Here is a 60,948-nt window from a genome sequence, read left to right on the forward strand (position 1 = left end):
TAAACAAGGCTCTTGGGTTTCTTTGATCCCACTCTTGACTTCTACTTCTCCTCTTCCATTTTCTTGGTTCTAAGGTATGCCTTGCTTTTGTGAAATTGAAACTTTTCAGTTCTTTTTTGTTAGTTTATGTGGTTTATTGGATCATTTGATGTTGGATTCTAATTGAGTTTTCTTTAATCTAGTGAAAGTTTGTGGCTTTATCGAGAATAATCCAGAAGTTGGGGGATTTAAGTTTTAGTTCTTGAGGTGAGTTTGAATGGTAAATTGGGGAGGGTAGTTGTATGTGTTTTGATATTTCCTAATTTTTTGGGCTAGAGGTTGTGTTTGTTATTTGGTTTTGGTTGTTGGGTTTGTAACAGTTTTTTGTTTCTTTTTTTTTCTTTCTTGAAACTTGTTATAGCATATTTATTCAAGAATCGTAGGCCTAGTACGTCTTTTTTGAATTCTATTTATAAAATTGAAATGTGATGGAAAAGAAGGTAATTTGTTATGATTCTAGAATTAATTGTGCGCTGTAATTTTTAGAAAGAGAGCTTTGAAGACCAATTTCCATGTATAGCGGTTTGAAGAGGAAACCTTGTACCACTGACTTGACCATGGATCATTAGAAACAAGAAGGTTTGAGGTTTAGCTTTTTGATGCTGCTGGAGTTAGCAGCTATTGGAAGTATGGTTGTAGTATGGCTAGCATGGCTTACTGATTTGTGCATTACCTTTTACTGTTAATACCTTACCTTACCTTAACCTCACCTTATCTTAGTTGTTAACATAGTTATGGGTTTAAATTTGACTTGTTGTTCCTTATATTAAGGGTGATGGAAGTCTATTTCCTCACTCAACGTGTCTATATAGTGCATCCTTGTAAGTTTGTTTCTTACTAAGAATCAATATACCAAAAAATCTTCCACAAGTTTGTGTCTTGTTTTCTTCATGGTACCAGAGTAGGAATTCAAGTCATGAATCTGTATTCTTTCTTTTGCAGTTCCTGAGTTTACCAGCTTAACATGGCTGGGAAATATGGTTCTAAAACTGATGAACCACTTGCAAACTCTTCCGATGTCGAGTTTAATCCAAACCAATATCTTAGCTCTGTTTTGTTTAATGAATTCAACTATCTTTCTTGGGCCAGAACTGTTATACTTGCTCTTGGAGGAAGGTCCAAGCTTGGCTATGTCAATGGAGTTATACAGAAGCCTAAAGCTAACTCCATTACATATGATTCTTGGCTGTGTAAGGATCAACTTGTTATGTCTTGGCTGCTCAACTCTATGGAGAGCAGAATAGCAGAAATTTTCAATTTTTCTGAGTCTTCTATATATGCATCTCTGGAAACATGTTAAAGAGATGTATAGAAATCAGAATAATGCTGCTCGAGTTTTTCAACTCAAACGAGATATTGCTGATCTTCAACAAGAAGGCAAGCCTTTTGTTCAATATCTTGGTAGCCTTACAAGTATGTGGAATGAGCTAGATGTTTATAGACCTCAAACCATCGAGGCTAGTGTTTTGTTAAAAAAAAGCTAAGGAAGACAAGTTTTCAACTCCTTGCAAATTTAAGCTCAGATTATGAAGATTTAAGAAGTCACATTCTTATGAATGCTGAGCTACCTTCTTTCAACAATGTGTGTGCTACCATTCAAAGGGAAGAAGTTCGAAGAAAGGTGATAAAAATGGAGACCAAGACAAGTGCATCTGAAGCTAAAGCTTATGTTTCTAATATGAGGCAAGTTGAAGCTAGAACATACAAAGGCAAGAGGCCTGACTTGAAATGCAGCTACTGTGAAGGTGTTGGACATGTCAAGGATGGATGTTGGGTTCTCCATCCTGACAGAGCCAAAATTTTCAAAGGAAAGCAAAGGTCCTCAAAAGAGTTGGAATTCACCAAGAGCAAACCTTGCAGCAGCTCCTTCTGCTTCTTCTGAGGGTATGCTGAACTTTACCTCCAACCCTACTGCTTTAATCAATGAATTTAATGCCTATCTCAACAAGAAGCAGATGCATAGTGGAAGTGAAGAAACAACCATGTCTGGGAGTGAAAGTCACACTGCACTCCTTGGAAAATTTACTGGCTTCCTTGCAGAAACTGATTGTGTTCCACATGAAGAAGCTTCAGGTACTCTAAAATCATTTTCTACTGCTCTCAATGTGTGTGTTATGGATGATTATTAGATTATAGACTCAGGGGCTACGGATCACATGACAAATAAGATTACAAATTTGCATGATTTTGAAAAAAATGTCTATTCCTTCTAAAGTGTGTGTAGCAAATGGTAAAGGTGCTGCAATTTTGGGAAAAGGAAAAATAAAATTACTCTCTAGTCTTATTGAGTCAATTGCTCTTTATGTTCCTTCTTTTCCTTTTCAACTCTTATCTATTAGGAGAATTACAACCACCTTGAAATGCCTTGTCATCTACTCTCCTTATAATGTCATATTTCAGGATCGTATCACCAAGAAGAAGATTAGTGAAGGTTTCTTTTTTAATGGTCTTTATTATCTATCCAAGAATTCCTTTGATTCCAAGGTTTTTTAAGTCGGTTCAACATCAACACAAGATCATCATCTATGGCACCAACGCTTGGCTCATCCTTCAGAGAAGGTGTTGTCTTTTTTGTTTCCAAATATGTGCAAAGTAGACAATCAATGTGATGTCTGTCATTTGTCAAAATCGCTGCCTTTCTCTTCTTCTCTTTCTTGAGCTAGTAATCCTTTTGAAATCGTGCATTCAGACATTTGGGGTCTAGTTCTTGAGTCCTATGACGGATTTAAGTATTTTGCAACCTTTGTAGATGATTTTACAAGGATTACTTTGTTGTATCTTTTGAAACTAAAGAGTGAAGTTGTGGATGTTTTTAAGATTTTCATAAACTTGTCATCACTCAATTTTCATCATCTATTCATATTTTACGATCCAATAATGGTTCTGAGTATATGTCTAATAAAATGTCACAATACTTGAGCACACAAGGCATTATGCATCAAATGTGTGGGTACTCCTTAACAGAATGGGATTGCTGAGAGAAAAAATCGAGACCTTCTTGAAAAAACCAGAGCTCTTATGTTTCAAATGAATGTTCCAAAAAGATTTTGGTCTCAAGGTGTTCTCACTGCCACATATCTCATCAACAGACTCCCTAGTAGAGTGCTTGGTTTCAAATCTCCTATTGAAGTGTTGAAAGGTAGAAAAATTGATCTGTCTCACTTGAAAGTCTTTGGCTGCACATGCTTCGTTCATATTTAAGCTCATCAACGTGATAAACTTGATCCTAGAGCTGAGAAGTGTGTTTTCCTAGGATATGGATCTAATCAAAAGGGGTATAAATGCTACAACTATGCTACTAGGAAACTCATTGTCACCAGGGACGTGAAATTTGATGAAGTTACTCCTATTTTACTAGAAGATCATGTGATATTGGTCAGGGGAGTTTCTATCTAATCAGTTTCCAAGTCCTAATCTTCCTGTTGATGTTCCTGTTGATAAGGATTACAACTCATCTATCAATCCCGATACTCCAGTTCAAGAAGTTTCAACTATGATTTCGGATTCAGAAATAAATATGCAATTTGTTGTCGAGCCATGCTCTCCACCTCCAGTTGTTCTTTGTAGAAACCCTCCACGAGAAAGAGATCCTCCATCAAAGCTCAATGGCTATAAAACCTACAATGCAAGGTATTCGATGATATACTTCATATCTTATAAGAAATTTTCCTCTGCTTATTCAACAGTCCTGAGTGTTCACGAAAATTCTCGTGAACCTCAAAGTTTTGAAGAAACTAACCTTCTAGAGGAATGGAAGAAAGCTATGGCCTCCATTGCTTGTGTGCTTATTTGGTTGAAAGGTCTTCTCTCTGATCTGGGGTATCCTAGTAGTCAACAAATGTCTCTTTTCTGTGACAATCAAGTTGCCATGCACATTGATTCTAATCCAGTTTTTCATGAATGAACCAAGCACATAGAGGTTGACTGTCACTACATTCGAGCTCAAGTTCAATCAAATCTTATTGATACTCATTAGTCATTACACTCGCATTCATGATCAATTGGCTGGAATTTTCACTAAGTCGCTTCCTACTGCTCACTTTCACAGAATTTTGGGCAAGCTTGGATTAATGAATCCTCTTGATCCAGCTTGGGGGGGGGGGGTATTGGAAGTATGGCTAGCATGGCATACTGATTTGTGCATTACCTTTTACAGTTAATATATTACCTCACCTTATCTTAGTTTGTTAACATAGTTATGGGTTTAAATTTGACTTATTGTTCCTTAGATTAAGGGTGATGGAAGTCTGTTTCTTCACTCAACGTGTGTATATAGTGCATCCTTGTAAGTCTGTTTCTTACTAAGAATTAATATACCAGAAAATCTTCCACAAGTTTGTGTCTTGTTTCCTTCAGCAGCGTTTGATGATCTTGATGGGTTCAAAAGTGCTGTGGAGGAAGATGGTCATGATGTTGATGAGGCGAGTTATTGGTATGGGTGGCATGTTGGCTCGAAGAAGATGGGGTTTAAGGAGAGAACACCGCTTATGATTGCTGTTATGTTTGCCAACATGAATGTGTTGAATTATATCCTCCAAACCTCTCAAGTTGGCAAGATGTCAACCACATCCTAAATTTGTAAATCCGAGGAGGTTTGGATGGTGAGCTTGGTGGTGGCGGTGGAGAGTTTTACAATTTTTGGGGTTGGAGGAAGTTGAAATGGAATTGGTGGTTGGGCTTGAAGATAGTGCTTGATGGTGGTTGTGGTTGTGGTGGTGGTGGTGTTACACTTTGGAATTTGGGTGTGAAGAAGAAGAAGGTAGAAGAAAAGACCCAAAAAAAAAAAAAAGAAATTAAAAAGAAAAAAGGAAGAGAGAAAGAACACAGAGTTATATTGGACATTTCACAATTATCGAGCTGAGTTGGCGTGGAAGGGATTGCCACGTCAGCGACTTAACGGAGCATTTGGATAGAGAGTTAACAGAGTGGACCTATTGGAGAGAAATTGAGAGGCCAGGGAGGGTTTAGATGAATTTAGAATGTCAGGAACTGAAATGATGTTGGAGTCAAAATATATGGGCTAAATAGATTTTAGCCCTATATATAATCACAGTACCCCTAAGAAAAGAAAAAATCGTAGATATATACATCAAACGACAAATCGACAAAAAGACGCAAATTTTTCCATCTCTCTCTAGCAAATTTTTCTCCACATAGTTGCAGACTTGCAGTGGCTCTCTGCTCTCGAACCTCAGTCGCTCTCTTCTCTTTGTTGTTGTGAACTCTTTAACTCCACAAGGACTACCAAAGCACCCATCAACCTTATTGATTTAGAAATCCCCAAATATTAGAGTTTAATTTCTGTCTAATATAAAATTTCTTGAGGAATTGGGATTGTAGTTTAGGTTATATAAATTGGGGATTTCAAGATTTCTTTTCAGTACTTCATTTTTCTTGATATAAATGTTAGCAAGTAGTCAAAAATGGTGAATTTATTTATTTATGCTTAGGGAAAGATATTAAATTTGTTTTATTGATTCCCAATTGCCCAGGATAGTGCTGAATTTCTTTATTGTGTTGACCGTTGAGAGTTGAGAAATTATTTGTATTTAAGGATTTGGTGCTTTTGATTAAGTTAAATTTGTTTTCTTTTGAAGTATGAATCAAGGAATCATAGGTTATTGTATTGTTCTTTTCATTTTCATTTTGTTTAAATACATATCCCATTGGTTCTTGCTAGTTGCTGTGTAGCTTTGCCTCTTGCTTTGGTTGAGAGAGATTAGTTCGTCTAGTGATAACTCTTCCTGTTTCTACGGCAACAATAGAGAGAGCATTTTCAGCCATGAAGCTCATTAAGAACTGACTTCTAAGTACAATGACTGATGATTTTCTTGCATGTGTAATGATAGTGCATATTGAGAGAAATTATTTATGCTATTGATTGAAATTCGGTTATCGATCGATAAGTTTTACGCTTCAAGCAACTGAAGAGCACATCTTAAGTAGTTTGGTTTATTTTGCATTGCATATTTACCTTTAAATTGTTTTCAATTTTTATTGTCGGATTTGAGTATCAATAAGCATTTTCTCAGATAACGCTCATTATGTCTCCCCTACTAGAAATACTTTTCTTGCATGTTAAGCAAATGCACTCGTATTATCATATTTCTTTTGTTAAGAGTTCAATTACTTTCTTATGGATTAAATACTGCTTACTCCCTATACTTATAAGATTTCATCGTTTCAGTCTCTGATGTTCGAATTTCACCTAAAAACTCCTCGAACTATAAATTTCCTCATTATTAGTCCCTGCCGTCAAGCTTCGTCCAAATTGTCCGTTAAATTGCTAACGTGGTAGCCATTTCACGCTGAAATGTCTATTTTACCCTTAATTACTTTTTTATTTTTATTCTCTCTCTCTCTCTCTCTCTCTCTCTCTCTCTCTCTCTCTCTCTCTCTCTCTCTCTCTCTCTCTCTCTCTCTTTCTGCCCTTAACCAATGTTAACGACCACCCACCACCACCATCACAATTGCAATATCAGCAATATGATAATTATCCCACCAATGTTTCCTTTCTAATTCAATCATAAACCCAAACCATCAAAGCTACAACAATTCTATAAAATTCAACAATTCAAACACAAACCCAAATCAACTCACTGCCTAAACTCGGCTGTTGATGAGCTAGTGCTTATGATGCAATCAACCCAGCAAGCTTACCAATTTCACATCAATAGGCACAGTCAAGAGGGAAACTAAACCAGAAGTGTCAGGCAAGTTGCCCGCGGCAACCACGACGGCGGGCCGAAATACTAACCCAGAAACCAAATCAACATAACTCTATCAATTTCAAAAACTAATTACATTAGAGCGTAGAGGACGACGAGAGGAGTAAGTTCCTTACTACATGCAACTCAATCGGTGGCCGGAGTCGTCAGAAATAGTTGAAGTCTGCCGGAAAAATTTCAAGCTTTCGATCGTTGATTCTCCTTCCTGGTTCGATGCATGGATGATCCAAGGCCACAGGGTTGTCGGCGACAATGAGATGAATAGGTTAACGCTAGTGCGTCGTCATGTGGTGGTTGGAAAGCGAGAATACGGTCGGGTCACAAAAACGGATCGTTGGGTTGCGTTTCAGGTGAGAGAGCCCAGAGGTGAGGGGAATTCTAGTGGTGTTGGTGTTAGAGATTTGGGAGGGAGTTCGTTTTAGATTATGTTGAGTTTGCTAGGCATATTCATCTCCAAAGAAGAAGATAGAGAGAGCTGGGTTTATTTTTAAAAGAAGAAGATGCAGATAAATAGAGGAGGAGAGAGCGTCTAGAAGAAGAAGAGGTAAGAAGGGAAAAGGGGGAAAAAAAAAACAAGGACTAAAATATCAAAAATCCAAAAAATGAAAATTTCGATCTAAGTAAATTTTCAAAAAAATGATAGAAGTTTAGAAAGTAACATGGAAATCATTAATGAATTTTCAGGAAATGTTTACATGATTAGTTACCTATAGTATTTAAAAAAAAAAAAGTGTTTGATAAACTTAATTGTATAATGACTGTAGTGATTTGGAGTATAATAAGATACACTGACATGACAAAGATATGAAATTCTACATGAGAAATCTCAAAATTGATTTAAATAGGAGAATTGATTATTAATTATAATAATATTTTACAATTAAATAGATATGTTAAAAAAAAACATCGGTCTTCAAATAAACAGAAAAAGAAGTAGAAAATGGTCCATAGAAATACATAGAAAAGTTTTATTTTTTATTTTTTAACAGTAGCCAAATGTTTACTAGTTAGCAATTTAGATAATTTGAAAATTTATAAGCATGGAGGGAAAAGACTCAAAGAGTGATACATGACCCTATAAATTTTTAAAGTTTTCCTCTTTAGATGTTATTCAGTTTAGTTGGATTGGATAAGGATAAGGGCTAGCTTTCACAAGCCACATATCGCGAGAGGTGGCGATAATCTCAGAATTTCTGGAGAATATCAGGAATTTTGCTAAAATTTTGAATATTTCCGGAAATATAGAGAAATTTTGAAAATTTCTCATGATATTCTCTTGGTAAGTCAAAGATAGATCGAGACTTAGAAAAACAGAAATATTACGGAAATTTCGAGGATATTATCGATTTTTCAGATCTTGAGAGAGAGAGAGAGAGAGAGAGAGAGAGACAACAATTAAAAAAAAAAGTAATTAAGGGTGAAATAGACATTTTAGCGTGAAATGGATGTCACGTAAATAATTTAACGGACAATTTGGACGGAGCTTGACTGCAGGGACTAATTGTAAGGAAATTGAGAATTCGAGGAGGTTTTAGGTAAAATTCGAACGTTAGGGACTGAAACGACAAAACCCTATAACTATAGGGAGTAAGCAGTATTTAATTATTTTCTTATTTTAGATGACATTTTTATACATGATCTTGTTGAAGATGTAAAAATGAATGTTAGACATGTTTAACAAGTGTTATGTAGTTGGGATATTCCGTCAAAATAGAGTAGACTCTTGCCACACTTTTTAGAAGAATTTTTCTTGACAGCATAAGATAAATTTATCCCATCCCAATTTTAATTCCCGATTCCGTCACTACTCAACCCCATGCTTAATTGATAAAATTGACAAAAGCTCAATATGTAAGGGCACTGACGTTATGAATTGTTGTCAAATTGAAAAACCAGCCTTGAACTCTCCCTTATGGTTTCAGACAACCCCTCCGATACCCTCATAATTAGTAGAAGTGATGAATAATTCATCCACATTCAACTTTAAAAAACCAGTTCCTGGAGGAGTCCAAATTTTCATTACCGGATCCAACACTATTCCTGCTATCAGTTGAAGGATTAGCTTGTGTTATACAGTTATAGGATATCGTACTAGTAATATTGAAATAACTAATAACATACCACGTATATATAACAACACAAAATTCTTTCGATAATTGAAGCTTTAATTAGATTTAAAAACTTTGTAAGCAAGCAATGATTATAACCAGACACTTATTATTAATTACATTTAGGAAGAACAAAAGCAATTTACAATGAGAGACGAATGTTAAATACTAGAAGTAATTAACACGTACGAAAAGTTAATTAGGCGAAATTTCTTCTGGGATAGTTTGCAGAGCAGGACTCCAAGTATTCTGGCGCCTAAGCTTTTTTCTCAAAAAATTTAGGCGCTCCTCTATCGATAATGTTGCTGATACTTCTTCGTAGTCACCTACACCATTAATGTCAGTACTATTATTCTTGTCATTATTGTTCTTGTTGGTGGTGTTGGTGTTCGTGTTCCTTATATGTTCCAGAATATGCTCCAGATCTTCTTCTCTCACTAAAATGTTCATCCTAACAATCTCATTGTCTTCCTGAGTTGATTGGGAAATTACATTAATACCGTTCACCCTTGCAATGGTATGGACCTTCATTAGTACATTGTTCTTGCTCTTGTTTTTCTGGTGAAATCCAGGTGATCTGAAGTATCGGAGGAGTGCACTCTTCATCGATGCTTTTCTTCCCTCCTTTCCTTGTGAAACTAACCTGATTTCTTCCATCTTAAGTTACTAATTGGAAATATCTAACTCTTCGTTTCACTGTCGATTGATTCTCTATTTGTATGTTTAAGCTTTGAATTGCTATATCATAATGAGAATTTCATTCTTGTCAGAGCTTTATATAGGAATCTACAATGTGGATTTTTGTCATGTGGGTTGTAACTAAAATCTGTTCCATAATTCCATCAAAATGCTGGCATGCATTTGACTTTGACCACCCCACTAATTACCTAATCATCTTGATCCATTTATTATTGTACAACTGATTTTAGTTGTGCGCTAGTTATTGGAGTCAACATCAAGTCAGTTTTTCATTTAGATCAACAACTGCTTTCTTTAGATAATATTGTTTACAAAATTTACAAAGATTATTTGCTAACTTGAATATATTCTGACATTCTTGGTTGGCCGGCCTTAATCTAGCTTGCTTCGGTGGTAAGACTTTCGAGTTTTGACGTTAGTTTTTTTTGGATTTCTTTTGGATTTAGTACTTTTCATGAGCTTGCGTTGTAATATGAGGGGTGTTCTGTACCCTTCATGCTTGACCGAGTGAGGTCGTATGATTTACCATCAATGGATTAGTCTTCCGTTGCCCTCAAAAAAAAAAAAAAACTATTATCGTTAATTTTTGTACATGAATTGCGGGATATTTCATATCAGCGGATACAAAAAGCAAATTATCACTAACTACAATTTTAGTCTAGTATTTACCCATGAGCAAGCATGTTATTTTTTATTTCCCTTGCGATACTGTTCCTGACCCATACGCAAGGCCCAAACAATGTGCGGCCTATTTTCTGATGAAAATGTCCCTAAATCTATTAATAGAGGACGATAATCGATAAAGAGATATATATAAAGATAGAGATGGAGAGGGGGAGAGAGAGATAACAGATCTATATTGAGATTGAGATCAAAATCAATCAAGATGATGAATTTGAAATTCTCATTCAAACTGGAAGTTTGAATAGTAAATGAGAGAGAGAGAGAGAGAGAGAGAGAGAGAGAGATGTATCGAGGCAACGCATATGAAATTCATACTCAAAAATGAAGTTTGATTTGTAAATCTAACAATTTGAGGTATGTTTTCAGGTATTTTGAATTTTTCAATTGTATTTCTATTGAATTCACAATTAATTGTTCTATACTTGAATTTTGTTCTTATTTTTGATTTGTTCATGGAGTTGTCATCAAGTGCTAGCTGATATGTATAATCTGATTGTTGTTTGTTCTAGAGAGTATATTTGATTTTGCTCAATCGTTGAAAAATTGTTGCTCTAGTGTTTGGTGATTGAAATTTCACAATTATGTTTTCATGAAGTAGTTGGTTAATTTGTGTCTCCTTCTTGCTGGGCTTTTTAATTTGTATTGGGTTGCCAAGGTAGTTGTTTTGTTTCCTATTACCTAATTTGTTACCATTACATATATTCTGATAGTAAAGTTCTAATGAATTCTAGTATTGAACCTAAGTAGATATATGCATATTCCTACTGACTCAGAGTAGCGATTACTTTATTCTTACTCCACTAGCAATTATCCATTTGCATACCAAATCTTCATAGGAAATATCTATTTTCATATTGCTCGCGATAATTTTCTACTTACCCTCAGTAGCCAATGACACAATATATTCTCTACTGTCTTTAGTAGCAATTACCCAATTTCTAATGACCCTAAGTAGGAAACATGTCTTTGCTACTGACTGTCAGTAGCAACGATTCATTACTCAATGTAGCACTACTATGAAACGATTCATTACTCAATGTAGCACTTCCATTTCATAGTAGTTACCTAATTTCTACTTATAATGAGCAAGAATTATCCAATTTCTCATTGATTTTGTTAGCAATTTACCCAATTTTACTAACTGTCAGTAACAATCACACAGTAATACTGACTCTCAGTAGCAATAATTCAATTCTGTACTAATACTCAGTCCTTGCTACTGACCGTCAGTAGCAATGATGCATTACTCAATGTACCACCTACATTTCATAGTATTTACCTAATATCTACTTACAATGAGCAAGAATTATCCAATTTCTCACTGATTTTGTTAGCAATTTACCCAATTCTACTAACTGTCAGTACAAGTACACAATAATACTGACTCTTAGTGGCAATAATTCAATTATGTACTAATACTCAATAGTGATCATCAAATAGAGTACTGGTGAATCTAAATGTTTTTCATATGAACTTCATGGATTCAGAGCTGATTTACTATTTATTTATCTATCCATGTATATCGGTTACCTCACTTCTAGCATGTATTTCTTAATACTGCATATCAGTAACTTTTACCATACACAATAACAATTGACATGTTAATGATGAGTTCATTATTTGCAGTTTCACACAATGCCTACCAAGAAATGTTCATAAACTATGGATAACATGTAGAAGGTGCAAACAGGAAGGAGGAAGTACAAATAAGCAAAAACTCAAGGTCAAGAAGAATGATAAAGACCACAAATATAACAAAGGAGAAGATTCTATGTTGTAGTACAAAATCAATATCAACATTTACTTGCTAAAAAAGTTGAAAGTATTTTTGGGATATCAATGAAGTGAACATTGAAAAAGTTAATGCAATACAGTAAGATTGTGAATGTTACTGTTTTTTTTTTGTCTGATGTGAATGTTACTGTTAGACAATAGTATTGTTGATGGAAATGGTTGAGCCAAACGTTGTAGTGGCAATTCAGTAATTATTGGTTAATTTTAAAATATGGTGGCAATTCGTTAATTATAAGTCAATTTAAAGATGTGATGGCAATTTCATAATTAATGAAAACTTTAATGTTTATTTCTTGTTGGGCAGAATTTAAATTGACCGCAGCACGGTGTCTGATTCAAAATGTCTTTGCACATAAGTATTGGGAGTTTACCTTATTGGTAAATTACTCTAAATTAAAATATAGTTGATCGGTCAGGCTAAAATTTCTTCCGGGATGGTTTGCAGAGTAGGACTCCAAGAAGTTTGGCGCCTACGCTTTTTCCGCAACTGATTTAGGCGCTCCTCTTTCCACGATGATGCTTCTTCATCTTCCTCATCATCACCATTGTCATTGTCATGGTGGTTACTATGGCTATTGTCACTGTTATTATCGTCGTTATTATTCCTCATGAGTTCCAGAAATTGCTCCAAATCCACCTTCTTTACCAGAATCTTCAACCTCACTGCAGCCCCATTGTCTTCCTGACTCGACTGGGAGAGTACATCAATACCGTCAAGGCTGTTCACCTTTGCAATGGAAGCAGCCTTCGATAGTACATTGATTCTGCTACTCTTGTTCTTCTGATGAATCCTGGCTGATCTGAAACGTCCAAAGAGCGCTTTCTTTAGCGATGCCTTTCGGTTCTGCTTTCTTTTTTCAGATGATGATGAATTGCTCGCTTCCATCTCAAGTAATCAAGCAATATCTCTCTCTATTAGTTTGTTTAAACTTTGAACTTTGAAACTCGATCTTTCCCAATTGATGAGGATTCTATATTTTTGTACGTAGAGATTTATATATATAGCTAGGAATCTGCATTGTGGATTTTTTTTTTGCTTTTCCAAATGTCTTGTAACTGAAATCTGTTTAAAACTCAATCAAATTCTGGTATAAATTTGACTTTGTTAGGAAGAATCTTCTAGGACGAATACAATTACTAGCTACCTTTTTCAAACATATATATATATATATATATATATATATATAAATATATAATTGCTCAACTAATTCTAGCTGGTTCATGGAAGTCAATAGTGAGGAATCATATGAGAATGTTTCTGAATTCTGATGAAGTCTGCATTAACAAATAATAAGGTTCAGTTTTCGTTTAGAATAGCTGTTTTTTTTTTTTTTTTTTGAATAATAGAATAGCTGTTTTCATTTTCCAATTAATTTGCAGCTAATTATGGTATATTATTCGTGGATCGACTGAAATTTAGTTTAATTGTTTTATTATATCCTAATCGTTATATATATTATTTGCTAATACATATATTTGATGAATATTTTGACGCAGACGGCTCACATGCTAACCCTATAGTAGCGGAGAACTACTGAAAGAGCTAGACGCGTATACACGTCGAAGGAGGGGGTGTATATTTGTTTTAATTCAATAGCAGATCATTTGACTATGCTATCACAGCCACCAAATATTGTAGCTAGGTCAAACCTCAAAAAATCTATAGGCCGGAACTTGTTTATTACGAACTCTAACAAGATTATTCATTAGCAATTAGACTGCAACTCTTTTAACTAGTAACTTTGTTTGTTCATTCAATATTTCTGAAGGCGGTGCACGTACTATGGTCGATGGAATGGCTCAAAGAAGCCGGAGTGAGCTAGCTAATGTGTTTGTTTGGGCCCCCCAAATTATGAACAACTCCTGAATGTGTGGTACAAGCTTAAGCAAATTCAAGGGATCGATATCCAACAGGACTTTTTGGATGAGCTTCAGCTGAAAAATTGTTAGGTAAATAGAACGTTCTTTGAGAATTAAGATATCAAACTAGAGTCAGTTTACCTGAATTCGGGTGTGTAAACAGGTAGGCATTCATCGATGATTTTATCATGAAGAGTATATGTGGTGGGGGGAATGTCGAAGGTATATATGGTTGAGATCAATCCTTAATTATGAGCTGTGTGTTGCCTGTCTCTCTAATCATTGATGTTATAACTTAACAAATTAACAAAGCAATGAACTCTACCAGCCAAATTAAGTCATGGGGTTAAACATACAAATCTTCTACACCCAATTAATCCAATATTACCTCAAATCATAGTCTGGTATAAATTTGACTTTGTGGTATGCAAAAAAGTTTCAATGATCGCCAAGAAAATTTCATGATTAAAATGAATCCTCTTGTATATTGCAAGAAGGATCGATGGAGGCTAGGTTATCGGTTGCGCGCCCTAGCTGGATGAGTTAACGAATGAGCAATTTAACAAATACTAAACGTCAATCCACTGTTCATACTGTTCACAACTACTGTTCACAACTACTGTTCATAAGCGTGCGTAATGACTGTTTTGCCCTTTTTTATCCATCTATTACAAAATTGCCCTGACACATGTGCGTTTTCTATGGCACCGAGTCGCCGCAAGCTGTTTGCTTCTTCTGCCACCGATGAGTGTTGGCGTGGCTGCGCGTCCTTGCTCTGCAGAAATATAGAGAGGTAAACAGCGATGGTGAGATATATGGTCTGCTTCTTTCCTCCGCACAAAGAGAGAGATAGAGAACGAAGAGACTAGAGGAAGAAGAAGGGATTCAGCAGTAAGCAAGTAGTTTCTGGAAAGAGGGAAGAACTTCTTGTGGTATGTTGCTATTTACACCGACTTCAACCTTCGACTGTATCTTTTTCTTCGGGAAGCATTTGTTTACACTGACATCTCCTGTTACACCCAAATACCCAAATCATTGATCCCAATCGTGCCACTACTCATTCCTCCATGTCTTCTACAGCCATATAAATGACATTGAGAGAGTTAGGTTCGTTGCTTTTCATCTGTAAATTTGGATTTTCTTTCTTTTTTTTTCTGCTCATAATCTCCTCTAATTTCAGGTACCCAATACAATTTCTTTAGGAATTCACTCTTTGTGGCCCTATACTATCAGTTTTGAACAAGCGAACTCATCTCCGGGTTTGTTTTGGATTGTTGATCGGCTTATTCAGTGGATTGTCCCTCCACAATTTCTTATTCTCTCTGATCTTATTCCTCGACAGTGAGAAGCAGAAAGAAAGCAGCCGAGAGAAAAACAGAGAGAGGGTACGTATCGGTGCCACCTAGCTACAACCGATTGTTACATCAATGTTTTCCTCCATGATCGAGAGATAGAGTCGTCGCTTGGAGGAGTTTTTGATGGTTCAACCTAGGTATTATTGCAAGCTCTTTCTCACCAATTTCTTTTTTGGGGGTTTTATAATTTTTTGATTTTTTTTTTTTTGGCAACAGACGGAGCGTTGCTTGCGATTTGCGAATATGGATTTTGATCAAGGTAATTGTGGTCAGATCATCGATGCTTTGCTTTTGTTCCTTTTCTCCGGTTGCTTTTGATTAGGGTAATTAGGTGGGCGGGTTCTGGGTTTTTACTTGATGCATGTTATTTTTTTGTGCAGGAATAGATTTGGCAAAGAAGACCTCATTTGGTAAGTGTTATTGCTGTCTAGACTTTTGTTGAATTTAGCATGAGAATTGTCAGAGAAATCATGCTCAAATTTAAATCTTTAGAACTTTTTTGATAAGGTTTCTTTTTCTGAGATCTCTAGAGGATTAATTTCTTTGAAGTTGTAAGTTTTGAACTTTTTAGTACAATTTTAAAGCCATGGCCAAAGTGTAGAGTAGACAACTGATATGAGCTGGTGTGAGATTATATGCTGTTGAGGAACTCTTCTTATGCTTAGAAGATGGTATATGAAACAGGGTTTTGGTTAGATTGCTCTATGGGTTTGACGATCTCACAAATCAATCTTTACCTTTGAAGTATTATAATTAAATTAAGTCTGGATTTTCTAGAGTTATTTGTATGGGATTTTGTATCTATTCAGAAAAGAATCATAAGCACTTACTAATCCAATTCATAGAAGCTTTGAAGCTTACTGCATCTTTGTTTTGTTCAGTTTCCATTTCTTTGAAAATGCATTGACTACAAATGAATTTGTAACTTGATGACTCCATTTGTGTTTGTTTGTCTAAATTATGTGCTGCAATGTGTAGATCTTCACAACCGCGATCATGTGCTTAAGAAGTGTGTACTGATACTCATTCTTGATTTGATTTTCTGAGTTCTGCTAATCTTTGGCAACTGATTTATGTAGAAGAATTGAAATAGAGAAAGACCTGCAGCGTATGAATTTGGTGATTATTCAACATTTGGAGGTCCAACAGATCCATGTTTTATTACTGATTTAGAAATCAATTTGCTGTCTTTGAATTCTACTTGACAGTTAATCTTAATTCATAACCAATAGAGAATCGAATTGGGCTTATTACAAATTTAAACGGTTTGTTTTTGTATCTAGGACTAATTAAGCTTATGCTTTATCTACTGTTTGGCTAATTTTGAAGAATCAATTTTTGTCAATTTTGATGAGATATGATTAAATGGATCAAATATTTTTATATGTTTGATATGGTTATTAGTTCATGATCATCGCAAAACAAATAGCATATTGTTTTTTTTGTTGTTTGAATATAGCAGTACGTATGTCCTTTTGAAGGGAGAGCACATATAACTTTAATATATTTGGGGGCAGGAAGCTCTCTATGCCATGTCTTCAGGCTTCCCAATGATACTTCTACTGAGGTATTGATTTTGTCCTCACAATTCTGTGTCTGAAAGTCTCCATCTGAAGCTATTTTTGATCGGTTTCGATTTTTCGAAAGAGCAGTTATCGGTTGCTTCTTCCCGGCAGAAGTTGAAGTCCAAAGCCTGCTACATGAACATTGAATGAGCACTGTAAATTTAATGGGGGATCAACTACTATAGTTTGGAACCTAATTCAGGATTTTGAATGCAGGTTTTATTCTCTCCCTTTCTCACTCCAATGGCATTGAAGTTCTAGGTTGTTTACGATATCTAATTCGTCTTTGACTTTATAGGCTCAGCAGTGTCCATCCTTGATCTTAATAAGAGTACCAACCCAGTAACTGCCTCATTTCAGGTACTTTGAACTTGATAAATTAATCCTTTGCGTTTTAATACTCATGAAAAGTTTTATCATATATATTGTATTGACAATTTAGACGTGCTGAATGTTTCTTCCATCACTGGGAAATGTTGATTGACAATGTTATTGTCCCTGTGGCTTCATTTGATTTGGGTCATCAAGTATCAAATAAGTTATTGTTCCTTGGAAATTAAGCCACAACCTTATTAAAGGTATGAATACTAGCCCATTTTTGCAGTTTAATGAATGTTAGGGTTTAGTCATTACCCTTTTCTGTGAGCTACAGTGGAAAAGTTTTAAACTTTTTCTTATTTTTGTACGCAGGAAGCAGAATTCATAAGACATATCCACTCAAGGCTGGCTTTTGGGAATCGATTAAATCTGGGTAATTGTTGCTATCCACTTTTACTCATGATATGAATACTACAACATGACATATTTTACACTGAACATGGAAGTAATTCTGTGAGCTGTGCCACATTATTGTATTTTGTTTTATATACATTAGTGTATTGAGACTGCTATTATTTATTAGTTACAAAGTATGAGCAGCAACTTTTTGTTCTTCTTAACACGTATAAAATGTTGTGGCTGAAGCTCCTCTGAGTATGTTGAGTAAATGTAGTGTTTTTGCTTGAGGGCAAGGTTGTTGATTAGATTATCAAAATTTGATTCTTTTATGTATTTAGTGAATGTAGTGTTTTTTGCTTGAGGGCAGTAGGAGATAGTTTTCGATCTTATTGAAGAACTGTGCATTCTATCATTTCGTATCAGCAGTGGAAATTAGCCAGACTGTTTTTGTAGTTAATAAATCTGCATTGTATCATTTCGTATCGGCAGTGGAAATTAGCCGGACTGTTTTTGTAGGGAGAAGGATTGGAGGGTGATGAGCTAAGAAGGAATTCTTATGTCATCAAGATCCTAAAGAAGACAAGTTTCCATGGCTCTAGCGCGTTGAAAAAGCCAGAAACAACCCTGGAGCATGAGTAAGAGTCTTGCTCATCAACTATTGATTAAAGACTGATTACAGCTTGAGCATATGCAAAAAAAACGCATGGTAATGTTATCCTCTTTCTAAATAAAGTGGTTTAAAGCTTATGGTCTAAATTTTACCTCATAACTATTTGTTTCTCAGTTGAAGCTCTCAAAACCACTTTGGAAGGCTCCCTCCTAATATCAGAGACGAATGATGCAAGGTCTAATCCCTTCTATTTTCGTCATTTTTTTTTTTTTGGAAAGCTGAACAGCAATAGAAAACTGAGCAATTTTGGAATTTTACAGTGTTTAATTTACTGCTTTTTGTTTGTAGTGTGGAACTGAGGAGAGTTGCTGATGATAAATTGTAGCCCTTTTTTATTGTTTAAAATTGCTTCATATAAAATCTTATCAACGATGCACTTTACTGATTGTAAATTTAGTTTCCTACATATGAAAACTTTGATGTAGTTTCACATGTGTTGCACAAGTTGAATCTATATTGGCAGGTTGGTATTAATTGAATAGGTTGCTTTTGCAGGACAAGGTTGCACCTATGTAATGGTACCATGATCACAGGGATATAGCATTTTCGGCTTATAAGCTTTTGACGCTGTCGCGGTTGCTTTACATAATAGTTATTTTTCCATTCCCTGTTTGTTGATAAGATTCCGTGTATTTCAATCAATTATCGTCTTACAATGTCAATCAACTAATCAACAATTTAGCTTCAGTTTATTAAAACTATCATTCAATTCATTTTTTTTAAAATGAAGAAGAAATACAATGTTTTGCCCCGCAGCATCGTGCAGGTTATATTCCTAGTGGTGACTAGGATAAGATTTTCCTTCAAATGATGAGATCCTCTAAAAAGGTGCTTCGATCTATTCTCCAGAATCATCTCTGGGCACCTTTTTCCTCCTTTCTGAAATGTGGAAGCAACGAGCTAGTACCTGAGACAAACATGACATATAAGTAAAACATAAACACAGAAAGAAAATAAAATGTTCATTTCTCAAGGCAGACGCACGTTGGGACTGATGGAAGCAGTGGCCCCAGTGAAAATTTTGTTTTTACTAACTTGGGCTTCATTTTAATATTGGTTTACTGTTTGGCCCCCAGTGAAATGTTTGTTTTTGCTAACTTGGGCTTCATCTTCCCCCAGACCCACGCCAGTGATGCCACCACCTTCGTCCAGGCCGACTCCTCCAAGTCTCAACTTTGTCCAGGTCGTGGTTTCATTCCAAAACCAAATCCAAATCCAAATCCATTTGATCCTAATGCAAATTAATTGGACCGGCACAGATTTAACAAACATAACCATATATTGATGATTTTCAATCTAAAAACAAAACCTACTAATCGATTCGCAAACACTGGTGCTTTATCGATAAATCAAGCACAGAACCCTTAAATTCTCTAAATGTCTTTGTTCAAATGGATTTAGTTCTCGATTACTCAATTATGGTAATGGTTGTTTGTCATGAAGAGATATATATGTGAGATTTTGAGTTGATGGATTCTTTGGACAATGGATGAATGGCTGGGTTTGTGTAGAAGATGAGGAGCTAGCCGCAGGTCGATCGTAACAGAATCATGATTGTGTATTTTTCTTGCTTATTTGTTTAAAAGGATTTAATGGAAGTCATGCTTCAGTAATAGGACAGATGTCAATATTTTTGGTAGTTGATAGAATAGAAACAGGTAAAGTTGGAACATGTGATCTCCTCCTTGCGAAATGCATTATCAAAAATTTATTTTTTTATTTGCTAGAAAATTTATTAATTGAAGCCTTGTTTCATTCATTGAAATTTTATTTTGTGGTTTTTCAAGGTTTTTTTCGCCCCCACGAACATAAATTCTTGCGTCCGCCACCACTGGGCGACTCATCTTTCAATAACTTCTCCAAATATACTTTTGGTCCGCTAGGATCCTTAGATTAATTCCTTATTGGAACCGGAAGAGAAAGAAAAGAAAAGTAGTATATGTCATTTACCTATTTCAGTCTATATGGGTCAATTAATTGTACATGCCAATGGATGAAATTATTACTTCTTTGTGATGTTACTCTCTAGAAATTTTTTACCTAGTCTTTTTTTTATGATTGATGCTTTAAGTTGACAGTATATCTTGAATGTCAACAACTTGCACGTCAATTTGATATTAGATTATTAGACTGTACAATATCATTGATGAAAAAATAAATTACTGCTAGCTAGCTTCAACTAATTAACTTTTGGAAAATGATTTGTGGCCTTAATGAGGCCTAAGATTTGTGGCCGCAATTCTAGGTGTCATGTTATGTCACCTACACACAGTCACACATCACCTATTTGCCAAATCATGTGATGTAATTCTTGAGTAAAAAGTCTATCTTATCCTTCCAAAATCTAATGGCTCTAAATTATTTTGGTTTTCATCTAAAAATAAAATATATTATTTTAGTTTCTTTTTCTTTTTCTTTTTTTCGTTATATATATAATTATATATATATATATGTTTGTGAATATGTATATATATATATATATATAATTCGTCAAAAAAAAATTATATACAAATGTGTTTGTGTGTATAAATATATATATATATATATTCACAAACATATATATATATATAATTATATTATATATGTATATATATAATTTGTACAGAAATTTATATATGTATATTCGATGTAGAATTAATATGGTATAAATATATATATATATATATATATATATATTAATGTCATAGTTCTAACACACAAAATTTTAAAAAAAAATTTGATTAAAAAAAAATCAAATTTAAAATTGATTCCACAAAAATGGAAACAAAATATATTAATATCTTAATTATAACCCATCAAATTTGATAAATTGAAGTAATATTCAACTCTTTTAATAAATGAATTTAATAAAATTAATGGAAGATTAGTTTACCTTACACTAACAAGTTAATTAGAAAAGTCAAAAATTAAATTGGATCCACAAAAATGGAAAGAAAATGTATTGAAATCGTAATTAAAATCTATGAAATCTGGTAATTGAAGAGGTAAGAAAATATCATTAATAAATTGAATTGATAAAATCTAGATTCCATCATTTCAAAATTTCTCGATAATTTCATATTGTCTCATCCAAACGCAACATTAGGAAGTGTTCCTTAAAGGTCAAGTGAGACTTCATTAATACAACTGTTCGTTTATTTTTACATGAAAAAACAATCATAATGTCATTAATACTATGTAGAAATTCAATAAACAATAGGTGTATAACAAAGCAATAATCAAAGAAAAAGTGCAATTACGGAAGATGTAAAATAGAAGTCATCGTCCACATTAACATTAAAATCAGCTAACATGTCTTACACGAACAAATAAATAATAAGTAGCTAATAATGAGCCAGTAAAGTTTACTGGGGACTTTTCCCTAATGACATATTTACACTGAAATAGAAATCATCATCCACACTGAAATTTAAAGTCAGTTAACATGTCTTACAGTAACAAATAAGTACTAAGTAGCCAATGACGAGCCAGTAGAGTTCACTGGAGACCTTTACCTAATGGCATATTCACACTTAAATAGAAGCCATCATCTACTGAAACTGAAAAAACTAACATGTCTTGCACGAACAAGTATTAAGTAGCCAATGATGAGCTAGTAGAGTTCACTGGAGACCTTTACCTAATGGCATAATCACACTTAAATAGAAGTGATCATCTACTGAAACTGAAAGAGCTAACATGTCTTGCACGAACAAGTAAGTATTAAGTAGCCAATGATGAGTTGGTCAAGTTTACTGAGGATCTTTTTCTAATGGCATAATTACACTAAAATAGAAGTCATCATCCACATTGTCTTACAGTAACAAATAAGTACTTAGTAGCCAATAATGAGCTAGTAAAGTTCACTTGAGACCTTTTCCTAATGACATAATTACACTAAAATAGAAGTCATCATCCATACTGAAATTTAATGTTAGCTAGCATGTCTTACACGAACAATAAGTACTAAGTAGCTAATAATGAGCCAGTAAAGTTTACTGGAGACCTTTCTCGAATGGCATATTCACACTAAAATAGAAGCCATCATCCATTGAAACTTAAAATAAGCTAGTGTGTCTTGCACGAATAAGTACTAAGTAGCCAATAGTAAAGTTCAACGGGGAATCTTTCCCTAATAACATATTCACACTAAAATTGAAGCCATATATCATTCACATTGAAATTGAAAGTCAGCTAAGTACTAACATGTCTTATACGAACAAAAAAGTACTAAGTAGCTAATAATGAATAAGTAGAGTTCACTGGGAACTTTTTTCTAATGACATATTTACACTAAAATAGAAGCTATCATTCACATTTAAAAATCATTATTGTCTATTGAAAAATTTGGGATCAACAAAACAAGTATACTTTCAAAAATTAATTTCCTCATGTGCAATATATTGTATTCCATATTAAGCAATTTCTTTTTAGATATCAACTTCCCAATCAATTTAGATATCTAGGTTTTCAATCACCAGATTTTATGAGTTAAAATTACGATTTAAATACATTTTCTTTCCATTTTTGTGAATCCAATTTAATTTTTGACTTTTCAAATTAACTTGTTAATGTAAGGTAACTAATCTTCCATTAATTTTATTAAATTTATTTATTAAAAGATTTAAATATTACTTCAATTTACCAGATTTCATGGATTATAATTACGATATTAATATATATTTATATATACACACCATATTAATTCTCCATCGAAAATATATAAATTTTTTGGACGAATTATATATATATATAGGGTTATTATCACAAATGGTACCTGAACTATACATCAATCTTATCGATGGTACCTGAACTTCAATTTTGATCACAACCAGAACCCGAACTTTTCGATTTTATTTTAAATGGTACCTAGAGCCACCTCCGGTCACTATTCGGACTAAAAACTGCATGGGAGGCAATCATAGTGATGATTTTTGATGATTTCAAGGGTTGCAATCATATATAGTGATGATTTTTTGGTAATAGACTTGCCTTGAATTTTTATTTATTTATTTATTTTATTTTTTTAGATTTGGCTTTTTTGGCTGGAATAGTGATCGAAGGTGGCCTTAGGTACCATTTAAAATGAAATCGAAAAGTTCGGGTACTGGTTGTGATCAAAATTGAATTTCACGTACCATCGATAAAATAGAAGATAAGTTCAGGTACAATTTATGATAATAACCCATATATATATATATATATATATATATATACACCCATACTTTTTTTTGAAAAGGCCTGCTCACCTAAGGGACAGTTTTTAAGGGACTGTGAGGAACAAGTGAATCTGAAGGCTGAAAATAAATGCACAGTTTTAAATTATTATAATTTCTGCTTTTATATGTAATACATGTGGTTAAGATACATTTGTCCCTCACAGTCCCTTAAAACTGTCCCTTAGGTGAGCAAATCTGTTTTTTTTGAATATGTATAATGAAAAAAAATCCAAAATAATGAAAAAGAAAGAAAGGAAAAAAAAACCAAACCATATTTTTTTTAGAAGAAAGTCAAAATAATTTAGAGCCGTTATATATTCAACAACATATATATATATATATATATATATTTTGACGAATTATAGATAAATATATATATATATATATATTCACAAAAATATATAAATATAAATTTTTTTAGACGAATTATATAAATATATATAATAAAAAAAAAAGAAAAAAAATAAAATAATGTATCTTTTCTAGAATAAAGCTAAAATAATTTAGAGCCATTAGATTTTGAAATGATAAGATAGTCTTTTTATTCAAGAATGACATGACATGATTTGACAAATTAGTGAGGTGTATAGGTGACATGGCTTGACACCTAGGATTAAGGCCACAAATCTTAGGCCTCATTGAGGCCCTATATCATTGCCCTTAACTTTTTTATCGATGGACTCTTTTATCATAAAATTTTACACTAATCTGTTTCACATAAGAATATGCTGAATTGTGCTCCCTGTACGCGTGTAGTTTCTGTCATGTACACTAGTGATCAGATTTGCAGCTAATTTTACTGCATATCAGTGTATATACACCAAATTACTGTAAAACCATATTGAACACCAATAATCACCACATGAGCAAATCCTATCTCTACATAAATTACCAGTTTTACACATGCTTCACAGAATTTGGTCTCTTGATCAGTCTGAACTTGGTGCTGCGAACATGCTTGTCTTCCCCAATCTTCCTAAAAGTCACATCGTAAACGTCATAAACAATGTGATTGGGAAAAATTCACAGCAAGGGATCGATGTTGAACAAAAAAAAAATATAGTAAACTAGGCTAAAATTTCTTCCGGGATGGTTTGAAGAGCAGGACTCCAAGAATTGTGGCGCCTATGCTTTTTCCGCAAGAAATTTAGGCGCTCAATCATCAATGATGCTTTTTCTTCGTCCTCATCAGTAAAATTGTCCGTGTTATTGTGGTTAGTATTGTTATTATTGTTGTTGTTATTTCTCATCAGTTCCAAAACTTGCTCCAAATCTTCCTTTCTCACCAGAATCTTCATCCTCACCACCCCATTGTTTTCCTGAGTCAACTGGGAAAGTGCATTGATACCCTCCTGGCCGCTCGCCCTCGCAATGGCTGTGGCCTTCGATAGTAGATTGCTGATCCTGCTGCTTCTGTTCTTGGGATGTACCCGAGCTGATCTGAAATGATGAAAGAGTGCTTTCTTTAGCATTGCCTTTCGGCTTTGCTTTCCTTCTGCAGATGATGATGATGAGTTGATCCCTTCCATCTTTTAGTAACTAACTTCCAACTAGTATTGATTTCTCTGTTTGTGTGTTTAAACTATAATTTGATGCCTGATGTTTACTAATCGATCGATGAGAATTCTGCATTGTTCTCAAGGCTTTATATATGAATCTGCAGTATTTTTTTTTTTTTTTTTCATCTGGGTTGTACGCAACTGAGAGCTATTTTAAAATCAAATGAAAATGCTGGCATGCATTTGACTTTGTTAGGTATATTATTCTTCTGTGACCAATATTATAAGTAGCTAGCTAGCTTAATCCAATTTTATTGTTCAGCTGATTTTAGCTGTGATTTACTGAACTCAACAAGAATATCAGAATGTTTCTCTGATGAATTCTGAATTAACAAATAATAAAATTAAGTAGTCATATGCAATATATCAGATTCTATATACTAGGGGTCGTCTTGGGTACCTTGATGTATGTCATACCCTTATTTTTTTAATTTTTTTATTTTTAGTAAATTAATATAGTGGAAACCTACTGAACTGGTCAACAGGTTATCTAATTAAATATTGACAAGTGTCATTTTTAAAAATAAAATTTATCATATTAACAACACACTCTTTCTTGATATGTAACATTGTTAAAAATCATGTAACAAGTATTGTCAAAATAATAAATTACACATAGTTGAACTTCAATTATGACTTATGACAACAATTGTTGTGGTTATTGTAATTGAGTGGTCAAAGATGTAAATATCATATTTGGACAACTTTTATCAAATTTAGAACCTTGATTATCAAGTGGAGAAGCTCCTTACAATACTGAGTTGTTACATATCTTTTGGTCTAATTTTAATTTTACCATGTTCACAACACAAATGTTGTCGGAATTGTAAAATAGTTGGTAATCTTGTAAATGGTATAGTTTTTGAAGTAATTACTACAATCAGAACAAAAGTTACCTTTTTTACACCAATAGTTTCGAGTTATGGTAAAATATGTAGTCATTGAGTAATTATTCCATTAATGATAAAAATATAACGATTTACCACTTTGACAACAAATTTGTTGTTGCACTTGTTAAATTGTCCATAAATTAGTACATTATTTTAGGTTGAGTAATTACTATAAATAGGACAAAAGTTACCACTTTTACATCAATTGTTGTGATTGTGGTAAAATGTGTAGTCATTGTAGTAATCATTTCATTAATGATAAAAACATAAAGATTTACCACTCTGACAACAAATTTGTTGTCATACTTGTTAAATTGTCCATAAATTAGTACAATAGTTTAGGTGGAGTAATTACTATAATTAGAACAAAACTTTTCTTTTTTTCATCAATTGTTGGAATTTGTGGTAAATTACGTCGATTAAAAGTAATTACTAATTCGACGATAGACATTACACAATATATTACTTTCATTACGCAAGGGAGAACTTTATTACACAAATGTGGATGGGTAAAACTATGGACATTAACATTTCTCATACATGTTTTATTTTATATAATATTTACTACTCTGAGGACTCATGTAATCACTTTGAGGACACATGTGGTAATTAGAAAAAAAATCCTCATTAAAGTAAATAAGGTCTTCGTTAGAGTAAAGTTGGTTCTCATTTGAGTAATTAATTAATTCCTAAAAGTGGTAATTGTAATAGGTTCTCATTAGAGTAAAGTAGATTCTCATTTGAGTAAATAAGTCCTAAAGTAGGTTCTCATTTGACTACATTTAAAACAAATATTATTTATTTTTACACTAATTGTTGTGGTTGTCATGAAATGCATGTAAAAAGAATTATATTTGGTTAAGGAAACTACTAATGATATAATTAATTGGTAATAAAGACTACTTAACTAATACTAATTTTGCGAACTTAGGTTAGAAGGTTTTGTTTTTAATAGGGAAAAAACATAATTTTCAATTGTGTAATTATCCATTAATAACAAGCATTAATCAAACATTAATTCACTAATAAAAAAATTAATTAGTAATATAGACTATTTAACTAATAGTAATTCGGTGAACTTAGGATAGAAGGTTCTTTTAATTTTTTTTGAAAAAGGAAAAATCATAATTGTCAATTGTCAATTGATAATCAAACATTAATTGGCTTTATTGTTTTCAATTCAATTAGTAGTTTGTGTTAACATTTTTGCTTATTGGAAATGAGTAGCATAATTAGAAAGGCTAAGGGCTAAACAAGTTACCAATTTGTTAAATATTTTGAACCATTAGATATATTACTAATCCAATGGTCCAAAATATTTAACAAAATGAGGGTATGGCAAACACCAAGGTACTCAAGAATTCTCCCTATATACTAATCGTTATTATTAGGTAATACATGTGATGAATATTTTGCAGACTGCTCACATGCAAACCCTATTTTAGCGGAGAGCTGATGAAAGAGACGCGCATACACGTTAAGGGAGGCCTAATTATCTTTCTTTAATTTCTTTAATTTTAATAGAAGGTATTATATATGCTATCAGAGTTACCCAACATTGGTGGTTATTGTTGACAGAGTTGACAACCATATAGGTGTAACATTCTGTCTTCCACCTGAGGGAGAATGTTGAAAACTTCATATTGATTGATCGACGGCATCGACCGCACTGTATATTTACTATTCAATATTCTCCACCTGAGGGAGAATGTTGAAAACTTCATATTGATTGATCGACCGCACTGTATATTTACTATTCAATATTCTCCACCTGAGGGAGAATGATTACTATAAAGAAGCAAGTGAGGTCTAGCGCCTTTCTCCAACAAACTTTCATGCTCATTCGTAACTCAATCTTTAACTAGCTAGCTAATAATTATTTAGATAATTTAGTACATAACTATTTTATTCACTCAATATTTTTGTTACGACGGGGCACTATACTCGACAAAATGACTCAAAGAAGCTGAAGTGATCGGTAGCTATTGTGTTTGTTTCACCTTCACAAATTATGACAAACTCCTCAATATCCGTTAGTATATTATAAGCTTAGTTAAGCATATTAGAAGGATTATTTCTAATAGGTTTTTGGATGAGCTTACGCTGAGAAATTGTTAGGTACGTACATAATACATTCTCTCAGATTAATTAAACTAGATTGAGTTTACTTGAAATAGAGTGCTTAAACAGCTAGGCATTGATCAATGATCATGAAGAGAATCTATATATGGTGAGGGGCTAGCTTTTCAACCTTAATCTATATGCTTGTGAGCTGTGTATGTATAGCCTCTATCTCTAAATAATCGTCACTCTTATCTATATATATCAACAAACAAATTAAGCGTATAAACTCCATCAGCCAAATCAAGTCACGGGGTTAAACAATCCACTTCCACACCCAATCCAATATTCCCTCCCTCATAATCTTTGCAATGACTTCAAAAAATAATGGCGCTCGAACTTTTGTGGTGTGCACAAATGATTGAATATTGATCGCCAAGAAAATGTGTTATGATTAACTCACTTAAAGAAAAATAATATTGAGAACCTGTAAAGAATAAAGTGTGCAGAACCTTTATAACTAAAAAGCGGATCATTTGCATATCAACCTGTTAACACGAAATAAATTTGTGTAACCCCGTTTATTAGGTGGACAGTTTGGATTGTATATAACATGCAAACATGACCCTTAAAAGATCTATAATTTTGAAGTGTGCTCTCAAAGTTTTGGTGGTTCAACTAGTAAAGTGATGTACCATTTCCAAGATTTCGTGCATTTTTTTCACTTAAACAGTTAAATGTATAGATTAATTGATGAACATGATTTAAACAAATTCATGATATAAACACAGGCAAAATTCTCATTTTTCTGTGTGAGATTAACACTTTGAACATAGATTGAGTTTTTTTTATCATTTTTTATTATTATTTTTTTATCGAGATCACACTGTATCCTCAAAGGTTTTCTAGGTCCAAAAACTAATCCATGTGCAAGGGGTCATGTCAAAACACTTCCTCCTCCTTGGCCACCAAGAATAGGTTGGGATTTAAACTCCATTCAGCATCGGTGGGATTCGAACTCGGGTGTGAAGGTTTCCTAGGTCCAGAGACTAATCCATGCGCAAGGGGTCATGTCAAAACACTTCCTCCTCCTTGGCCACCAAGAATAGGTTGGGATTTAAACTCCAATCAACATCGGCGGGATTCGAACTCGGGTGTGAGGGTTCCACACTCAGATACCTTACCAACTTGACCACCTGTGGTGGTTAACATAGATTGAGTTTGAATTTCTGTTCTAAGACCCATTTAATACAATGATACAATACCACCCAACCCATTGACCCTATTCTCAATAATTCATCCTAGTTTTATGTAACTCAAAAATGTTCACCTGGTCAGTTATTTATTGACCAAAAAAATAATGTTCAACCACCCTTGGATGTAAATCCAATGGCAGAGAGAATTATTATTAAGTTGAGGTGTTTTGTTTTTCACCCTTTGATGTAAATCTAAGGGTTATTGAACATAAATTCTTTGGTCATCAACTGACCAGGTGAACACTACTGTTATATAACTATACTATACCGTAATGCTGTTGAGATCCTCTAATAAGGTGCTTCCGTTCTTAAGAATGGTATCTCTAGCATCTTTTTACCTCCTATCTGAAACATAGAAGCAACGAGCAAGTAAAACATGAACACAAAGAATTGAAGAAAATAAGACGTTCCCATCTCATTTCTCAAGGCGGACATATGAGTCTTAATTAACTAGTATAACACTATAACGTATAGTTCTATAGTTTACTGATGAAATGGGTTCATTCATTAGTCATGATTACCATGAAAATGCAAGGCAGATGTAGGTCTCTGTTTAACCATAGAGACAAAACAGTGGTGGACAAAACTGTACTCTACATTTCATTCCCAGTAAATCTCTTTGCAATCAAATGGTCAATCATACACAGTTACGTACACAATGATACTCCGCAGAATATATGCACTCTTTCTCTTCCATAGTTCAATTGACAACAGTCCGAACAGCTTTGTGACACTCTGGATATACTTCCATATCTTCCCGAGTCTTCCTCAAAATTACATCCAAAATAACGTCATAAACAATGTGATTGAGGACAATTTACAGTAACAGATCCCTCTCGAACATTAAAAAATAAATAAAAATAGTCCCAAACCAAAAATAAAATAAATAGTGAATTAGGCTAAAATGTCTTCAGGGATGGTTTGCAGAACAGGACTCCAAGAATTATGGCGCCTATGCTTTTTCCGCAACTGATTTAGGCGCTCCTCTATCGACAAAAATGCTTCTTCATCCTCCTCATCAGCACCATTGTCATCGTTTTTGTGGTTAGTATTGCTAATATTCCTCATGAATTCGAAAACTCGCTCCAAATCTTCCTTTTCACAAGAATCTTCATCCTCACCACCCCATTGTCTTCCTGAGTCGACTGGGAAAGTACATTAAGAGACCCTCCTGGCTGCTCACCTTTGAAACAGAGGCGGCCCTCATTAGTAGATTGTTCCTGCTGCTCTTGTTCTTTTGATGAATGCGAGCTGACCTGAAATGCTGAAAGAATGCTTTCTTTAGTGACGCCCTTCCGCTTTGCTTTCCTTCTACAGATAGTGATGATGATTTGATCACTTCCATCTCAAGTAATTAACTCCCAAGTAGTATAGTATCTCTCTGTTTGTGTGTGGAAACTTTAAACTTTGAAGCTAGATTTTTACCATTTGATGAGAATTCCATATGATTGTAGAGCTTTAGATAGGAATCTGCAATGTGGGTTTTCCTCATCTAGGTTGCGACTGAAAGCTGTTTTAAAATTCAATCAAAATGCTGGCAGGCACTAGACATTGTTACGAAGATTCCTTGATGACCAATATTACTAGCTAGCTTAATCATATATTAAAAGTTGGGCTTTGTTTTTTACTATTTCAATGTTATTTTGGTACATTTTTTTCAGTTTTGACTAACAAAATCCCTTCTCTTAATAATAGTATAGGGTATTGATCAACTGATTTTAGCAGTGATTTGTTGAAGTCAACAGGGATCAGAATGTTTCTGATGAAGTCTGGGTTAACAAATAAACTAATAAACCATATTTTCGTTCAGAATAACCGCTTTTATTTGATATTTCAGCTAATTAGTTGATGAATATAAAATCAGATTGTATACACTGATTGTATATATATTCAATCTCTCTGCTGCTTTTCGTGCCATATACTTTCAAATTGTTCTGAAGTGACTTGGATGAATATATATCAATAGATGTACGTTATGGATGAGAAAGCTTAGGCTAGAGATTGTTAGGTAAATAGAGCATTCTTTGCGATTCATTAAACTAGTTACATTGAGTTTACCTGAAATAAGGTGTGGTGAACAGGTAGGCATTGATGGATCATTATTTCATGAAGAGAATCTATACATGGTGTGGAGGGGAGGCAGACGTAGCACTATATATTCAACCCTAATTTGATATATGGTTTTCTTCAAATGGAAAATGTATTTTTTGTTGAGCTCTCTTATGAGCTGTGTGTATAGCCTGTCTTTTTAATCATTACTCTCAACAAACAATTATACGTTTTTAGGCTATTTAGAGCATGGACTCTACCAGCCAAAGTCATGGGGTTGAAGACACGTACACTTCTACACCACTTCAATATCTTTAAAATCACTTAACAATGACTTTCGAGCTTTTTGTGGTGTGCAAACACGCTTTAATGGTGACCATGAAATATCATGACTAACAAGTTAAATAAGGTAGCATTAATAAGCAGGGAGGTTGATACTTGAGAGAATTAAGATAGAGTGCCGTTCCCCTGGTCAGTCGACCATGAAATATCATGACTAACAAGTTAAATAAGGTAGCATTAATAAGCAGGGAGGTTAATACTTGAGATAATTAAGACAGAGTGCCGTTTCCCTGGTCAGCTACTGACCAGGATGATATGGTCAACTACCGTCCGATTTCAATCGGACGGTTAACAGATCTCATCCTTTAAAAAGCTAGAGAGCTGTCAACTGTCCGATTGAATACGATTGATTCAATCGGACGGTAGTTGATCATATCATGCCTGAATTAAGATAATATGAACGTCATTACCATTACTCCATCAGTGGTGGCTGTGAAACTTTGGAGGCTCGAGGAGAGGTTGCCTCATTTTCCTGTGCTTAGATATGGTCCTGCTTGTAGGGTAATCCACAAGTGATCCATGAGTGGAACTTGCTCCTACTGAACCGGCTTGCGAGAAAATCAAGAGAGCGAAAGAAGTTTCATTCAATCTCCCAATGCAGGGATACTATGATCCTAACGATTAATATTTCTCCTTTGATTTCACACAATATTAAATCTGGCTTATTGTTCCGAAATCTAATAGTACTATGTTATGACTAACTTAAGAATGCAAGATGTTACACCTATCTAGGAAGGCATGCATGGTAGACTTGCTAATTCTTATTAGTTCTTTGGCCACAAGCCCACAATATTGATCATATCTGGTCTTACTTCACTTTCATCTCGAGTGCCCAACAATCTCAGTGCTAGCTAGGAACTTATGCAACTGCGCGCTGATGTTGTGCTTCCTCATCTATCCCTAATTAACTCATCCTCAAGTACTTTAAGATCCACAGTTCTCTCAATTTGACCAATCACATGTATATAAATTTACATCTCTAATAATTGGATCAATGCCTGAATTTGTCTCAAAAATTTCCTGTCGATCCGGTCAAGAATACAATTAGCTAGAAGTACAGCAAAACTATAAGCATCAGTTTCAAATTAAACAGTATTATGTACGTAGGACTCAGGAGTCGCTGAATCTCCGCCACAGCCTTCAAAACCCTGAAGACTTCAAGTCCTTAATTCCATTTTCAATTACTTTCATGAGATTATAAAAAAATCTACATTCTCTAATTAAATTGTTCAGGAGAGACGATATATACATGTCTTAAAAAGAGACGGGGTACTCGTTATTAATAAGGGGAAGTGGGGAACTTATTAAAGCTAATGCATGCTTGGGATCTCTACTCAGGAGCGGAACTACTGTTCGGCCAGACGGGTCCGGAGCCCCCTCCCCCCAAACTTTTCGGTAGACTCATACAATTACATATATATATATATATATATATATTTTTTTTTTTTTTTTTTTGAGTGAACATATATATTATTAATTAGACACGCATGATGTGATCAACGCATGGTACTGGACCACCCACCCCAAAAAATAAAAAATAAAAACTCCCTAAACTCACTAGTCAGTAAAATATAAAAATTTATTTCATAAAGAGGCAATAAAATGAAAGATAAAAGTCAAAGAAATAATAAATAAGTATTCTTATTTTAATTCAAATAATTATAATTTTTGTTTAAATAAATGTAAAATGAGTGTATGATAAACATCACAGTACCATAGTTTGCCTCTTATTTCCTAGTTCATTAGGCTCTGAACGAAAATTTTGTTTTGATTGAAGGATTTTGACTGTTTTATGCCTTTATCTCTACTTATTGGGTTTGCAATCCATGCTTTGTATTCGTAACTTAGTTTTTTCTCTCTCTCTTAATAGCACCAAGCCACCGAGCAAGCTAACTATGAAAGGCATTTTGTGGTACTTTTTTTTTATTGTATTATATTTTTATTTCTTTTTTTACTAAACTTATTATTTCATCGATCAAATCCTCAACTAAATTCTTGTACCATTCTTTTTTTCTTTTGCTTTGTTCGATTGATTTTTGTTTTAATTTTAGCTCATTTTTTGGCTTCTATTTGGACCTCCCCAAAGATCAAATCCCGGTTCCGCCCTTGAGTCTCTACTTGATGATCATTGACAATACATATACATATATATATATATATAGTAGCTAGTAAAATCATCAAGGGCTATGTATTGACATTGAACTATGTTTCACTATATTATTGGCTATATTGCAAAGAGAAAATTTCAATGAATCTGAATATTAAGAAAAGTGATGATATATTTAGACCTTATCAAACCTAAGGATTACAAGAGGCCGGGTGTTTACTAAAGTGAAGAAGCATCACTATGATACAATGTCTCTTTATTACAGACATGAGATTATGAATTTCAATCTTCTTCTTGATATGTGTAACCCTATTTCTATAAGATCAATGTCATGACATGACATTTATGGAATGTTATCCTTACATATTTATGAATATGTTAAAGGCACACTGCTAAAATCAAATTCTCAAATCTTAAGTGTCATTATAAGCATATTGTTTAACCAAATTCTTAATTGATTCATATTGCCAAAGACAAGTCCATGAATGAACGAAAGAGCCTCATGCTTACTCATGAAATCAAAGAGTCTAAAGCTCATATATACCAATTCTATTAAGCCAAATTCATATTGTCAAAGGCAAGTCCATGGATGAATGAAAGAGCCGCATGCTTACTCATGAAATTCAAAGAGTCTAAAGCTCATATATACCCATTCTATTAAAGCCAAAGTAACTTATTACCTCAGTGAGTACTATAACAAGACTAAGATATCAAAATTGATTATGATCATAATGTTGCAACATATTATTCCAACTTTTGCGAGGTTATGAATCTAGTCAGAGTTCCTATAGAGCCTATATGAAATTATCAATTGTACAAATTGATATTACGGTTAAATATGCCATCATTAATTTTCAATGCAAGAAATATCATATAAAGGTAAATGTATCAATTGTTATTATTTATCTAATGTGGCTTTATCATGAAGTAGAGCATTTGAAAATTTTTAAACCTATTATGTGCATGAGTTAAGACTTAATGAAAATACCATAGTTTTGTTGGTATTACTCTAACTTTTCAGGTTTGAAAATTCATGATAAGTCCCCTATAAGGAAAGCACATGTGGCCGGTCTCACTTTAATGATAGACACACCAACCGCTATACATGGTACATATACTTTATCACATCCATGATTGGAGCTTGCAACAATCATGGGAAGATTCTCATTAAGGGGAGTATCAAAAATTATGGTACCTAGGACATATGCTCATTGTACTCTTTTTCTCCTTCTACCAAGATTGTTTATATTCCACTGGCTTTTTGTTACCTGGTAGGGTTTTTAACAAGGCAACAATTAATAAGCGCGTCCAACACCATATCATTATTGGTGAACATCCAAAGGGGAGTGTTATAAATATTATATATGTGTGTGTGTGTGTGGTTGTCCGCGTAAATACTAATTAGTTATGTCGTTATAATATAAACCCTAACTGCTATATAAAATGGGTCTAATGAGATTAATAACAGACTTCTACCTCCGCTCATATATTCTATGGTTCCTACCATCTAGTGGTAGAGTAAAGCTAAGTGTCCTCAGATTTAGCCTCCGGTGGCAACCTAGTAGGAAAGTCGTGCTTTCGGTAATTATACTTCATTATAATCGAGTTATCTTTCCGTTATGTCAAAGTAAATGGAGTAATTAACCAATATAGTACTCTTTGCTAGTTGGTGCCTAGTTGAACACATTTAGTTGGTAGAGATGCTTGATATCATTTTAGAATGTTCTCTAGATGCTTATTGTAATAAGGAGTTTAGGCTCAATGTCTGCCCCCCCCCCCTGTATACGGCAATTTCATTAATCAAGACTTGAAGGCAGCCACATCAGCCCTTTATTAAAAAAAAAAATTAAAAAAAAATTAAAAAAATAAAACCAATCAACTACACCATAACCCTATAGAAAGAGGCCTTGTGTCACGTCCTGACTCAAACAAAATGTCAATCTCTTGTTAAGGTGTGAATTACATCTTAATTGTAGAATTAAAATTTCTATAACCAAAATGTGACCAAAAAAAAAAAAAGTAAATCATAAACTAACAATTAGATAACAAGATCTCAAAATTCTAGTGGAAGCATATATTACATGATCTCTAACATACATAGTACACTAGTACTCATTCTTTATTTCAAACAAACATATAGAAAATACAAGCTTAACAACCTCTGACATTATATTCATATCAGACTTCTTGCTCTAGTATCTTGATTCAGTACCTACAAAATTTGTTAAGGGGTGAGCTCAGCCAGTAACTCAATAGGGACATAAAACAGCCTCATGGATAATTGACCAAAGATAACATAATCATTGTCACGTCCCGATTTTTAAACAACATTAAAAATTAATATAATCCTAGAATTATACATGCGTGATGGTTTAGCCATCAATATAAAATACCTGGAAATTTTTTTTCTTTTAAACCAAGTATGTACTGATGCCCTAAACCCAATGTTAATATATACTTGCTCCACAGAGTCATATATTACACAAGTTTACAAATTAAATTGCCATAACAAAATAATAAGTAAATGCTCCTCAGAGCTTGCTACATAGCGGAGGTCTTAACAACGGTAAGGTCACAAAATTAGCTTCCTACCGTAAAGCTGCAACTATCAGAACTTAGCTTCAGCCATGATTACCCTAACATATAGGATTAACCCCTACACCATCGAATAGTGCACCGGGTTGCCACAAAACAAACCCGGTAAGCTTATGAAAGCTTGTATGAGTAAACTCAAATACAAAAACTGAAACAACTCACACCAAACACAAAGAAACCCACCCTTTCCAGTTAAGAAAACAACTCACACAAATCATGGGAAAAACCCACATGTTCCAGTTAAGGAAACAACTCACCCAAACAACTCACACAAGCAACTCACGCTTGATTTCTTTCGAAACGTCCCATCCTTTTCTCATAAGGAAAGACGTGTCACATTGTGACAAAAATAACATTAATTGAAACTCCGACAATTAAATATGAAAACTCTTGTCCATCATGGACAATAAAATAAAGAATATACTCAAGAGTGTCTTTTAAAAATTCTTACTCATGAGTCACAAGTAACCACACTGTTACCCCCATGAGATACCCTGGCAGACAGACTAGAGCTCTAACTGATCGTAACTACACTCGGCCAAGGGCATGGTTTCGATAACCCACCCTCAGTCACATTCATAACCCCCGATCACAATTTTGTGACCCCCGATCACCAGTGGTGACCCTCGATCCTCAACCCTCAACCCTCAAGTCTTTGGATCCCCGGTATAAATACCAAAATATTTAAAGGAGTCTCGCTGGACTCAAAATGTTACACAAATCCCGATCACTAACTGTGACCTCCCCGTACAAAGACCAAAACATTAAGAAAGTCGCAATGGACCCAAAATGTTACCCAAATCTAAAATAAAAGATTCCCAGTCATTGATCCCCATCAATGACTCCCGATACAACGACCAGACATTTAAATAAGTTGTCCAAGACCTAAAAAATGTTCCACAAATCCCAACACTTTTCAAAAAAATAGAAATCAACATTTCCCAAAATATATTGTTTCTCAAAAAGCCACACCCCAAAACAACATAATGAACCCCTTCCCAATTATTGTTTATATCACAATAAATCCACTCCATACATATATATTTCACGTAAATATATATACACACACACATAGTCATTTACTCAGGAATACTATTAATACCAACTATAGTTTACAGTTAAATAAATAACTCCCAAAACGATAAGGTAAATCCATTCGTAAATGAACATTATGAGATTACTCATCTCAAAATTCATGCTGCGTCTTAACACAACTAGATAGCTTATAGAACCCACTCTATCAAGCACCTAAGGAAAAATACATCCTCGATTCAGTACATGAATCACAAAGTGATTAAAGTTCGAATCCCCCAATCGAACTACAACCCCAAAGTAATGCCAATCGAGGTGAAACCTCATCCAAGACCACCCAAAATCTCTGTAATACTTCTACTATCAATATATCAAAACTACACATTGATAGGATGGTCGGATCCTCACAGATCGAAAACTGAACAATTCGAAACCACTAAAAACCCTAACATGCTAATATGATCTCCAAATGCTACATACTATATATCAAAACGTTCGTATCGACGAGTAGATGATATATATAATCAGAAACTGTCATGACATGGCCGAAAATGTCGCCAAGCGCAGCCACAAGAGGTGGCACACCGCCGCCGGCCAAAAACAAAACCAGAACAATCCAACCGTCTAAAATAGGGTTTATACTACGAGGATCAACTTTAATACCTGAGATATTGGCCGATTCGGCCTAGATAGGCCAGAATCAAACTCACAAGCCTGAATCCACTGTTCACCTAGAGTTGACCATGCTCCGGTCCGAATCGTCCAAAACCACCACCATGGATCGAAAGAGGAAGCTCCCACGAGAAGAAGAAGACCGGTATGAAGCACTGCCGTCGCCAGAGTTGAGATTTTCAGTCAAGTCCAATTTTTCCAAGCTTTGCCACCTCGATGCGTCATGTACGATGTGAATCGTCACTAGAGACCACCGTAGAGAGGACCGAAATGAGGAGGCGAATCGATCTAGGTTAGCGCCGTCGTCGGATATCGCTAGAGGACGAAACGCCAGCCGGGTCTGTTTTTCGGGTTTGGGTCGGGTCAACCTAAGTTTGGGAGAGAATGGTTATGGAAATTTCTAGAAAAACGATCACTTTCCATTTCCGGAAATCCTCTATTTAAAGTAATTTCCAAAATTAGTAGAAACTTTTGTTGACCATAATTTTCTCATACGAATTCCGATTTTCGCGTTCCACATATCCACGAACTCGTATCGATGAGTTCTACAACTTTCGTGAAGGAAGTTTTTGGAGAAACCTAAAGAACAAAAAGTCAACCTTTGACCCCTCGAAAATAAAACTTTTCGAGTAATTATTTGTCTGAAATACTTCCACATCATCCTCAAACTACGTACTCGTATCAACAACCACTAAATTAATTCCAAAAAATCCTCAAAAAATAATAACGAATTTCTGTGGTATTACAATCATGTATTTCAATTATAACACGATTATCCAAAAATGATGCAATGCAACTCCTCTTATATACCCGTTAATCCATATACCAAAACACACAAGCCTACACGACCCATATCGTGTGCTTTACAGTTTTCCAACTATGACTTGAATATCCAAACATTTAAATTAACCCCCTGTCTCAATCAAATCCCACCCCCCCCCCCCCCCCCCCCCCCCCAAAAAAAAAACCCTTTTGCTAGTCATCTTGTCTGAAACATTGATCTCCAAGCCAAATCACCCAAATATATCGACAATTATACCGCCGATATTCTGAACCTAAATGCGCACATGAGCTCGCCTGAGCTTGATCTCTACAATGTTCAGACTCAGCTACACAAAAGATAAGGGTCTTTTTAAATGTACCCAGCAAATATCTAAATACACACAGCACTTAAAATATTGTCCTGTACTTTCCAACTTTACCCTTGCTTTGATTTACAAACCCTTCAACCAGATCCGAGAGACGTCGACAAGATTAGGAATTGATCTCCTGCAATTGGACCTCGACTCTATCCGTCTCCCTAATATCAAAATTGTCTTAATATACTCTGGAAGCCATTGAAGCATTGAGCTGCAAAGAATCCGCAAACTAATTCAAAGTTGCTGAAGATGTGTAAGCTACGTCATATCTCAAACTATGCTCTGCAAATTTACTTGCTCTCGATATCATAAAGATCCGTCACACCAAATAAGAGCCATGAGCAAATGCTCCAACCACACAGCAGTAAACAAATGGTCCGGCAAAGGCACGATAAGACTTCAGCTTGTAGCTAAAGGATGGATAAGGGGTGACTATATAGACTGCTTAAGTTTTATTAACTGTAACAAATGGGTACACCAACTACTGGAATCACTCGGTTTCTTTGATCTTTTATTGCTCCTCCTCTCCTCTCTTGTTGTGACTATAGTTCTTTCAGATTAATTTCTATAATTGTATGCATGATCTGCAAACAATTGAATGGTAAAAAAAAAAAAAAACTTCCAAAACGCAAGACAACAGCCAGATTCTGTCGCAGTGTGAGCTAAATGAGGGGAAGAACAGGGGCGTAGATGAGAGGAATTAAGAACTTAATTTGATCAGACTTGTTTCTCTTCCTTATTGCAACAGCCTCCTGATTAGAATGATTGGATGAGGAGGGCCAGGTGGCTATGGCAATTATGAAAGGCTTGAGATCTGGAGAGGGCTTGGGTTTGCAATGGGTTCTGTTCTTCGCTTCAAAACCAAAATCAGATCATCTATGGTCTCTCTTATGGGTTTGAATGGTGCTTGCAACTTAGAAGTTTGTTGGGTTTTTTGCTTAGTGTATTTTACTTGAGGGTAAATTTGGAAAATTTAACATAATATTTTAGGGCTTGGTATGTTAAGATATTTGCTAGGTACATTTAGAAACACCCTTAACACAATCACCAAATAACCATAATTTCTTCCCAACTGCTTTACACTTGATAAATAACAACCTCCATAAAAACATGCATATATAATTACATCGATCAACATATATTTAGTACATGTAATTCAAATATCATCAAAGAAGTCATTCAAAAAAATATTAACGAGAATAACATATATACGAAGCACATAAAATGAACATCCAATCATAAAAAGTTTTCTCGAGATCCCCCTACCTTATTTTTAATAATCGTGGACGATAAAAAATAAAAGCAAGCCTCCCATGTCGTCAAAAATAATTATATCAAATCTGACTTTTCTTTCCACCAATGGAAAGAGCTCGCCCAGAGGAATTCGTAGGCGAAAACGGATACTAAATCAGACTTATGGTTCAAAAGATATTTCAAAAGCAAATTCTAGAGAGAAAAAATGTAGGAGACAAAAACATCTCCAAAAATTGTGGAGATTTCTAGTTTGGGTCGGATCCTATTTACTAGGCTGGATAAACAGACATAGTGGGTCGGTTTGAATATCTTGTTGAATAGCAGAAGGCCATGTGTCAATTGTAAAAAAAAAAATCTGACAAGTGAATGACACGTGTTAAGCTCTTATCAACCTGTCTACCATTGCCTGACACATGTTAAGCATTTTCTACCCACTTGCACCATGTAGAATTGTTGTTCTCGGTGGCCAGGTCATGCATGGTATTCAATACTGATGCGCCACGTGTCTAAATTTATTTAATTTCTACCCAAAATTCAAAAAATCATTAAAAATAGTTTGAAAATCCGACAAAATCACCAAAAATTAGTACGAACTCGTGGAAATGTCTACTTTATTCTTATATAACCGAAAATAAAATTAGATCATCCTGAAAAAATTAAATATTTTTTAAGAGCTTTAAAATAGTAAAACTATAATAAAAATAACAATTCTCAACTTTAAAAATTATAAATTTAAATTTGGATTGTCACACCTTAGCCTTTGTATTCTTCACAAATTATTCTCAAAATACTATGGTTTGTTCAAATTTGTATTAACTAATTGAGAATTATCACGATGAGCAAAAATATAGGATATATATATATATATATATAGAGAGAGAGAGAGAGAGAGAGAGATGGGGAAAATTTTTGGTTCTAAGGCACAAGACTCAGACATTCTATATCGATAGGCAAATTTTTGAGAAAGCAAAAGAGGAGCATCTGGGTCGGTGATGGGTATATAATGAAAACAAAATGAGTCTAACTTGGTTTCTGTAGGAGGTAGACTTGGGTTGGATCTCTTTGCAGATCATACGAGGTAGATCAGACCCTCTTGCTGCAGATCAGCCATAGATGAAGAACAAAAAACAAACGCTTTGGAGAAGAGGAACATAGGAAAGACCAGAATACCCTTCAAAATATGCCAGTTGGCAGACTCCATAACGAAGTTAATAGCTCCATGTACGAAAATTGGGTCAAGATCAGAATCTCAGATACCATTATAATATTTTTGAAACTTGAGGTACGAAAATTGAGTCAAGGTTAGAACCTCAGATACCGCCCTGATATTTTTTAAACTTGAGGTACAAAAATTTAGAATGACCAAAAAGTCAGATACTGTACGGACGATTTTTTTAATGAGAAATTCATAAGTTTGGTGGGTTAAGAGGAACTAATTTTTCTAAAATTAGAATATTTAGACATTTTCCCTTAATGAATAATCGAGTTATATTCAATTATTTAATTCAACGTAGGAAAAGAACTTGTTTGTATATGTATATGAATATACGTGCGTTACTCTTTACTTTCTAGTGCACCTTCATGATTAATGAATTCTTTGTCGGTTGATGAGTCAATTTACACTTAAAAGAAGTTGGAAGCAACCTATTAAAGTAGCATCCAACATTAAGTCCTATTTCATGTTTGCTCTTTTCTGTGACTGGTCGGTTCAAAAATACCCCCACACCCCCATTTCCACGTACACCCCCACACTTCCACTCTCTCTGCCCCCGCCTGTCTCTCTCCCTCTTGAGGTAGAAAACAAAATAGTGGAGACAAAGCAAAACCAAAAGCCATCCCCTACATACAAATCTATGAAGTCTCACATACAGAGAGAAAATATCTTAACGTTTCATACATAACGGAGAGAGCGTTATTAAAGACTAGCTTAATTGTGCTTTTGCATAACGTTAATCTGTATATATGGAGGAGGATAGTCTCTGCAGATCGAGTATTGGTGGTGAAGAGATGAAAGGGATGGAGAAGAGCGAGTTGAGGCACCTTTTCGTGACGGTGTTCCTCTCTTCGCTTTCCATGTTCTTGGTGGTTCCGGCCATAACCGACGTCACCATAGCGGCGGTTTGCCCCGGTCGGGAAAGCTGCTCTCTTGCCATTTACCTCTCTGGGTTTCAACAAGCGGTACGTACCAGTGTGGAGTTTTCGATCATCTGTTAATTCTTTATTCTTTACTGTTTGGTTAATTAATTAGCAGAAGTTCATCTTTCATATCTCTTTCCCTTTATTTAAATAATGTTAAATTCACCTTTCAGTTGATGATTCCAAACATACATTCCAAAGAAAACTTTCACGGTTTCCTAGCTAGCTAGCCGGTCCTTTAAAACTTTGATTCGAATTTTGATATTTATTTCAATTAGTCAGTACGATAATATACTAACTTTTTCCGTCTTTCCCCATATGAGTCATGTATTACGTATTACGTATTAGTCTCCTCTTAGAAAGTCAGAAAAAGAAAAGTGACGGAGTCTCCCCTTAGAAAGTCAGAAAAAGAAAAGTGACGGATTAAGTATTTCTATTACAATCATCTCAATTAATTAACCATATAATTCAATTATCTCGATTGGTTTATCACACAACTCAACCATAAAAACCGCAAAAAATGTCAATTGACACACGCGTGAGCGTGTGTTAAGAGGCTAGTTAATTGTTTAGTCTTTTATTGGCATGAGTTAGGAGTTGGGGGAACCGCTCATTGTTTGTAAATGTTAATTAGTTGTATGGTTTGCGGTTGCAATGAATATGGTAATCAATTGAACTTCTTAGTTTGATTTTTTTTTTCTTTCAAAACAATCCTTGGAGGATGATCTAAAATAGAGATGGTTCAGACAATTAGCTTAGAGCAATCGCAATCACAATGTCATCTCGAAAAGGAGACTACTATATATGTGTGTGTGTATTTTCATAAAAAATGGAAGTGGAACACATATTTTGTGCTTTAAATTGCGTGTACGTACCTCTAAAATAATTACTAATGGCTAACGTGATCTAATCGAATGTGTGTACAAGAATTGAAGTTTGCAAACCCAGAAATTGTCTACAATCCTCTACACTCCCAACCTAAACTTCATAAGGTCATACCTACCAAATGTTCTATCCATGACCGTGAGTTCATTGCTCAAGTTAATTATATCCCAACAATTCAATTTAATGACTTTTGTCTTAAACGTGAGGCGTCTAAAACTACGTCCCCTTTCCTCCATTCTCCCAGCAACCAAACAAATCTGTCAAGGTTAACGTTCAAGTTTGCAAACCCAGAAATGTGTGTACATTAATTGAAGTTTGCAAACCCAGAAATTGTCTACAATCCTCTACACTCCCAACCTAAACTTCATAAGGTCCTACCTACCAAATGTTCTATCCATGACCGTGAGTTCATTGCTGAAGTTAATTATATCCCAACAATTCTATTTAATGACTTTTGTCTTAAACGTGAGGCGTCTAAAATTACGTCCCCTTTCCTCCATTCTCCCAGCAACCAAACAAATCTGTCGAGGTTAACGTTCAAAATCACAATCATGTCACTATCGTGGACAAGTCTTTGTACATTCATAAATTGAAATTCTTAGGTTGAAAATCATGTAACCATCCGATTATTAATATTATAAATCAGCATTATGTTTGTGATGCAGATCATAGGCATGGGAACGGTGGTGATGAATCCGGTAATTGGGAACCTGTCGGACCTCTATGGGAGGAAGGCTCTGCTCACATTCCCATTGACAGTATCCATTATCCCACTAGGTACTTTTGCTTGCTTGATTTCTTTTTGCTTAATGATTCTATAATTTCTATTGCTACTTGTTGGTGCTGTTCTACTGTTCTACATGCTTTTGCCTGTGCGAATGTCCAATACATTAAAGCGTTAGAGCTGCCCCGCCCACTATATGATGAAGCATATTGCAACCTTTTTACTATGAAGGCCAGGAAAACAGAAAAATGTCTCTATATTCTATAATCAAGCATCTGTTTTACTCCAGCATATGTCATACTCGTCCTTTTTTCTTCTTTTCAAAACAGCTGAAGGATGACGTATTGTAGACTTGTAGTATATCTTAGGGTGAAAAGAAGATGATTTGGCAAACGTATGTTTCATTCATTCACGATAGAATTGATATACAAGCAGTGTTTTCCTCTACAAGGTAACTATCCCTACAATTAAGGTGTACAGAATATTCACAATTGATTACCTAATACAAACAGATCACTACTTTCCTAGTATAGAAGATACAAACTGATTTACTTCTCAACACTCCCCCTCAAGTTGGAGAGTGGATATCCCGAACGCCCAACTTGCGAATCTTAGGAAAGAAAGTTTCCTTTCCCAAGGCTTTGGTAAGGACATCAGCCAACTGATGTGTAGAACTCACAAACTTTGTTGCAACTGAACCATCTTGAATTTTATTTCTGATGTAGTGGCAGTCCATTTCTATGTGTCGAGTTCTTTCATGAAAACTAGGATTGGCTGCTATGTGCAATGCTGCCTAATTGTCGCAATACAACAAGGCAGGCTGTTGATGCAATACCCCTAAATCCTTAAGGAGATATCGAAGCCATGTTAATTCACAACACGCACCTGTCATTGCTCAATACTCTGCTTCAGCTGAAGAAAGCAACACAGTTTTCTGTTGCTTTGACCTCCCTGAGATTAATGAAGATCCAAGGAAAACACAATAACCTGTGGTTGATCTTCGAGTCAGTGGACATCCTGCCCAATCTGAGTCACAAAAAGCATGTAACCTAAGGTCATTACTAGAGGAAAAGAACAACCCTTGACCTGGAGCACCCTTAAGATACCTCACAACACGGAGTGCACGTACTCTCCATATGACATTTGCGTGGCACATGCATAAATCTGCTCAAAACATGAACTGGATAAGTAATATCTGGACTTGAGACAGTAAGGTAAATTAACCTTCCAACTAGCCTCCTGTATCGAGATGGATCTTTAAGAACATCACTCTTATTTGACAACTTTAGGCCACGCTCCATGGGAGTATCAACAGGAGCTGTACCTAACAATCCTACATCTTTAATAATCTCCAAGGCATACTTGCGTTGGGAAATAAAAGTCCCATGAGCAGAGGAAGAGACTTTGATGCCAAGAAAATATTTCAAATCACCTAGATCTTTAATATGAAATTGACTATGCAGGAATTTCTTGAGTGCAATACTATCAAAACCATTACCAGTAATTAGGATATCATCAACATATATCAGAAGAACAGTAAAGGACTTGCCTTGTCGTCTTGTGAATAGAGAATAATCAGCTCTATTGAACATAACCGGTTGACTGTATAGCATCTGAAAACTTGGCAAACCACTGCCGAGATGCTTGTTTCAAGCCATATAGAGATTTGTGAAGGCGACAAACAAGATGTTCCTCCCCCTGTCGCCAAAGACCAGGAGGAGGTGTCATATAAATCTCCTCATGAAGATCTCCATGTAAAAAAGCGTTGTTGACATCGAGCTGAGAAAGGGACCAACGCTGGGTAGTAGCCAAAGCAATAAGGCAACGCATGGTGATAATTTTGGCAGTGGGAGAAAAAGTGTCTTGGTAATCAACACATTCCATCTGAGTAAAGCCCTTAGCCACCAAACGAGCTTTATAAAGCTCAATAGAACCATCAGAGCGATGCTTAATCTTTTATACCCAACGGCAACCAATGGGTGTCTTGCTGGCAGGAGGAGGTGTGAGTGACTATGTACCATTGTGATGGAGAGCCTGAAGCTCATGACGCATAGCTTCTTGCCATTGAGGATTAGGTGATGCTTCGGCATATGTACGAGGCTCAATAGCGTGACTGATCTGGGCAACAAAGGAGCGATATCCGGGTGTATAACAATCATAGGAAACATAATTGGATAAGGGATACCGTGTACCGTTAGTTGGACCAGGAAACAAGGAAGACAATTGATCCGGAGAGGACAGCGTGATGTGAGAGCACACATAATCCCGCAGTTTGATCAGTGGAGTAGTGGAGCGACTAGAACGACTGAGAGGAGCTGGTGGAGGCGGTGGTGGAGGAGGGGATGCTGGTGGTAGAGTGGTGGATTAGGTAATGGAGAAGGGGATGGAGGATTGGGAAGAGAGGAATCGCTAACAGGGAGGGACGATCGATCGTCGGATGGAGACGAGCGATCGTGGCTGGCTGCGTCGAGAACGGAAAGAGGGACAGGGGCTAACGATCGATCGTCAGAAGACGGAGATCGATCGTTTGAAAGGGCAGTAGGGTCTGGAGGGTAAAACAATCGATCGTAGGTAGGGGGCGATCGATCATTTGGAGGGACAGGTTCTGGAATGGAAGACCATCGATCGTTGGGTGAGAGCGATCGATTGCTGCTGGACGAAAAATCTTTGTCTGAACCAGATGGAAGGGAAATGGAAGAGGGGATGGGTCCGACTAGTGTGGAAGGATTAGGAACTTGACAACTAGGCTCATAAGGGAAGACAGACTCATGGAAGACAACATCACGACTTGTGAACACCTTACGAGAGGAAAGGTCATACAACTTGTAAGCCTTCTGACCTAATAGGTAACCAATGAAGATGCACCGAACTTGTGTTGGACATGAGTGTTTGTGGCATAGGCTAGACATCTGAATACACGAAGGTGTGAGAAGGTAGGGGATTGTTGATACAGACGCTCAAAAGGAGTTTGAAAAGAGAGGACAAGAGTAGGAAGATGATTAATAAGGTGCACAGCAGTGAGGACACATTCTCCCTAAAATTGAAAAGGAAGATGTGCGTGGAACTTGAGTGCTCGTGCAACTTGTAAAATATGACGATGCTTGCGTTCCACAACCCCATTTTGTTGAGGCGTGTAAACGCAAGAATGCTGAAAGACAATCTCGTTTTCTTTGAAGAAGGGTTGGAGAGAAAGAAATTCAGCTCCATTGTCACTACGAAAAGTTTTGATTTGTGAAGAAAATTGAGTAGTGACAAAGGCAGAAAATTGTTTTAAGAGAGATTGTGTTTCGTCTTTGTGACGCATTAAAAACACCCATGTGAAACGAGTGTAATCATCAACAATAGTGAGAAAGTAGTGAGCACCAGAAAGAGAAGGGTGTTTATAACGACCCCATATATCACAATGAATAATGTCAAAAGGTCTTACAGATGAAATTGAACTAATACCAAAAGGTAAACGACTCTGCTTTGCCAAAGGACAAAGTTGACAAGCATTATTTGGGCTAACAGAAACATTTAGAAACTATTTGGCAATAAAACTCAAACGAGAAGATGAAAGATGGCCTAGACGTCGGTGCCAGAGATCGGTGGAGGAAGTGGTGAGGTTGCAGGAAGTTGGTTTGATGAGGGCGTTGGTTTTTGAGATGGTTGATGGTTTGATTAATCCTTTTTCTGTAGCCAAGGCCACCAGATAATATAGGCCATCACATTGCTTACCCAAACCAATCGTCCTCCTTGAAGCCAGATCCTGCAAGATACACCAATAAGGGAAAAATGTCACCGAACAATTTAAGCCTCTTGTTAAGCGACTCACAGACATTAAGTCAACTTTGAATGTAGGAACACAAAGCACAATCTGAGATAATAAACTGAATTTAAAGGGAAAGATCATGTGGCAGCAATTGGTGCTTTTTGTCCACTTGGTAACAAGACCGGTGCTAAGGAAGAACTTTTCTTTTCACATAATAAATTGGAAGAGGAAACAATGTGATCTGTTGCACCGCTATCAATGATCCAGCGGCGGGAGAAGATTTTAGACAAACCTGGCTTGGCAACTGCTGAATTAGCTTGGGATTGAGCACCTTCTTTTTCTTTGGTACTTAAGATGCTAATAAGCTGCTGAAGTTGTGTTTCTGTGAGAGCAGTATTCAAGAGCCTTTTTTCGTCTTTGGTTTGTCCATCAGATACTTGATTTGCAAAATGGCCATGACTTCTATTATGCTTGGGACGGTTGGATTTATTTGTTGGATGACCTGGTGGATAGCCAGTCAACTTGTAACAAGTTTCCACAAAATGCCCCATATCACCACAATAGGCGCATTCAGGACGTCCTCTGGAAGAGCCTTCACGTCGCCTGTCTTGATCAAATTGTTGTCCACTTTGTGAGCTAGTGAAGGATTGATCAGGACAGTGTTCCATCCTTCCTTGTCGACCAGAATTATTTGGCCTATTATTTCTCACGGCCATGGCTGCTCCACCATGTGCATCTGATGCATGTGTACTCTCAAGCTGCCTCTGCTTTTCCTCCTGACAAATTCCTGAGTAAGCTTGTCGAACTGAGGGAAGAGGATTCATCAAAAGTATCTGGCCTCTAGTAGCACTATATGATTCATTCAAACCCATCAAAAATTGCATCAATTTCTGCCAGTCATGTTGTGCACCACAGGTGCATGAAGAGACATCAGTATATGAAGCCAATTTATCCCATAGACTCTTCAATTTGGTGTAGTAAGCTGAAACAGAGAGTTGTTCCTGCTGATGATAAGCAATTTCTCGCTAGATTTCAAAGATGCGAGGAGCATTGCTTTGAGAGAAACGCTCACGAAGGTCTTCCCAAACTTCACGAGCAGTTGTGTAATAGATTACACGATCAGAGATTTCCGGAGTTACGGAATTAATGATCCAAGAGTGAATCATATCATTGCACCGAGACCAAGTCGCATAATCATCTGGATATTTGTCTGCCAATGGGGGTTTGATGGTGCCATTGACGAAGCCGAGTTTGTTCTTTGTGTTGAGCGCAATGGTCATGGCTCTCAGCCATGTGGAGTAGTTATCTCCATTAAGCGGTTTGGAAACCAAAACCAAACCTGGATGATCTGAATGGTGAATGAAGAAAGGATTGGAAAGATCCGATTTGGGAGGAACATCCTTGCTTCCTCCTGTCTTTTCATCCCCAGACATGATGAAGGGTGAAAAAAAAATCTGCAGCACGAGAGGCTAGGATGCGGCAGTGATAGGAGAGGATTGGGAAAAGGCTACTGTACGAGAACGCAAAGCACAGCGTGAGCAGAAACAGGATTTTCGTCCTGCTCTGATACCATGAAAAGAAGATTATTTGGCAAACGTATGTTTCATTCATTCACGATAGAATTGATATACAAGTAGTGTTTTCCTCTACAAGGTAACTATCCCTACAATTAAGGTGTACAGAATATTCACAATTGATTACCTAATACAAACAGATCACTACTTTCCTAGTATAGAAGATACGAACTGATTTACTTCTCAACATAGGGTATGTCTCTTCCAAATTAAAACTAATGTCTGTGAGACTTGGGACTCGATTGATCACCAATTGCCATTGATATTTTGTTCAACTGCTTCCAGCTTCACGAATTCTCCACTTCAATGTACATGAGAAGGGTGCTTGGATTAGTATCCATGTTCCTATTACCTGTTGTCTTGTGTGTTGATTCAGTTTTGAATTTTCTTCTCGTACCACTAATTGTTTACAATAATATGTCTATATCTCTCATTACGTGAGTTTTCATTTCTCTTGCAGCAATATTGGCGTATAGCCGGGAGACCAACTTTTTCTATGCTTTCTATGTGCTGAGGACCCTAACTGCCATGACATGCGAAGGCAGTGTCAACTGCCTCGCCCTCGCTTATGTGGTATGTCCATTCCCCACCTATAGAATATTAAGTGTATAACCTACCTTGGGAATGTCGAGTTGCATTACCAAGCATGATGTCACGGTATTCTACATCCACTGTCGAGCCATATATCCAATTTAATTTCTTACTTTCAGGCAGACAACATTTCAGAGAGAGAGAGAGTATCTGCATTTGGACTTCTATCTGGGTTTTTCTCCGCATCATTTGTATGTGGAACTTTAGCAGCTCGTTTCCTCCCCACTTCGTTAACATTTCAGGTTTTAATTTCCTCGCTACCTACCACCAACCCTTAATTTCTCTAATGAAATTAACACCTGGCTTTCAATCACTACTTGTAATTCTAGTATTTCTTGTATACATTATATGGGGGTTTAGGTTGCCGCCTTAGTATCAATGCTGGCAGCTGTTTACATGAGGATTTTTCTCGAGGAAATTAGGCCATCAGATCATGGGGATAGTACTTTGAGCCAGCCTATCTTGAAGGGATTAGAACCAGTACTAGAGCGAATCACAGATGACGATTACTCTCCGAAGACGAAAATTGAATTTAAGAAGATCCCTTCTGTTGGGGATCTTATTAGCTTACTCAGGAGTAGGTAAGAGTTTGCATAGCAGTTAAGCTTAAGCTTCTATGTTTGGATAGTTCAGATTAAACAATTACCTTAAAGGTTACTTGTGTAAGGAACTGTTTGTTCACTCACCGTCTTTAGTTTGTACTAAAACCCTGTATTTGTTGCAGTAAGACCCTGTCACAAGCTGGTATTATTATCTTCTTTCAGAGCCTAGCAGAAGGCGGCATGCAAGCTTCGGTCCTGGTACGTTTTTCCCTTATTTACCAAACTTCCTGATTTCATCTTTTCAATTTGCTAATTATTAGTCAAGACCTATGAAATCCCCTATTCTTGACTGTTAAGTTTCCAAACCATGCAGTATTTCCTTAAGGCTCGTTTTCAGTTCGACAAAAATCAGTTTGCTGATATAATGCTGATTATGGGGATATCAGGAGCCATAACACAGGCTAGCTACACCTAAAACTTGTGCTGCTGCACACAGAAACACATATTTCTTTAAAGTTTTTAATTTCCCCCGCTTTTAGTTCTTTAAGTACTTACTAATTTGCTAATCATTTGGGTAATATGCAGATGATTTTCATGCCCATGATGGCACCTAAAATGGGAGAGGAAAAGATGCTGTCAATTGGGCTCTCACTGAACTGTATCAGTGTAAGCACTTAGCTTCAACTCTTCCCCCTTTTCCAGATTCACCTTGCTGATTTCTTGTGTCATTACATTCTTTTTTTGAAATAAGTATTGCTTACTCGTGTCTGGTTTACCAACTATGCAGATGTTTCTAAACAGTATAGCGTGGTCACCTTGGGTAATCTTCGGTCTTTGCACACTCGTAACATCCTTAAACACACACGTTACACATGTTTGTTTCACTACAACTTTCCTCACGTACCAAGTATTCTTTCTTGTCTTAATTTTTGAATGCTACAGGTTCCTTATGCAGCTACTGTGTTTTCTTCTTTTGCCTTACTAGCACAACCAACTGTAGGTTTTTTCTCTCTAACCCTGGTCAAAAGCTATGTCCTGTTGGTTGAATGACTATCGCTGATAGTAAACTTTGTGACCGACAGATACGCAGCATTGCATCAAAACAAGTTGGACCAAATGAGCAGGTAGTTCTACTGAATAGGGTCTTCAGTTTTATGATAAGAAAAGATCTGCACATTGTATCTTAATTACTATGTGTTATTCAACTCAATTGAAGAAGTAAAACTCGTATCAGGGAAAGGCTCAAGGATGCATTTCAGGCATAAGTTCCTTTGCCAACATTGTTGCTCCATTAGTTTTCAGTCCTTTAACAGGTACGTCTTGATCTTTTTTATTCTGCTTTTTCTTTTCTGGGAAGAAAATGTCTTCCAGTTTGACCAGTTTTCCTACTGTACAGCTTTATTTTTGTCTGAAGATGCACCGTTCAATTTCCCAGGCTTCAGTATTATGTGCCTTGGACTTGCAACGGTAAGAATGAACTAATAGCACAGATTAGTCTTAATTTTAAGACACCATTAGTTTTCAGAAATAAAAATTAACATATGCGCCACTGAGAATTCAGGAGTCCAAACACTATGAACAGCAGATAAAACGGAAAAACATGTACCTATTATGTATAAACTGCTTGACATATAACACTTTTGTGTGCAGATCATTGCCTTGATTCAGAGTACAATGATAAGGGCTTCTCCTCCTATTGCAAGTCACAATTTAGCCTAGCATAAAGATTTTTTTACCTACAGTTTCATCTGATGGAGCTCTGTAATCAAATACAGAAGGAACCCGAGAACAAGAGCTATATTAAGCTATGCAGAAATGATATTATCGTATACAAAGAAACTGGAAAGAGAGAGAGAGAGATAGCTAATTTGTTATTTAGAAACCATACTTCTGTATTTCTCCGTATGGGAGGTCTTATGTCCAGCAGGACTCTCAAAGCTAATCGTGTCTCTTGCAGTTGAATTAGCTAGGTCCGTTTAGTATAGTTGGCTTGATCCTTGGGTAAACTATGTATAGCATGGCTATTCAAGCATACGAGTTAATTGATGAGAATCATTTACACCATCTTCTTGTACACTGATGTTCCCCTGGTCAGCTAATAACCCCTGGTTATTTGCTCAACTACCGTCCGATTGAAATCAGACTTCAATCGGACGGTTGACAGATATCTAGATTTTTATTTGTCAATCGTCCGATTTCAATCGAACGGTAGTTGAGCAAATAATCCCTGGTCAGCTACTGACTAGAGGAACATGACTCTCTTCTTGTAATGCTACATGATGATTTTGGATTATATATATTCTCCAATGTGGCTATTCTCACGAGGTTTTACAGTTTTCCAAGTAGAGTTTGATTGATTTACAACTTGACACTTGCTTCTATGTCTATGTCACTATAATTTTGCTGGCTGCACGCGACCGAGAAGCAGGGACATTTATGCAAACTATTTTAGTAGGAAAATGGGAGAGAGCAACTCAAGCATTAGAAAGATATACCACCTGGGCAACTCTCTCAACAGGTATTCTGTATTTCTGTATGCATCTTTCGGTATTTAGGTAATTGGACCCAACTAGACTCATGGTTTAGACGAATATAACAGTGCAGATGGCTCCTGCTTAGTTCAAACAACCGATTAGGATGAAGAATTAAGGTATGAAGAATCTCCCTGGTAGATAGACCTATCTCACAAATCGACAACTGCATTCCTCCTCAACAGCAAACATATATGCAACTACAATAATCAAAACCTTGGCAGCGTCCAAATACTGATTTTCATTCAGAAATGCACCAAAAGAGTATCTCATTCACCATTATACGAAGAGTTATGAATATGTCAATATGCTCCCAAATTTGCCTTGTCAGAAAATTAGAACCATCACTAATTCACTATACATAAGCTCCAAATAAGATTTATTTGTAATAAGCTTTTTTGCCTTTCAAACATCTCTTACTAAGCTGTAAATAACCCTAGATATTCCAATGCTGAATATTAAAATGAGACCAGATAGTGACATATACAAGACAACTAAGCTAAATATCCCGATACATCAGTGCAGAATATACATACACGATAGGTGGTCCATCCACCTCATTGGAAGGGAAATATTTCATCATCACCATCGTCCATTTCCAGATATTTGAAGTTAACAGCATCCCATCCATTACCTTTGTAATCAAAGCCTGGGCTCACATAGCACTTCATCTCATGAAACAGGTTCAAATTATCCACGAGCTTATGAAAGGCATTGCATCCACAACACTACATAACAAGAAAGGAAACTCGCAGTCATTAGAATACCGTTAGCTGCCTTTTGCTTAGTGCTCCTCACCAGATTACTTTCAAACCTTATCTTAACAAAAAGATTATTCATCTTTTCAAAAACCTCCTGAATTACTACTGCAAATCATCAGCCAAAGATACCGAGTAAATTATTAGTATTTAATACTCACTTCCAAATTACATTGGTAGACACATTCTGTATTCTTAATTAATGTCCCTTTCCTCATTTCCCCCTTAAAATCATACTGGAAACCCAATGTAATAATTTAACATATAGTCAACTCAATATTGAGCTCCATGATTAAATCCTAAATTACCTGCACAAAGACAGTGCCATCAGTGAATGCATGGGGATTGATTGCCCGAGTTGTCCGCTGCCCACATATGTTGCAAGTGAAAGCCACGAGCATTCTACGGCGAGGAGACTTTGTAAAGAGAGACCAAGGAAAAGTGGAGACATTCTCAGTGCTAGATTGCGATTCAATCCCAGCAGGTGCAGGAGGCCCCTCCATCCCAGAACCTGTAGTCCACCCTCTTCCTGTCGCAGCACCCATCACCAATCCCATTGCTGCATCCTAAAAATATGTTTGTAACGAATAAAATGTCATTCTGACACATAAAAGGTTGCACAATAACATTACATTACTCGCAGGTCCCAACATATATCTGTAACCAAAGCCCATCTATTGCATCTTTGGCAAGCTTGCAGAGAAAATGATATCCAAATGAACACAATACAATAGATATTGATATCACAATCCAAGGATTGAAAAGAAATCCCTACAAAAAATCAATGACTTGTTGGAGAACAAATACCATACTCTTTCTTCGTATACAATTCCAATTGTCTATTGCTAAAATTTCATTCAAGCAATTTACCTACAAAATATCCATCTTTAACATCTTAAAATCCAAAAACCGCAGCATAATTTTGACCCAATTTCCTTAACGAAATTTCGTGCAGCTTTTCTTTAATTTTGGGGAAAGAAGAACAAAATCAAATTTATTATCTACAAGTAATCTGAAAATCAAGAGTACCTTGGAGAGTGGGGAGAGGGAGAGGTGGCGATGACTGAGAACAGGAAGGTTCTTGGTTTCTTTGGAATCCGACTGAGGAGGAGGAGGATTGGAGCCATTTTCGTTTCCTGAAATCGGAAAATTTAAAAGCCCACGCCATCAAATTTCAAAAACCCTTTTCAATTTCAATCAAAATCGAAACTTTGATGCTTTACTGGGAACGAAAGATGGAAATGAAGAGAAGGAAGGAAGAGTGATTTTACCTTTGGAAGCGAGCGGGAGGTGAAAGGGTCTGAAGGAGAGGGCTTTTCTTGGGGAGAAAATCGAAAAGGGGGAAGAGGAGGACATGAAGGTAGCAGAAGAGGAGGAGGTCGTTAGGGTTTCCATGATTCGATTTGATTCTCAACACAGATTGATGGATTGATTGATTGATTCAGATGAACAACTGATAAAGTCGTTTGAGAGAGAAAATATCGCGGGGAAGCCGTGGAACTCTTCTGGACTGGGTCTGGATATCTTCGTCTCCCAGGCCCAATTGCTGGTCTCTAGTTATTTTTATTTTTATTTTTTTTAAAATTTAAATTTCTCTCATTTTAGGAAAGCTGCTCTTTTTTTCATGGGAGATATTGCAATTTTTTTCAAACATGATCTAGTCTATTGACTATCTTATCCTCGTATAGAAATAATTTGTTTATTAATCTCTATATTATGTGAGGGCATATATGGTAGTTCAAAAATTTAACCATGTCTTTAAGAATTGGCTTAATTATCTAAGGTCCCGTTTGGGATTGCTTTGCTTTTAAAAAAAATCATTTTTTGTTTAAAATTTTAGATTTTATTGTGTTTAATAAATAAATAAATAACAGGTTTAATTGGAAGTTATAGGTCATTGGCAACAGATTTTAGAAGCAGCCCAGAGGTTGCTTTTAGAAGCTGTTGTATATCAAAACACACTCTACAGTTGTTTTATGTACTGACAGCCCTTTTTAAAATATTATTTACCAAACACGAAACTGTTTTAATTCACAGTTAATTATTCTCACAACACAGCAGCAGCGGTTTTTTTTAAAAATCACAGCAATCCCAAACTAACCCTAAGATATTATATATTATGTGAGAGCATATATGGTAATTCAAAAATTTAACAATTTCTTTAAAAATTGGCTTAATTATATAAAATATTCTAACAAATTACCGGTCTACATTTTAAGTACGATTTATGGATGAGTAGTTATTGTATTTTTTTTTTCCCCTGAGAGGAATGAATAATATATATTTGCTCGGCTTCACGGAGCCATTTCCAGGAACCATCTAATGTTCCAGCAACAGTGAACTGAATCGTGTGTTATGCAGGTCTTCCAGTTTTTGCTGCTTTCCATGATCCAACTACTCCTTATCCATCAAGTGCAAAACATTTTACTGATTTTAGTTTATGCGCTTTATGTATGTGTTGATGTGGTTGGTGTCAAGAGAAAAAAGGAATGCGACATAGGATCTAAATTTTAAAAGGAAAGCAAACTCCATATTCATTCTTCTAAAACAAACACACTCCCATAATTTATGCACAAAGAATTACCCAGAATTCACAAAAATAACATTAAATGTAAGTTATTACTTATTACCAGTAGAAATGAGAGTTTGCAATCCCCATAAGTAACAAGAAATAACACTCGATCCTAAATTATGTACAATTGCTATCAACAATTCACAAATTGCTTGCAACTCAAAAAACAAAATCCCCCTGGCTGGAGTTGTCATCGTCGGCTTCTTCTCCTGAAGAATCATCATTGTTGGCATCTAATGTCAGTATTAGCTCTAGATCTGCCGATGAGTTTTCCCCACTGTGCTCTGGGCTTGTCCTCCGCCGTTGCAGTGAAAATAGTTGCAGCATCAATTCCTGAGGCGAGAAGCGGTACATCCAGCCCTTAGCCTTGGGTTTCTGCTGGACAGAAAAGTTTTAAACCATAATCATCATTAGTGTAGATCATAACCATCAAGAAAACTATCACGATTGTTAGCATCATCATCATCTTCACAGTTTCTGCCATTTTCATTCTCAACATTGTCACCATCACCACCACCATCATCCTCATCCTGATCATCACTATCATTGTCATCCTCGTCCTGATCATCACTATCATTGTCATCGTCATCCTCGTCCTCATCATCTTCATCGTTCTCGTCGTTGTCATCATCATCGTCATCAAACATATAGTCATCATAAGAATATTCATCATCCTCATCCTCATCACCAATAGTGTACCATATTAATCGGCCAGGTATCGAGACCTTTACCAAACAAGCAACAGCAGAGAAATTAGTTCCTCTGCTATAGCTTTTGGAATCATTATGATTGTCCTATGCATATCCACTTATCTAATCACTCATTAACATCCCCCAGTACCAACATGGGAATACATATAGGAGTTTCTAGGACTACCTAGATGGGTGAGCATTGAGCCACCAACTCATGCTTTCCCCAAATCAGTTTTCTACGTTATCTTGAAAAGACCCAGAACCACCTGAATCTATATGCAGTGTTGGGGGTGGAGACACAAAATAATGGGTCAACGAGCTGGCAACCTCCAATAATATAAAGGAATCAAAGCACTAAAACAAGCTAACATGTATTTTTTGTCTTTTGAGAAAACACACACAAGGACACATCATACATTTATAACCAACATCCAATGCTTAGCGTAACCGAAAGGGCAGTGGTATTGAACACACCCTCCTCAACTCCCATTTCACCCTTTTTTTTTTTAAGAAAGATGTTCTGCTTGCCCCTGAAGAGCAGATATCTAATCTTCAGGGCCACAACACCATCTAAGCTCACAACTAGGATGTGCAAGATAAGCCCCATGGGAAAGTTGGATGAGCAAATTTATAAACCTTACTGAGATTATACACATAAATAAACAGCTCAGGGTAACAAAGCATACCTGTTCAATGTTCTGAGGCAGAGTAGCTCTCTCTAGAGCCTTTGGAGTCCACATCTTAATATCATTTTCAATTCCACTGCTTGCAAGTACCATGGTGTGAGGATGAGACTTGATACAGTTTACTACATCCTTATCTCCTTCCATGACACGAATCAACTCACCACCCTTTTTCTTCCATATGAATATCCGCCCACAGTCAGACCCACTCACAACATACTCGCATTTCGGCCCAAAGAAGTTCACACCTTTCACTGTCTCGGAGTTCAAGTGACCCTTGTAAACTTGAGGAACAGTTTTTTCATCAGTATCCATGGATGATGGAGATTCTTCAGACTGGTGATCATCACTCATTTCACTTGTATCACTACTCATGGAAATGGGAGGATTAGGTCCTAATCCCATTTCTCGTGTAAAAAGATAGATGAACTCGTCATTGTATGATACAAGAAGCTCACTTTGTTCTGAAAAGGCCAAGCCTGTAATTCCAACTTGGTCATTACCATTCAAATGTGGTGGGCAGAAGTAGTTCGTGGGTTGACCAAAATCAGATGATCCATCCCAGTTATACTTGCGGATATCAAAAAGCCGGGTATACTCATCAGAACCTGCGACTGCAAAGAGATTTGGATTTCTTGGGTCAATTGCAATTGCATTTAGACTGATAACTGGCAAGTAACTCCTTCTACCATCAAGTGTTTGGCATGTCAAAAGTTTTGTGGGAGCCCCAGTTCTGAGATCAAACTGTAAAATAAAAAGCCCAGTCACATTGCTATAGAATCCATTATACAAATAACAAAGCCAATGACTAAGTTAGGAAAGTAAAACACCCAAACCAGCACCATGCATTATGACTAGCATGGATTATTGTCTTATCCAAGCTTGGCCTAACCAGCCTTCAGATTATTAAATTTTGGGGTAAATGCAAAAACCCAAAAATTAAAGGAAGGGATGACCAGATTGTAAATTGTAAATCATGTGTCAATCTTTAAAGCTTTCGTCAAAGTGTATTGAATGGAGGTTCTCATTCTCTAAGTACAATTACAATTTTTATGCTTGTCCAGAGTACAATACTGATCCACATAAAGAAAAAAGATAAAAACTATTCATGAACACAACTAGCAAGGAAAATGGTAACTCACATGTTGCACCAGTCCATCTTCACCACAGGTATAGAAAATATGAGGGCTCCCAGGCTCAATAGCTAACTTATGAGCGCGTCCACGGTGTCTGGCCAACATTGAACATTCCACTTGTCCTCGTTCTAAAATCTGAGTATGTCTCACCTAAAATTGATCAAACCCATTCGTTAAATAATTGTAAAATGAAAAGAAATCAAGTTTAGAAAATAGAGGCACGTCAACAACTTGAATGATAAAAGTAAAACACATGAAGTAAGGAGTGAATAATATTAACAGTAGCCTGTCATTAGAAAAGAAAAATTGAACAAATGGTAAATTTCGCTTCATGAATACATGACAATATAAATAGACACATAAGGGGAAGCTATGGATGGTGAACATTGCTCCATGGTTTACATATAAATCATTGAGATAATGCTGAGATGGCATTTTCATGAAAAACGGTACATTCATGGCATGTTGTCCTGTTTTGAGATAAACAATGTACCTGCCCATCAGCAGCACAAGTGACAATGCTTCGATCATCACTATAAGGCATGAACTTTGCTTGGAAAACATTGCTATTATGACCGGAATGGAATGACAACTTAACTTTCCCCGTTTCCCAGTTCCATAGTATGAGCCGCCTGTCATCAGAACCCGAAAGCAAAATATCGCCATCAGCATTGAAGCTTACAGTGTTCACACATCCTCTATGCTTGTCCAGCTTCCTGTGGACATCAAGTCGAAGCACGAGATCCTGATTCACAATAAAAGAGGACGAACAAATCTTACTAAACCTCTGCATAAACATTCTCCTAACAGCCCTTACTTAACGCAATTTCAAACATCTATTTATAACCAGCTAATTGATTAAGACATGATCAAACAAAAGAAGAAGACAATCGTCCATTTACAACATAAAAAGAACCCAAATTTCATAATCATATTTCGACAGCAAAGCTTCACAATCACAGTAATCGAAAACCCAATACATGATCAATCAGTTTTATCATTCCACGGGCACAATCAATCAAAACCATATCGGAAAACATAAATGAAAAAAAAAAACCCAACAAAAACGAAGAGGTTTTGGAGATAAGGACAACAACAGGATAAAGAGATAAGACCTCAGAGCCACCGAGACGGTGAGCAAAGTTTCTGGCGGAGAGCTCGCCCAGCTGTCGCTGCCAAACATTGACGACAGCCTTGTCGCTGCTCGTTTTCAATCGCTTATTCATCATCGACGACGGCGATGATCGATCAAATGGAGTTTTGAGTTTGAGAATCAAAGAGGGATCGCTAATATGATCGCATTCCAACAGTGGGTGTGACCTTCTCTCGCAACTTCTGGGGTCTGGGCCTGGCCTGCCTTTTATGGGACACCCAGAAGGCTCTCTCTAACTCTAGAGTCTAAGACTCGGTTTCTGTTAACTCCAAGGACCTCCACGTACGTCAAGGCATCACATAAAAAACACCAGCACACGACGTGACTCACTGATAGTTACTAGTTTTCATATTAGAGAAAATGACCCGTACGGTATCCATGTTTGCCTCTTTATAATTTTTGGTAACTCAACTTTGAAAAATATCAATATGGTACCTGAGATTCTAACTCTGACTGAACTTTGGTATCTAGAGCCGTTACTTCCGTTACGGCGTCTGTAAGCTAGCAATTTTTAAAGGGTACTTTTGTCTTTATACTTGACTCAATTTTTTTTTTGAAGGGTATTTTTGTGCTTGCAAACCATGTGAGTCGCACACTTTTTGCTCGTCAAATAAATTTTTTAATCAATTGGAGTTAGATATCGTGTTATTCACACAATTTCATTTACACCAATCCATTATCATTATCATCAATCGTTTAATCTTGTGAAATGTATAGAACATGTGAGTACGTTAGTCAAACTCATCTAATGCTAGAACAAGGAAATTACATATTATCTTGTGAAATGTATAAAACATGTGAGTACGTTAGTCAAACTCATCTAATGCTAGAACAAGGAAATTACATA

General features: G+C 35.9%; 4 protein-coding genes and 1 long non-coding RNA gene across 8 annotated transcripts; 2 read left to right on the forward strand and 3 right to left on the reverse strand.

The window, feature by feature from the left end:
• Nucleotides 1–15,055: 15,055 nt before the first annotated feature.
• LOC112173813 lies at nt 15,056–18,924 on the forward strand. 2 transcript variants are annotated; one of them, XR_005801392.1, is made up of 12 exons: nt 15,056–15,092; nt 15,255–15,404; nt 15,484–15,526; nt 15,648–15,677; nt 16,730–16,834; nt 16,920–17,048; nt 17,131–17,192; nt 17,275–17,410; nt 17,523–17,583; nt 18,066–18,184; nt 18,334–18,394; nt 18,715–18,924. It is a non-coding gene; the product is annotated as an uncharacterized LOC112173813 (long non-coding RNA). The 2 variants fall into 2 exon arrangements; XR_005801391.1 differs by having other exon boundaries at nt 15,066–15,404.
• A 23,235-nt stretch (nt 18,925–42,159) lies between these two features.
• Nucleotides 42,160–52,650, forward strand: LOC112170229 (hippocampus abundant transcript 1 protein). Of its 2 annotated transcripts, XM_024307438.2 has the most exons (14): nt 42,160–42,551; nt 44,060–44,171; nt 49,904–50,016; nt 50,154–50,276; nt 50,395–50,615; nt 50,759–50,834; nt 50,950–51,036; nt 51,162–51,242; nt 51,364–51,396; nt 51,519–51,572; nt 51,659–51,700; nt 51,811–51,889; nt 51,973–52,043; nt 52,227–52,650. In XM_024307438.2, exons 1-14 carry the CDS (start codon nt 42,336–42,338, stop codon nt 52,293–52,295), a joined length of 1,377 nt encoding a protein of 458 aa, XP_024163206.1. In that variant the 5' UTR covers nt 42,160–42,335; the 3' UTR covers nt 52,296–52,650. The 2 variants fall into 2 exon arrangements, with proteins under 2 accessions (XP_024163206.1, XP_040364245.1); XM_040508311.1 differs by lacking the exons at nt 42,160–42,551; nt 44,060–44,171 and adding an exon at nt 44,448–44,569.
• LOC112170231 lies at nt 47,726–48,638 on the reverse strand. The gene is made up of 2 exons (XM_024307441.2): nt 48,162–48,638; nt 47,726–47,866 (listed from the first exon to the last, which is right to left on the reverse strand). The coding sequence occupies exons 1-2, from the start codon at nt 48,583–48,585 to the stop codon at nt 47,832–47,834; spliced, it is 459 nt and encodes a 152-aa protein (XP_024163209.2). The 5' UTR covers nt 48,586–48,638; the 3' UTR covers nt 47,726–47,831.
• A 755-nt stretch (nt 52,651–53,405) lies between the features above and the next one.
• LOC112170230 lies at nt 53,406–55,389 on the reverse strand. Its single transcript, XM_024307440.2, has 4 exons — nt 55,137–55,389; nt 54,895–55,001; nt 54,174–54,431; nt 53,406–53,835 (listed from the first exon to the last, which is right to left on the reverse strand). The coding sequence occupies exons 1-4, from the start codon at nt 55,258–55,260 to the stop codon at nt 53,665–53,667; spliced, it is 660 nt and encodes a 219-aa protein (XP_024163208.1). The 5' UTR covers nt 55,261–55,389; the 3' UTR covers nt 53,406–53,664.
• Nucleotides 55,390–56,455: 1,066 nt separating this feature from the next.
• Nucleotides 56,456–60,387, reverse strand: LOC112172043 (DDB1- and CUL4-associated factor 8). Of its 2 annotated transcripts, none has more exons than XM_024309207.2 (5): nt 60,064–60,384; nt 59,442–59,693; nt 58,955–59,098; nt 57,816–58,556; nt 56,456–56,812 (listed from the first exon to the last, which is right to left on the reverse strand). In XM_024309207.2, exons 1-5 carry the CDS (start codon nt 60,175–60,177, stop codon nt 56,597–56,599), a joined length of 1,467 nt encoding a protein of 488 aa, XP_024164975.1. In that variant the 5' UTR covers nt 60,178–60,384; the 3' UTR covers nt 56,456–56,596. The 2 variants fall into 2 exon arrangements, with proteins under 2 accessions (XP_024164975.1, XP_024164973.1); XM_024309205.2 differs by having other exon boundaries at nt 56,670–57,162; nt 60,064–60,387.
• Nucleotides 60,388–60,948: the final 561 nt, after the last annotated feature.

Source organism: Rosa chinensis, chromosome 6 (genome assembly GCF_002994745.2).
Source record: "Rosa chinensis cultivar Old Blush chromosome 6, RchiOBHm-V2, whole genome shotgun sequence".
Classification (NCBI taxonomy): domain Eukaryota; kingdom Viridiplantae; phylum Streptophyta; class Magnoliopsida; order Rosales; family Rosaceae; genus Rosa; species Rosa chinensis.

Excerpts from the sequence above, each read along its gene's own strand:
- LOC112170231 (XM_024307441.2), bottom strand. The coding sequence starts at position 48,585 with ATGGCCGTGAGAAATAATAGGCCAAATAATTCTGGTCGACAAGGAAGG. Across the intron at positions 47,867-48,161 it reads TTCAGCAGTTGCCAAGCCAG|GATCTGGCTTCAAGGAGGAC; the intron begins GTTTGTCTAAAA and ends TGTATCTTGCAG.
- LOC112170229 (XM_024307438.2), top strand. The coding sequence starts at position 42,336 with ATGGAGGAGGATAGTCTCTGCAGATCGAGTATTGGTGGTGAAGAGATG. Across the intron at positions 50,017-50,153 it reads GCCTCGCCCTCGCTTATGTG|GCAGACAACATTTCAGAGAG; the intron begins GTATGTCCATTC and ends TCTTACTTTCAG. Across the intron at positions 51,397-51,518 it reads GTATAGCGTGGTCACCTTGG|GTTCCTTATGCAGCTACTGT; the intron begins GTAATCTTCGGT and ends TGAATGCTACAG.
- LOC112170230 (XM_024307440.2), bottom strand. The coding sequence starts at position 55,260 with ATGGAAACCCTAACGACCTCCTCCTCTTCTGCTACCTTCATGTCCTCC. Across the intron at positions 55,002-55,136 it reads CCTCCCGCTCGCTTCCAAAG|GAAACGAAAATGGCTCCAAT; the intron begins GTAAAATCACTC and ends TTCCGATTTCAG. Across the intron at positions 53,836-54,173 it reads ATGGCACTGTCTTTGTGCAG|TGTTGTGGATGCAATGCCTT; the intron begins GTAATTTAGGAT and ends CTTGTTATGTAG.
- LOC112172043 (XM_024309205.2), bottom strand. The coding sequence starts at position 60,177 with ATGATGAATAAGCGATTGAAAACGAGCAGCGACAAGGCTGTCGTCAAT. Across the intron at positions 59,694-60,063 it reads ACCGTCTCGGTGGCTCTGAG|GATCTCGTGCTTCGACTTGA; the intron begins GTCTTATCTCTT and ends ATTGTGAATCAG. Across the intron at positions 59,099-59,441 it reads CTTGTGCTGCTGATGGGCAG|GTGAGACATACTCAGATTTT; the intron begins GTACATTGTTTA and ends GATCAATTTTAG.